Source organism: Botryllus schlosseri, chromosome 3 (genome assembly GCF_051294905.1).
Source record: "Botryllus schlosseri isolate E-star chromosome 3, Bs_hap1, whole genome shotgun sequence".
Lineage (NCBI taxonomy): Eukaryota > Metazoa > Chordata > Ascidiacea > Stolidobranchia > Styelidae > Botryllus > Botryllus schlosseri.
This window is the reverse complement of record NC_137238.1, coordinates 25,440,109-25,512,197: the sequence shown is the minus strand read 5'-3', so window position 1 is coordinate 25,512,197 and position 72,089 is coordinate 25,440,109. Positions and strand designations below refer to the sequence as shown.

The following is a 72,089-nucleotide window of genomic DNA, read 5'->3' as shown; positions in this document are numbered from 1 at the left end:
ATTCTGCTTCGAGTCACGAGTCAATCCACATTTCTGATACGACGAGTCAAGTCAAGTCATTTTAACAAAGTGACTCGAGTCAAGTCAAGTCATACGAAAAATTTGACTCGAGTCTGACTCGAGTCAAGTCATGACTCGAGTCATCCCGACACTGACATGCGAACGCAGCTTTCTATCGGGGGCGTTTCTTGACTTCGCCCGCGCGTTCTCCAAATGGGAATCTAGTTAAATATTGATCAGTCTCGACGCGGGGATTAGCACTTCAGCGCCCAGTGCGGCTACGCAACTGAACTCGGAGACGCTGGTGGGAATCCCAGAATGAGATATTATTTCTTGGTAAGGAGAAAAACCCTATACAGTACTCTGAACCACAAAGTGAAGGAATTCAATCGAACACTGGTAAACAAACGGAGAAAGAGGTTCTCTTTGCATTAATTAGCGCCCATGCTCTTGGTTTCAAAAAGGTTGGTGACCCCTAGTTTGGACTGTCCGAATTGTGCATTACTCCTATTCATGTGCGTTAGAAAGTTACACGATCAACACCGTACGAGTGAGATCGAGTCGTGGGATTGTGTAACTTTACCTGAAGTACTCAATTCACTATGCTCCTATTGTAAACGCTTGATAAATCTTGAAAATAGTTTGTAACATATAGTGATTATAGACCGTCATGTATCAGTACGTTATTGGTGATGAAAGTTACTAGACCTTTACAACGATAATATTAGTATTAATGGCAAGCCAAGCTCGTTTGAAATGATGATCATTCTGACTGACCAGAACGCATGATTAAAACAGAACCGACGCAGCTATGCGCGATACGCATTTAATATTTATACGCGATTACACCAATCTACAATACAGCTATCGACTAATCGCATCTTGCTGTAAAATGTACTCGAGTGAATAACTTGTATCCTCGACTGCTTCATAAAAGAGCTCCTAGAACATAATCTAAATTGGGATCGAGAAAAATTAGAACTCGAGAATACTCATCTACGATTCATTTCACGAAATACCAATACCACATTCAGCACAGAGCACACGCGCTATTGACAGAGTAATAACGCGAATGTATAGTGTACACAACGCAATGCGCATACATCCTCTAACAATAGATTTAAGATTGGGTCACGCTTCCAATCATTGTTGTCGTGTAGCTTTAGGAGATTGAGCGAACGATATATATATAAACGCTATCGAAACTCACGCCCCCAGAACAACATTTACTTCTTACATCTTTACTCAGCATGATCAAAGTATAAGTGATGGATATTGTTACAGTCAATCAATATAATCAGATTCCATTATTCCGAATTCGGGAATTTCGTACTAATTTATAGTAAACGACAATTTCTTCCCTGAACTTCATACCGCTGCTACGTAACGTACGCGTAGACAAGATCCACCCTGTGGGGTGCACGGTGGGGGTTGGGAGGGCAACGCAATGAATATACGACCTTGAAAATCGTATCACGCACGCAAAAAATTATTGTTGTTCTGGATTTAATCTGTTTTCACTGATCTTAAAATTTTTCCGGGGTGCGGCTCGCATTAGGTTTGAGTTCGTTAGAATTAAAAATGATACAATAAGTGCCGTCAAGGAGAAGAGAACCAATTTGGAAACACGTCTAGTTGCCGAAGTGGACATCATAATTTCGAAACGTAGCCTATTTATTATTAGGTGCTCGTGAAACCCAATGAATTATTGCGAGGTTCAATGATGATGACGTTGTAACGTCAAAATTCAAATTTGCGGTCAATATGATACTTTTTTGCCAGGCCACTAACTACACCCATGGTGATGGATGGTGTGTCTCGCAAATTTGTTACCAGTTATCATAACGAGGTGCGGATAGACAGCGACATGAAATATGTAGTAGCATACTCCTGTGTGAAGTTTATCTGAGAATTGCATGGATTTGGCAATCTCAGATAACCGTAACCGATTCTGAATCGAGTATTAGGCACCTTATAGTACTGCCGATAAACACTGTGAGGTGTGAGACTGCGTGAGTCATAGAAATGCGATGTATACCTCATAGTGCGGAGCATGGGCCGGAGCCGGATTGCATATGCTGCAACGTGACAATGTGCTTTGTAATGAAATCAATTGTACTTCAACAGGTTGAAAACCAACTGCTGTTATGTCGTAGTAAAAAAATTAAAACATTGAATTCCTCAGCATGCAAGTTTTCAATTAATTACGCAGCTGATTAAGCAGATATTACGAAAAATTTGCCGCATTTCAGGGCATGGCCTCAATGAACTATCAGAACGCAAAATACCTATGTTAAACTGTCAATATCCATTCCCGGTAAAATCCGGTCTATCCTAGTTTTCACAACGGCCTAGTGTACGCACCGATATTGCGAGTGGCAATGTTGTGAATAGTTGCTGGGACTGCATACTGTCGCGCGGAGCGCGAAAATGTTTTTGAGTCACGAATGAATTCCGTAATTAATAGTAGCAGTATCTCATATTCCTGCAAAATATTTAGCCATTCTCAGCCCATGTGATCAGATTCACCGGTAGAGTTTATGGAAGGAGTGCATTCGAAAATTTAGGGCAAGTTATAAATGCTAATGCATCTTCGAGTTGGCCAGTTGTTATTAGTCACTTTATTTATTGACGATTCCCATTCGGGCTCGGATCGAGAAGGGCGCTACTGTAATAAAATCGAAAAATGAAGTCGTGTTGAATTGCGCGGAGCCCGAAGATAATTTCAAGATTACTTAAAATCTCTCAAAAATTCGGGAGTGAATTCGTAATTTCAATTTGCATGTCTACGGCCACCAACACATACTGATTGAATTAGCCGTCGACGGCCGCAGAAATTCCCTTCTTCGGGCGCAGATTGCCCACCCCAGATCTAATAGTATACATAAGGTGTATCTTGTGCCAAGTTTGAATCCGCATTCCAGTTGTTGAGTCTTTTACATTTCTGAAAAATTTCCCCAAACTTGTTTGAAAAGAGCAAAAAAACATTGAACACAACATCAATTTATTTCAAGGTAGGTTGCAATGAAACTAATACTAATGCGGGTAGTGACTACAGACAGCACGGCGTCGTTCTATCCTGCTATGCTGAATTTGATCAGTTTTGGAATTGAATTAAATTGTGTTGATTTCGGGTAGCCTATAATTGAGGGCGAATCCGGGCAACCTATATTGCATCTAAGTCTGTCTTAGGCAGAGCAGTTCGTCAGCTATTAACAACAGCTACCCAGCGCACCAGCTTTAGGGTACTACCGAAATTATGCAGTAATGAATAACTTACACGTGCGAATTGCTCTAAATCTCCAAAGAATATAAAAAAAATTGGTCAAATGAAGTTGAAATCAACCTACACTCCGTTAAGCGCGACTGCTGGAGTTTGAGTTCGGTAAGCTTACTTGAATACGACATAAGTTTATTCTTCAACAACCGTCTTTTCAGAAAGGTTGTGAAAGACCCGTTTAGCCACAATTTATAGACTTTGGCAATTTCTTGCCCCCCCCCTGAGAGCCTCCCGCACCCCCAAAGGGGAGAGAACCACTGCTCTTATTGATAGATTGGAATGCTTTCGCGCGTGTAATTCTGACGATCCGCGCACCTACTATTTTAAACATTCGTCAAGTAAACAATAGGAGCAACCTATCGATCATAAGGCGATAAAATGTTACGTGAAACACAGCTGCGGTTAGGTTGAAGCATATATCACAATTCAGGCGATTGCAAGAATTTTGTAGTCTGCAGTCTTAAATGCAAGGAGCAACATATATTGCAGCTTACGCGAGCAGGCGTCTAGAAATATAACCAGAAATGTCGTATGCAAATATTAAATACAGAGCAACACCACGTTCCCTGCAACGTGATAATGCTAGCCCGATTGCGTCGAATACAGACAACCCACGGAAGCAAGAATTTTAACGGGTTCAAGCACGTGTAGCTGAGTCTGCCTCTCTATAAAATCAGCTGCGGAATCTTGCAATATATGTGAAACGTGCCATCAGCCCGACAAACGCCTACATCAGAACAGTATTCATCACTTGTTGAAATTATACACTGGGACTGGGTTGGCATCTATAGATATGTATGTACGTAGAAATGTTATCTCACATACCCAAAAAGAAATGGGATGTTTTAATTCTGCATAATGTTCTTAAAGATTCTCCTCTAAAAATACTGAGCTATAGCGTACATCGGAAAGAAAAACTGTCGGCTCGGATGGCCTGTTCATTTTTACAGATCCAACCCTCTTATCCAGCTTTAATTTTACGATAGAACATAGACTTGAAAGCGATAATTATTTCAGCGGTGTATCTTCACAGTCACAAAACGTCTGATATGTAACCATGGGGTGACCAAATCCCAGCCGAAGGGTGAACGTAGACCACCAGGACACATACTCAGCGAGAACATGTTATTGAAACGGTGTATTGAGTGGCGCATAAGTATGAGGCCTTGCGATGTTGCAGTGTTTAACCGTCTTGGAAAATTGGAAAATTTCGCGTTGGTGACCAAGGAAGGTGTAGCGGCTATTCTATTCTTTCGAAATCCATCGTCCACATCGTAACAGCCTACAGCATAGAGACCAACCTCTAACGTATTATTGTTACGTTGCGGACGATGAGTTTCTAAAGAATAGTATGTTGATGGTAACACATAGCGCCAGTGATTGAATTACGCGTTCCTATCGTTGCGTTACCATGGAATGATACGTTATGCTGTGGTGCCCGATCATGCGCGAAGGGAAGTAGGCTATTCCCGATCCATTTACATCAGCGGTGCGAAAAGTACGGTTGGCCGGGCGCGTACGGTCCGTGACGACTGTTTGTGCGGCCCTCGAAAACTCGAAGGAATTTACATTGCCACAAGTAGCAATCGATAGATAATAATTTCGAAAACACTGTTGGAAAATTTAGTATTCCCGTATTTTAAAAGACCAATCACAGATACTCATATTCTATGTGTAAAATTTCAATCCATCAAGAACATGATTATTTCTCTTAGTAATTGTACGATTGCCCAGAAATCCGATATTAAAGTGGCAATCATATTTATTAGTAAGCAACTAAGCACATACACTATACAGTGTAGAATGTGTAGGAACGGTGTCCAACCGTCCGCCGAGGAATTAATATGTGAACGGTAATACGTAATTCAGTAAGCATTTGTCGGCTGTCAACATGCAATTTAGATTTACGAGTGAAGTTTCAAGCCAGCACATACTATGATCAGAGATGGAGTTCCTTGAAAATTTTAATCCCTTTTCGAACGAGATTCTGTCACGTAGCCACAAGCCTCTCAATCGCTACCTATCTTGGAGCTCAAAACTATACCTCTCACTGTATGAATTGAGAAGCTACACCAATGCTTCGCAAGTGTAATGCAGAGGTCGTGAAGCTGTGGCTCGCAAGCCACTCATTGATCTTTTGATGGTACATATGGCTCACGGATAAATTGAAGTTGGCATTGGTCAAGTAATACGATTATCACAAATCAAAATCAATTGTATTCGTTTGAATAGTTTTTTCAAGAGAAACATAATACATTCATTCCTGGCGTATTTTCCAACTGTAATTTCTTCAAGAGCCTGATACCGCCACCAAAAAGGTCATATGTCGTGTGCGAACCACAGGTTGCCGTATCCAGACCAGACATGGGGTGATTACTTCACGAATGTAATCGATTGCGATTACGATTACTTGTGAATCCCGCGATTACGATTACGATTACAGCAAAATCAGGAAGTAGTCGATTACGATTACGATTACATTTCAAAAGTAATCACGATTACTCACGATTACATTTGTTTTGCTTCTTAGAACTAAATATATTGTAGATATTGGAAGACAATATAAGGCTTGCGATGAAAATAAGGTCTAATGAGATAACAACTTTCTTTATAAATCATACGTCATTTGCTTGTTACGTCATAATGTACCCATTGCCCAACTCTATGCAGGACTATTCGTCGCACCCAACGATTTTCATTCTTGCCAGGTCCGTAACTGCCACACCCCAAACTCCCCAATAGGACCAGGAGCGAGCTCTAAGGGGACTCAAAAGTATTTCGTAAATCAACATAAATTATAATAGAGTATTTTCAAGAGAGTTAATTAACTTGAAAATTTTATTCGAGCTTCGGGATTTAATGTCTCTAAATAGCTTGATTTTGAAATGCATATCTCTCCCCCTCAAGAAAAAAAGCATGCATAATTTATAGGAATATGCATTTCGGTGGCCGTTACTACCCCGCCATGACACACCAAAAGGCGTCTGCAATTTCGGCCAGCATGCAACTCCACAAAGTGTGCTACCAAAGAATGACCTTGGCCAAAACTTTGGGTATGTGTCCATTGTCAGTAGCCGCGCTCTGTGGGCGTGACGAATAATCCAGTCCCTTCAATCGGAGCCCCAACAATGCAAATGCTAGCAGAGGCACTCACAGAAGAATGAAGACATGGCAATTTGTGTGTGCGTCTCACGCAAATTTTCTTTTAGTCTGCTACGTTTGGGCGACTACAGTATCTTTTGTTTATATAAAAGTCGGGAGGTCACGAATTAGCAACATACAATAAAGTAATTTTAACAACATACCAGATGCTATAATTATTAATTACGTGCCCCCAGCTCTACCGGTAAATCTGAATGAATAGCAATATGATGCAATTACCAATATTATGACGAAATTCAGTCATCAACTTGAAAACTGACCACCATGGGGCCCCGATACCCAGGGTTGTAATGACTCGAGTCGCGATTTTTGGTGACTAGACTTGAGTCATTTTTTCAAATGCGTAAATTGCCTCGACTCGAGTCAATTTTTGTATTGACTCGACTTGTACTCCAGTCATTTTGCATGACTCGAACCAAGTCATATGACTCGAGACTAGAACGGCCAAGACAGACATTCCATGTAACTTCGAAGAATAGTGAAGTTACCAAATTATTTGTATTTCTTCTATCATCATGCAGTCCTGGTACATGGAAATAGGGCTGTAAACTGTGAAAACTGATAAAAATTACTATATTATGAATGCGATCCATTCTATATCACTCGAGCAGAGTTGAAAAAAGTTGGTTGAACCGGATTGATCTGAAAACTGATCTGTGAACATAACGACTTGGACTCGTAGTCGAGTCAAACACTACTACTCGGACTCGACCCTATACTAGCTGACTTGGACTCGGACTTGACTCGGGGGTGAATTGGAAATGACTCGACCTGACTCGAGTCAAAACCATAAAAGTGATATTGACTTGCGACTCGTAACACTGTGACTTGGTTACAACCCTACCAATCCCAACGTTTGGAGTGGGGGACGAATTGCTGTTTTGGTCTTGATTGTACCTACAACCCACGCTAACATGGTGTATAAGCGAATGGCTATGGCGACAGGTATGAATGTCGAGTGAAGAATTGTGAAATAACGATTGGCGCCCGTTTCAAGTAGAGTCATATGTGAATGAGGTAAAATGAAATTAAAATTCTACCTTCCACTTAATACAGATACTGCAAGGTGCCGTTACGAGAAACGGCAAAGAACGGCTCGTTTATGATATATATCAGCAGCTGTTGATTTTAGCCATCGTAATGTTTTATTTGACGAGTACAAAATTTCAAATCTTTGTCCGGTGTAGCCTACGTACAATACATACGTATACTACATAGATAGGCCTACTGCTCGCCAAGCAACAACGGTCAAACTGCGTTTAACTAAGCATAACCAAATATCAATATATAAGTTACTATTAGAAACTAGGCAGAGTGATGATTATTATCTTGCTGCGAGGTAGTGGCGTCTGGAGCGTATTGATAACCTGATATACGTCATGGCTTACACTGTTCTAACAATCACACAACAATGTACGTCGAATATATTTACTACGTGTGGATACTTCTTTACGCAAAGACGAACAAAGCTAATACTTCTGACGTAATAATGAGCAGTGGCGCTTGAAAATCAACCGTTTGCGCTATCAATAACCTGGTAGAATATCTCTTCCTTGTTAACGAATGTTCGGTTATGTCATATGCATTGTACAAATAAAAAGTAATCGTTCTTTCACAAAGAAATCGATTAGATATGTGAAGTAGTCGATTACGATTACGATTACTTTGGATTTTTTTCGAATGTAATCGATTGCGATTACGATTACTTGAAAATGCTGTAATCGTCGTATTCGATTACGATTACTAATCGCGATTACCCCATGTCTGATCCAGACTACTGATGCCCCTGGGTCAGCAAGAACTATATGCAAATACCACGCGTACGTCTTTTAGCGATAGTGTATGCTTATAAACTCTTATAAAGAGTAGGCCTATAATCCCAATAGCAATTGACTGAAGCCGCCTTGGATAATCCCATGGGCGAGTCGGATATGTTTTCTACCGAAGGTAACGTGAAATGCCAATCATTGAACTTGAGCTCAGCTACAATTAAATGGTTGAAAAGTTATTGTTGCTAATATTCGTGGTTTATTACAACTTTTTGCGGGAAAAGTAATTGTTTTTACATTTAATCACACAGCGTCTTTGAAAACACTTCCTAAACTCGCATTTCGCTAAATACGGTTTACATTCTGTCTTAGTATATAAATCTGCGTTAAACAAGAACGACTTTTATAGACGTTTTATCGTGTATGGGATTTAAGTTACGAATGAATTGAATTGAATGATTGCTTCTATAACTTGTATATATATACCAGGGGTGGTCAATCTGCGACTCACGAGCGACATGCGGCTTTTTGAGTCTTTGATTGCGGTTCATTAATGATTGCACAAATGGATATACATTTCCTCATCTTTCCGAGAACATTTCCCTGATTTTATAAAGCAATGCCGTTGTATTGTATTCGTATTGTTTGTTGCCTCGCGATTTAAGACACATTCGGAAAATTTAAGCGAGTGAGGGGGAGATTTGAACAATTGAACTCTTAAGCCAAGTTAACATGGGCGTTGTTGTTAGTTAATATAGTAAGTTGTGATTAACAATGAAACTGATAAGTGATAATAATATTCAATTGATGATTAATTAAAATTAATCAGTCACTGTTGCGCAGGTCTCGTTTCACTACTAGCGGACATTGGTAATAATAATGGCAAACATGTGTGTATTTGGGGTCAGGCGTCGGCAATTATTACGAAACTGGCAGTTTTAAATATCAATACGAAGCTAGACACAAAAATTTTGTCATTATTCACTCACCCAAGTCGAGTGACGGAGGAATAAGATAACGAGTTAAAATCTTCATCAAATGCAGAAAAGGAACTATTACCAACTTTCAAGTAGGAAGCTGACACAATTACCCAATCAATTTTCATTGTATCAAAGAATATTGGCCGGCCAACTTAGTTATCATTCACTTTCGACCAGCACACCTAAAGGTCCCCTAGCTCCCAGATGGAGACTCATACAGTAACGAGACACAACAAAATATATCATTTTTTGATGGTTGAATCATTGTGAGTTGACAAATTAGTATTTTTGAGTTTTTGCTTCGCAGCTTTTTTAAAACTGCGTTTTAGGGTATGCGGATCGATCAAGGATCAGAGGTCTGCCACTCCTGATGAATATACTGGTGGTATATAAGATGTCAATTCGTTTATTAGATGTGCTTGGAAATGAAAACGCCCTGATCACCCGCCCTAGCAGGGATGAAAAGGTGCCATGCAACCTCTTCCATTTGGACCATATTGCGCCGTGATTTGGTTAGCAAAATAGCAATGTCACCATGAGACCGTGGATTGTGCCACTTTTTCTCATGCCGCAATTACACAAATTTCATCGTCGTTTCATCGTCTTTGGTTCTACGATAAGCCACAACAAGATATATATATATATATATCCATGCATTGCATGATTGATTGATTTACCACACTAAATATATGAATGCCACTCCAAACAAGGAAGGCCTATTAAAAATTTCCCGACATATCCTATGCGATAGCAAGCCAATAGTGCTCGCTTACGGGCAGATGAAAATGATTCTAAAGCGCGCATTTGTGAAATATGGTTATACTTTTAATCACGAATAATATTTTCTTTTGTTTTTGTAGTCGTGATCTCCTATAAATGAAAATAACATACATGCTATTAATGTGTAATATTTTACATATAATATTGTGATATTGTGGCTCACTGGAGTAGACCGATTAAAATGCTATGAAGATGATTCGCGCATTGATAAACGAGTGCTCTTGTAATTGTGTTCAAAAAATATTTTCGTTATCGACCTCTCCCGCATTGTATTCAAACATGCAGGGCAGAATTGTCGACTACGTTGTAATTGGTCACATTCCGTCTTCAATATATTAGCACACCTTCCCAATAAATCACACGACACCGCCAATGTAAGCTTATTTCTGCCCGCTGTTCCTTGACTAATTCGGACATAGGTTCGCAATTGCAATGGTTTGCTGATGATTGAGGCGATTACTTTAGACTTGTCAAATTACTGAATTAGTCAACGCAAATTGAAAATTGGTTACTAAGTAAAATATTTTTATTAATTGCATTGTCTTGGTATGTTACAAGTTGCAGTGTCGGCGAAGTTCTCAGTTAATTTTTTACACCTCTTGACCTATTTTATACGGTAGTAAATAGCCCAATCTCTATACTTATTACATCATGAAAGATACAGTCAAATAATTAGACGGTTATGGTATGATGCTTAATACGCCTCATATAGTGTAAAATATATGAATATCATATATCGGCGCCAGCCATCTCCGAGCCAGGACACACAAGACATATGTCATACGCGAGTGAACTCCCCGAAGAATAATCGCCGATGAAACATTAGCTCAAATTGATCGGCGCGTGTTGACGGAAATTTTCGATTTTTATGACCCGAAAAAACATTTTTTGCAATCTGGGAGCTCCGACACGAATGCGACTCGCAAGATATGAAATATATATTCAAGTACTAATATTATTGACCGAATTCGCTCGCTACCTTTGACATATTCCAGCGGTTCTTGCGGCCAGAACATGAACGAACACTGTTTGTCCATGACATAACTGTGAGCGATTTTGGTGCGCAGTATGATATGTTTGTAGTTCACCTTTGCCTAATTCGACACATTCCAATCTGATGTCCTAAATAAATTTCGTCAATACTCAAGCGGTACGCGCGATGGTTCGGAAAACTTCTAGTCCAGGGGTTCTCAACCTGGGGGGCGCGCCCCCCTTGGGGGGCGCGAGAAATTGACGAAGTCAGTATAGGGGGGGGGCGCGAGAAATTGACAAAGTCAGTATAAATTGTACGTGTCTGAACATGTGTTTCACATCCATTATGAGAAGACGATTAATGAAGATGAAATTTATTCCATATTCAAGAAAGCTTGCAAAATACAAACTCTAGCAACAGCGCTCAACTGAGTATAGCCTGATTTCAACTTCATTTGAGCAAATTTTTGAAATTCTTTGGAGATATAGAGAGCAATTCCCACTTGTAAGTCATTCATTGCTTCATAGCTTTGACAGTAGCCTAAAGCTTGTCGCGCTGGGAAGCTCTTGTTAGTAGCTTGCGAACTGCACTGCCTAAGACAGACTTATATGCAACATAGGTTGCCCGGTTTCGCCCTCATTTAGGCTATAAATCAACACAATTAATTCATTTCGAAAACTGATCAAATTTAGCCTGGCAGGACAGAACGACGCCTTGCTCTCTGTTCTCACTACCAGCATCAGGATTAGTCTCAGGGTGACCTACATTGAAATTAATTAATGGATGTCTTGTTCAATGTTTTTTTGTTATTTTCAAACAAGTTTGAAGAAATTTGTCAGCAATGTAAAAGACTCAACAACTGGAATGCAGATTCAAAATTGGCGTAAGATATACCTTATGTATACTATTAGATCAGGGGTGGGCAGCCTGCAACCGTAGAAGGGAATTTGAGCGGCCGTCGACGCCTAATTCAATTAGTATGTGTTGGCGGCCGTAGACATGCAAATTGCAATTACGAATTCACTCCCGCATTTTCAAGAGATTTTAATTAATCTTGAAATTTTCTTTGCCCTCCGCGCTATTCAACAAGACTTCATTTTTCGATTTTAATGCAGTAGCGCCCTTCTTAATCTGAGCCGGAATGGGAATTGGCAAGAAATAGCAATTCGTTCGCGGCCCTGAAAAATTTTCGCGCTCCGCGCGACAATATGCACCTCCCGGCAACTATTCATAACATTGCCACTCGCGATTTCGGTGCGTACAATAGGCCATTGTGAAAAGTAGAATAGTCCGGAGTTCACCGGGAATGGATATGGACAGTTTACCGTAGGAATTTTGCGTCCATATCGTTCATTGCGGCTATGCCCTGGAATGCGGCCTTACGCTACATAAGCAATCGAAATGCGGACATGAATATCAAAAACGTTGCCCACCTCTGTATTAGATGATGTGCTCTTTTTGACATGACGATAAATGCAAGGGGGGGGGTCAGGGGGGCGCGAGTTTTTTGACCATCTCCAAGGGGGCGCGTGTCAAAAAAAGTTGAGAACCACTGCTCTAGTCGCTATATTTGGTCAAATGATTGGCCGCCCCTGACTTGTGGTATTATCCGCCAACATGCCAACGTCGATGCAATATACATTTATTTAAACAGCTTTTTGGAGGTACAAAACTTCAATATACAATTGAATAGTATATTAATATTGAAATGAGCCCGAATATTTTCGGCTGACACTCGTCAGGGGTAATCGTCAGCAACTAGTAGTGAATTCAAAAGAACGGCGAATATCAACAATCGTATCACAAGATATGGCATCACCAACATGAAATGTCGAATACGAGAGCGTTCAATATACTATTTTTGGATGATATACGAACTCTTTTTGTTATCAAAGCCTTGGAGAGAATGAATATTTATTAATGATGAAGAAAGTTGCATGTAAAAGGCAGGGCTTTGGAGCCGGAGCCCGGAGCCGAAGCCCCGGAACCGTGCATTTTCACCGGAGCCGGAGCTCTACAAAAAATTCAGCCGGAGACGGAGCCGGAGCTGGAGCCAGTTATTTGAGGGGTAGCTCCGGCTCCGACGTATTTTATAAGATGCTATTATATATGCAACAACCATATCTGATGAGTTCACATAATTCAAAAGCAGGCTTTCGCGAAATTAAGAATCTTTTCCTCTTTGGCGCTACCTTTTCCGACTAACCATATTCCTGGGGATTTAACACATCAGACAACGATATCAACTTTATTGATTGGTTAAATAAGCATCATTCGCTGATTACCTAAATGTATTGTATTTCGCTCTGCAGAGAGTCACTAAATGTTCACAAACGTAAAGCTGGTTAGTTGAGGCAAACTTTTGTAACAAAGCTAGTAAAATGTGTTAGCAATGCGATATCTCTCAGTCTAAGTAAACATATTCCCCCTATTTATTTCGCACATAGGCGCAAGATAAAGGAGGTGACAATGCTCACCTCTATATTTTGGACCTATTACTTGTGACCTCATCATATTTCTGGATGTAACAATGATGTTATTGCAGTTTATAAAACTACTCACTTACTGGGTAGGGGAGATGTGGTACCGATGGATCACTGGGACCGAAAATACTTGCAAAATTCTCCATGATAATTCCATGATTATACTTCGTGAATTTGTCTACAGTTACATGCTGGCAGAATCTTTCCCCACATGCAAAAAATTCGACCTGCGTGAGTTATGGGGTCTGTGACGAATGATTTACGTTTTAGGGGGTGTAAAGTAAATTTGGATCGACATTTGCTTTTTTCTATATCCCCTTTCAGACTAACAAACCCGCCATAATTTTTGATGTGAAGTGTAGGGCTTGTATCAGGGTATATAATGGCACATATTTTTTGAATCAATACCATCTTCGAGTGAACTATTTTCAGTTCAATTACAATATTTATGGGGTGGGGGACCTATGGTACCATAGCCAAATCAAGCAAAATAGATGGACCAACTAATCACTTAACAGCAGAAACTCGCCTACGTATATATAGGCTGTAAATCATAGTTACCTGTGGTGTTTTGTCGCTAATACGAGGTATTTGAAAGTCAAAATGTCGATCTGCGGGTAATATGTATGTGGCATTAATTTTGTAAGTTTGGGCTTAAATCAAAACATGATTTTATGCCAACATTTGAGTTGATATAATCTATTTTATTCTTGAAGGTTGTGACGAAACACTCTTCATTGGCTTGCTGTAGCTTAGCTTATAGTACACAACAAAACAAGTTAACAAATTTGAGTTTTTGAGCGTATGTCTCATAGGTCCCATGGTGGTGTGCCTTTGGACCCACCGGGTGGGGACCGATGACACGTTCGAGCAACAAATTTTAAACGTTTATCAATATTTATTGAAAAAGCGGATATCCATGTTAATGTCCGCGATAGGTAGATCTTGTATCGAAGTGTTGAGACAGCAAAAGATCTGCTATTCTCGGCTGAAGATTTGAGGGCCAGAGATCATTTTGCAATTTTTGATCCATCGGTACCACATCTCCCCTACATTTATACCTTGCGGATTATCAGTATTTGGAACTATAATATCGTTGTCACTTCATATGACGTCATTGGTTCATGTCCATGGAAGTGTTCTGAACTAGAATATTATTACGTTCGTGTTCACACGAGCCGGAGCATTCCTGGGTTCCACCCCATCCCTACATCCTAATGAAAATTTTGTGAACGGTCCACCCCCAATCTCGAATAATTAGGAGCATCATTGATACATCATCATGTCAATATCATTTGTAAACCTACTCACTGAAGTGTAATATACCATCGGTAGATATAATTTATTTGTTACTGAATATTAAAGGTGAAGACTTAATCCATCGATGCGACACGTTGAAAGCGTCTTTCGAATATGGCGTAAATTTTCCAAAACTCACGTCCGTTAATTAGCACTTCACGCAACTCACAAGGATGACGTTCATCGAGACCTTGATGCATCTCCATGTCATTGATTGATCATGAGTTCAAACCCAGAGACTAGAGACTATAACCGTCAAATCCCATAGCTATTGAGATAAACTTTATGAAAATCTATACTATACTTGAGGCCCTACTGCCACCGGACTCGTTTTCAGCCACGCAAACTATCTACTGAAATCACTGACCCCTTTTCGTGGCCTGCTCTCGGTTTCTTGATAATGGTAATAAACGGCATATCTAACGAAATTGAAAATACGCTGTCCCTATGGTTTACAACACTGTGCTAATGACCATTTGGTGATGATCCTGCGTTAGTCATTATACATCTGTAAATAATTGACCATAACGACAGACCGGGGCCTACGTTATTTATTTTAGGCCCGGACGGATGCTAAATAACAAGCGTAAAGAGTTTTGTAACCATTGTCAACATTCACATGATGTTGGAAAGAGGCTGAAAGCTATTTGTCACGTATAATCAGGGTTGCCATACCGTCCTTATTTCTAAGATTTGTCCTTATTTCGAAGGGCCACGTCTTAGAAAACTTAACTGTCCTTATTTATAAGAAATGTCCTTATTTTCGACTTTCGTCCTTATTTTGTCTTATTTTAAACCACTACAAAACTTCGATCGTTTTTCTCTGGTATCTGTGTTGCATAATATTTTAAAATTATGCTTTATCGTCCAGATTTTATGACATCATAACTGAAATGAACTCTCGTGACGTACACACCACAAGATTTGACTTCTAACTGGTTAGTGGCGGTATAGCAGTTTCGTCTGTACCAAAGCTACCGCAGCGGGCGTCATTATAGCAGTAGACAGCGGTACCAGGTACCTGCTGTTTGGTCTACAGCAGAATATGCTCAAGCTGGGGGAAGGCAGCATTTATTGCATGGTGTAAAAAGGCGCAGTGCAGTCGGCACATTGGTTAAGAAGTAAAAAAGCTAAATATCATTGATAAATTGTTCTAAATTATATTGCACTTGTGCGTATAGTTTTAGCCACTAATAAGGCTAAATCTGGTTAGTTAAATTGAGAAGGAGTAAAAACGTTTTTCATGACGATTTTAAGAGAGAATTCAAAGGTATCTAACGAAACTTGAAAGTCAACTGTTTCGCACATTGCAATATCTGCAATTGTGACATTAACCTGGAGGCCATAAGAAAGACCGCTATTTCAAATCACATTGATACCCCGAAACACAAGAACTGTGTCATAATGATTAATTCGAGCCAGTCGATGAATAATTTTTCCACATCAGCAATAACGACCACAGACTACAAGGCAGCTGCTGCAGAGGGTACCTGGGCATTCCATACTGTCAAACAGCAGCTATCATTCCTCACCAACGATTGCACATCGCAATTGTTCGAAACAATATTCCCCGACTGCAACGTCGCATATAAGTTTGCTTCGGCCAGGACCAAGACTACAAGCATTGTTACTGGAGTTCTTGCTCCATACACTCAAAAATGATTTTGTCTAAACTTGGTGTACGGCCTTTTTCCATCTTGGTTGACGCCTCTAATCACAACGAGGTGAAGAAGTTAGGTTTATCACCCTATGCTGGTGGGGGGTGAAGTGCTGTTTTGGCACTGAGTAAAGGTAAACCTAGACCTGAGCTGTCGTGAGATCCATGAACCACTTTCTAATAACAAGGTGTTGCTGGAGCATATTGTTTCTGGCGAAAAGTATGGAATGTGACATGCCACGGCTGGAATAAATACAAAGTATGCACAAAAAACGCTTTTTTATGCTAACCTTATTTTTCGACTGTCCTTATTTTTCGGTCCATGTCGATGGCAACCTTGCGTATAATCCTTTAAAGACCAAATATTGCCCAATTCACAAAACCCAATAAAATTTAATTGGATCCTGTATCTGTATTCTGTATGTCCTCTTATATATAATGTTAATGTACAGATATCTAAATTATTTATTCGGTATCCCATTTACCCTCGTAAATTTATCCCGGGCTTCCCACGGTTAGCATAATGAATAGCTCGTAATGAATGATATACCTCGGGTTTCAGCGACACTGGCTGCCAAGACGCCGTTTCTATGTTAGGCGCACTCTATATTCTCCCGTGCCACCGCGAAGCAAATCAAATTCAAAATGTTTATTACCTTCGATGAGAAAATGTGACTAATGTATAATACGTTCGCTATATATCTCTATAGTCTATTTGAAATGACTACAGCATCGTTGTCTCAATCCAGTCTCGCCATTGCAGTCTTTAAATTCAATGGCTATATGCAATATGCATATGCGGTGATTCGTATGTTAAGTGAGCTATTATGGCTACCTTGAAAGACTTTGTCTACGGAACTGTTCTGTACCGCGATGAGATTAATTGAGTTCACGTTTATGAAGGGGATAACAGTAATGGCATACCTGAGCAGCCAAAAAATAAAAGTACTTAATTACTGACCATCTCTGCTGAAAATATTACTATCAGCCTATCAGTCCGTTGAATATTGATACGTTTTTTTAAGGGTAACCAGAAGAACCGCAGTAAACCTCCCCCTGTGACGCTTGTCACAGCCCTGTAGCATTACACTACAGCACTATATGCCACAAGCGCCCGTAATAGGGCACTTATGAGTCGTAGGACTCAAAAGCACCCATATCGGTTTGCTTCTGTTTTTCGCTCATAGTTTCGTCTGTTTACTTCAAGGTTCAAACAGTTGGAACAAGCAGGCTTTGGCTGGGGGCGTCTGCGGCCACTTGTCCCGCCACCACCATACTTGTGCCTGGGGAGAGAGCCACCAATCTGACTGCATCCCCGGTGTCGGAATATGAAGGTCTGACGGCCATACTCTTCCTGGGTGTGAGAGTGACTGAAAGTATTATGGTTGGACCACTAGGGTTTTGCACCGGCCAGCGTCCAGTAAGCCGATGCCTATTTTTTTAAGGGTAACCGTAGGAACCGCAGTAAACCTCCCCCTGTGACGCTTGTGACAGCCATGTAGCATTACACTACAGCACTATATGCCACAAGCGCCCGTAATAGGGCACTTAAGAGATGTAGGACTCAAAAGCACCCATTCCGGGTTTCTTCTGTTTTCTCCCAAAGTTTCATCTGTTTACTTCAAGGTTCAAACAGTTGGCACAAGCAGGCTTTGACTGGGGGCGTCTGCGGCCACTTGTCCCGCACCACCATACTTGTGCCTGGGGATTAAGACACCAATCTGCCAGCATCCCCGGTTTCGGAATATGAAGGCCTGGCGGCCATACTCTTCCTGGGTGTGAGAGTGATTAAAGTATTATGGTTGGACCACTAGGGTTTCGCACCGGCCAGCGTCCAGTAAGCCGATGCTTACCTTGATACAACCAAATACAACAAAATATTGATACGTACATTATTCGCACAGGTCTACTTTCCATTTACGAATGTAGACGTACGAATATAAATGTGGATTAAACCTGATTAAGCGGTGGCCGAAATCGTTGTGAATGGTCTTTAACATGGAGAACATTGCCGACCGTTACTAAGTCACGAAAAGTGCAAAGTTTGTATTCCATTCGCATACATTCATGAAAACAGACAAACATTTCTCGCTGACCAAATGCTAACACATACATCGAGAAGAGCAAACAACAGTTTTGTTTGTATTGGGCAATTGATCATTGCGGTTATAGACATATGAATTCGTGGTGTTAACACTGCCTCGTAGGTAAACTACACAATACAAATCGAATATATCTAATATCCCTCCATACCTCTGATTTCGAGAATACCCTTCATTGCTTCCTGAATGTTTCATCTATCAAATGAGAAATTACGCTGATAAAGGCGCAGTGGAGTTTGACCAACAATCGGTTGTGAAGGATAGCCTACTTGATTTCGTTGAACTGAGGAGCTGCCTTATCTTCTTTCCCACTCTGCTGTAGACGTCTTGGATACCTTGAGATGTATAATATTTGTCTGATTTCATATAAAACCGAGGTTCAGCCCACCCCCATAATCCTGATAAAACCGGGTTTCAACAATCAGTTGATCAGTCTTTTTCGCTTTTTATCAGAATTAGCTCATGTCCTAGTGGAGTCAAAATATCCTTATTGTTTGCTCCATTCCACTATGGCTTGATGTTCTTGAACTATATGCCCTTGAATTCTTTATTCTTACTCTTAATTATAATTCATCTTCGGCTATACACGGAACAAAAATAAAAGGATTCACCGATTCACGAATCCGGCCACAGGGGTTAATAATAGCTCGGGCTGGACCAAGAGGTTATAAGTCGTAAATGGCGTGTCATGATTACGGCAGGACTCAATGAAAAATGACCGTTGAAAATCATATCATGCAGAGTTGAAGAAAATGGTCTACGCTTTCGGTGATATTACAGTAAAGACAGAGCGGATTATCTGAACATCCTATTCTAAACGAATTATAGTTAAACCTAAAGTGGCCGGAGTGCAGACGGAGCATGATGACTTCAAATTGCCGATATGCATGCATTGACGGGAATATATTTGAAATGCAACTATGGAAACGTTTATAATGCACCCCTTTATCGTCATAGGCATACAGTTCCTGTCAGAGTGTTCGCGAATATTGGCAGACAAGTGACTTCGCGTCTCCGGTGGTCACCTAAGGGATCTGCCGATTGGAGACAGACTATATGTCGCTAATTTTGCTTCGCGATCGGTGATCGTGTTACCTTTGTGACCTGCAATCCATCCAAAGGCTACTTCTATCCCGAATCCCGTTACCGGATCAAGAAGGGGGAAGAACTTGTTGAAGATATATGTCAGCGAAATGGCAGGGTGAGATATCGTATTTAACACACTAAGCGAGTCTGTAAAAATCGCATATTTCTCTTCTTTACATGCATTTCGGACACCCAGGACCATGCATGAATAATCACTGAAAGTTCAACATGAAATACGGAATGATAAACATGACAGTTTCTGCTAACCGATACAGAGCGAGAGGGGATATAAACAGCGTAGTCGGTGGCTATTGAGGTCTTGGGCCCATCCGTATATATCTGAATAACTCCGTCGTGGAATTCAAAGATATAGTAATGAAAATATGCTTTTATGATATCTTGGGTAACATTCATTGGGTGTAAACATAGCATCTGCCTATTGACGATTGGTGAGCGGAACATCCAGGGAGGCTGATAGTGAGGGTTTTCTCCACTGAAATATTTCGAAACAACGGGACGTTGAAGTAGCCTAGGGGATATGTGGTACCGATGGATCATTGAGACCAACAATTCTCCATGATAATTACACGATTACACTCAGTAAATTTGTCTACAATTGCATGCTGGCAGGATCTTTCCCTACATACAATAAACTACGACGTGCACAAGTTATGGGGTTTCTGGCAGATGTTTCTGTTTTGAGAGGTGTAAAATAAATTTCGGTCGATCCCTACATTTTTCTTTGTAACCTTCAACACGAACAAACCAGCAATCTTAATGTGAAGTGTAAAGATTGTATCAGGCTATATAATTACACATATTCTTTTATTCGATGCATTCCATGAGTGGGATTTTTTTTCGATTTATTTATAAAATTCATAGGGTGAAGACCGATGATACAAAAGCCAAATCAAACAAAATAGTTGCACTAAATAATCATGCAACATCTGAAACATGCCTACACACAGAAACTATTAATGTTATAATTGCCTGTAATTTTTTATTGCTATAACGAGGTATTTGGAAGTCACAATGTCGATTTACAGGCAATATGTAGGCTATTTACCGTCAAATTTGTAAGTTCGAGCCAAAATCGAAACGTGATTTCGTCGCAACATTTGAGATATTATTAATTCTACTCTCTGACGGTTGCGACCAAACACTTTTTTTTCGTTTACTGTAGCTCAGATTATATTACGCAGCAAGAAAAGTTGTAACATTTGAGTTTCTGAGAGTATGGCTCGGAGATCCCCTGGTCGTGTGCCTTTGGACTCATGGGGTGGGGACGTTTGAGCAACAGATTTTGAACATTGTTAAATATTTAGAGAAAACACGGGTATTCAAATTTCGTGTATATATGCCAGATAGGTAGAGTTTGTATCAAAGTGTTGAGCCAGCAAAAGATTTGCTGTTATTGGCTTAACATTTTGGGGCCAGATATCAGTTCCAATTTTTGATCCGGCGGCACCACGTCTCCCCCACATGTTATATGTGACAAATCCAGGTATAATTAGACCATATATCTCGTGTCATGTATCCTGCAGTAGCCCACGCTCAAAATGCTGATCGGCATGTTGTTTGAGTAGATAACAGCTATAATTCATACACATATATCTGTGTCTAAAGTGAAGATGAGGCTCGTTGCATGCTGCTTGTAATGCACAAACAGGGGAGCTGCGCGTTGCTCCACAACATAACCGCAATGCTTTGTTCTCCATTACTTGAAGATATGTTGGAGAGAAGTAGTATGCTGGCACAGCGTAGTCAGAGAGAGAGAGAGTCTTTATTTTCATCGAACCAAAATACATAACAAACGGCAGTGATGGTGGTACAGAAAATATGCGTGCACAGTATTCGGTATTAGATAGGAGTGATCGATAAGACCATGAAGGTCATCTAGTCTGATCACACCAGCATCAAACAGGTACACTTGACTCAGAACAGTCTGGCTGTAAGAAATGTTTAGTTAGGAAAGGAAAATAGAAAAAAAAATTAAACAATGGTAGCAAATGATCAATGAAGCAATGTCTGGGCGAGGTAGGGCAACAGTGTTAGTGTAACGACAAGAGGTGATCAAGTAGGGCTTTTTTGAATCTATTATAAGGCAATTCACGGATATGTGATGGTAATGCATTCCAGATGATAGGTCCCGAGTAGTCGATAGATCTCTTAGTTAGGTTGCTATTGGGTTGGGGTAAGTAGACGTTTCCTTTAGACGAAGATCTCGTGTAATGGGAATGGACATGTTTAGCAGGTATGAAAAAGTCATCAAACACAGGAGGCAGACTATTGGAAAAATACTTGTGTCAATGACAGAACTGTACACGCAGCATATTGATCCTTTGACTACACTTTTTAACAACACTGTACGAGTAAGTATACACTTTACGTAATTCCCAGATACTTGAACTGCTCAACCCAATTTATGTTGATTCCGTCAACGCATAGTGATACTTCAAGGATATTCCTTTTCCAAATAAAGAGCTTATGACCACCAATTTCGTTTTTGAGATAGAGAAACCTCACTTTTTACACAACTCATTAAATGAATCTAAATATATTTGAATGGATGCTGTGATGCGGGTAATGGATAGACTACTCTTCCACATTGCGCACCGCAATCATCGGCGTACACGCCAAAACAGTCGTGTGAAATGAGGGAGGTATCGTAGTCCATTGTTGGGATGACTCGAGTCGGAATCGAGTCAACTTTTTCGTATGACTTGACTTGACTCGAGTCACTTTGGAAAAATGATTTGACCTGACTTGACTACGGGCTTGATAAATGTGCATTGACTCGTGACTTGGAGCAAAATGTACGAGTCAATTTCAAGTCATCAAGTAATCGCTGTCGAATAAATCACTCTATCTTGTGTATGTGTATCAACTCAAATGTTGGCATAAACTAAATTACGCCTAAACTTACTAAATTAATGCCACATTCATATTACCCGCAAATCGACATTTTGACTTTCAAATACCTCGTAATAGCGATAAAACACCACATGTAACTATGATTTACAGCCTATATATATGTAGTCGAGTTTCTGTTGCTAATTGAATAATTTACTTTACACCCCCTGAAACGTAAATCAGTCGTCATAGACCCCATAACTCACGCAGGTCGAATTTTTTTGCATGTGAGGAAAGATTCTGTCAGCATGTAATTGTAGACAAATTCACGGAGTGTAATCATGGAATTATCATGGAGAATTTTTCAAGTATTTTTGGTCCCATAGTGATCCATCGGTACCACATCTCCCCTACATATGCTTGAAAATACTAAACCTTATGTTATTTCACGAAAAAATCGAAATATTTATTGGGGTCATGGCTGTTTCGCTGTTTCCTGGCTAACCAGGAAACATGAAATTGCAAATGCAACAGAGAACAACTGGTAATCAAGTCAATCAATCGAGACGAGCGCGCATTGTAGGGTAGCCTCACTACCATCAACCAGCGGCGGGGATTTTCAGAATCCATAACGAGATGGAGGTAGCCTGTTGCGTTTACATCTACTTGCATCCGTAAGGTCATGCGATAACTCGATGTCACGTGCTTTTCGTGGTGGCCAATTCCATCTTGGAGGTTGTTTCAATACCACTGGCTAGTTAAAAATCCATATAATCTGCCGGCTTCAGACGATTGATGGACACCACATCTGCCGCCTATGGCTAGCCTGATTGACTTTGTTTATCTCTTCAAAACGTTGCATGGCCCGTCGGACGGTTTGGTGTGCACACATTTCATTGAACACATAGGTACAATCTATCAAACGTGATGGAACTACAGTTTTGCTTGCTGCTACGTGTCATGAGCCGTAGAATTATATTGCTAATCTTATGCTGTAATGTTGGCATATACCGCTTTGCCCTCTCTGGTGAAGTAGAAACCAAATCACCTGGAACCGTAAATGGAGCACCGTATACACAAGTTCAGTCAAAGTTCAGTCACATCTTCTTTGTGTGTTGTGCGGATGCCTATATTACGCATTGCAGCTCACCCACCCACTTGGATTTAGTCTCGCCATAAGGGAACTTTAAAAAAAAACATGGAAACGAGACCAGGGCTTTAGAGCTGGCGTAAATTTTAAACTGCTCCAGCTCTGGCTCCGGAACTCTCTTCTATGATGAATTACCCCCGGCTCCAAGCTCCGGATCTTGATACCGCTGCTTCGGCTCCAGCTCCGACTCCACAAACTATCGAATGGTTCAGTCATGCAGTTAATAACTACCGTTGCGCCGAACTGTTATTTTGCGTGTGTATGCACATTGCACAGTCCTGTGACGTCAAGATTACTCTATGAACAGCTGCCGAAAACGTCATATAGTCGCATGAGAACTCACTCCACGACATTGCTGCGTACCATATCATATCAAGCCGTACAGTTGACTGTAATCTTGAAATCGTGATGATAAATCGTAGCCGGAGCTACTTTCCAAACAACCGGCTCCAGGTCCGGCTCCGGGGCTCCGGCTTCTTGCTCCGGTTTCAAAGTCATGCACGAGACAATTGGCTTATGTGTGAAAACTCGTCGTACCTCTGCCTAAAAGGTTAAGAACTTAACAGCTGCCGCATTCTTATAGCGTGTTTGCTTATGCATGCTTGTAGTGCAGAAATATGTTCCTGCCTGTCGGGTTCACCAATGCAACGAAATCTCCATTTTTTGCGAGCAATGTTAGAAACTGTACAGTAAACTACGGTGACGTGTAGGCCTAGGCCTATATTGGATAAGCAACGGAAACCAATTGGTAATTAAATCAATCAAAGAAACAATCAGTCGATATGATCCCGCCCTATGGACTCGCTACAGGCGCAACAAAGCTGCTATGGTGGCATCTCTGCCATATCATTGATGTAACAATCACACATTTTCTTGTGCAGTTACAAGGCCAGAGGGTGCCAGAAAGAAACCGAAAACATATACACTTCGGACCAGGCCAGCACCAAAAATGCATCTTCAGAAACACTTGCAGTTAGAAATTCCAAGAGACACACCGAGTCACCGACAGCTACTACTACAAATGGCTGTGTTAATGCAGTGCTGAACACCTCCCTCGCGCCCCACAGTGACAGCATCACGCAGGACAGCAGCGGTATAGATGACGGTGACGAACTATACCTATACCTCTAAGAACCGTTAATTAAAGGCAAAAAGATGATCCACTTAAATGATGGAAGAGCAATAGCTCAAGACACAACTGCAGGCCAAAGTACCAATAAGTATGTAGCCCAGCCCCGCCATCTGATTTGTACCCAGTGAACGTGTTGTCAGTGAACTTGCTCAGTTTACACTTGCAAGCGGACACCTTTGACTGTTGACCATGCAGAGAAACCGTGTTTCCTACAATACAATTTAGTTGTAGTGAACTGATCTGCACTATATCACGTTTTGCTTTTTGGGTGACCCTAAATTTCCATTAATGTACAGTAGTACACAATAAAACAATAATTCTACTGATTTCATTCTGCTTGTTTGCTGTTCAGCTTTCTGTGGCATGTACAATAGTGTCATCTTTCCTAATACACAATCGTTTTGGCGGATGGTGGTCTGCTCCTTCCATATGAATATCGGCGTATGTTATCGGTGATCAACCATGTTAGTCCGTCGATTAATAACAATCCATATCGATATCTTCCTGCAAAAATCAGCATCGGTCGAACTCTTGTTCAGACTTAGATCTGATTCTGCAACTGCAAATACTCGACCTTTCGCGGTTTGCCTCTGTTATGATTACAATATTGTTACTCCAATCCAGTGGTTCTGAAACGTTTTAAACCACGACCCAAATCAGAGTTTTAGTCCTATATACACATAATAGAATACATGTAAAAAATGTCAGCTAACGTATAATACATGACAAGTCGGTCTTGCACTGAATAGTTACGTTATGGAAGAATGTGGAGATTGCGGAATGGAACCTATAACCTACTGCAAGACAATCGCCTAATTGCTGTATGATGACATCATAAATTGGCGCATAGTCCGACGGCAAATGTATTATGTCAGAGTGTATATTCTCAAAACAGCTGAGTAAGCTATACCAAATCTTTGCGATAGTGTGGTGGTGATCGACGTGAATTTATACCCATCCAAAGTCAGTTCGAATCCAGCATAGGTCACTTTTAGAACATGCAGCCTTGGGGTACGAAAACGGGCGTGGCAAATAGGATGACTTGGCGTTCTCTCATTGGCCGGCGTGTAACGAATCCCGTATCAGTTTCAGTACAAACAAGCACCACATCACATCCACCGCATGTTAGGCTAGTTTTATCTCCTAAAAGTGTGCCGTGACCGTTTTATGATTTTTCGAGTTTTTCACGAGCTGAAAAAGTGTGGGAACCACTCACACAGAAAATGGGCAGACAACTATTTGTACGCAACGTAGTACTATGAAAACATGTGTGACGTACTCGATTTCAAATTGGGTTGCATTAATTTGCTCTGTTCGTCGCATTTGTAATGCGGGTCTCAGATCAGCAGCTGCATTCTACTATTCACTCAACATCCTTCAGTGCGCTTACAGAATCACTGCCGTTAGCAGACATCAAAGAAAAAGAAGCAGCTAATCATTCAGCCGCGAGCGTGGCCAATTACGCAGTCAAGAGCCGTGATTCCGTGCTTCCTAGTCTACTCGGCATCCTGTGGGCGGTTCGTCATCGCCCATTTTTCGGCAGTTATTATAAATCGCTTTGCACGAAATTAAAATGACTTTTTCGCGAGCCTCTTGTAAGCTCATTGATGTTTTCTATCGATAATCAAGTTCGATAATCAACAAATCCCTGCTCCAAAGCTACGGTGTCCTAATCCTAAAAGCTATGCGGAAACTAGAAATTGCCAGGCTTATGAATTAGTTCCATTGCGCGGTCACTGCACCGAAAATTACAATGACTTCCTTACCTCGGAATCAAATGCGCTTAACTACATCATACGCGTGCCGTTGTCGTCGAACTAACATATGGTCGACAGGAAATCAAATTTGCCGGACCTGATATGTGGAACAGTATCTTTGCCGGCTATCCTACTGTCGGCGAGCATGTTCATATTCAAGTCGAAGTACAAGCAATTAACAGTGAATGAATACTAAAGTCATCCCTCAAGTTTACCGGACCATAGCCTGACTTATCGTTCTCGCCTTCCGTCACATGGCACTTCATTTGGACACGTGTGCATTTGTATTATCTCATTTTACTTATATCCAGTGTGCGTGTGCATGCCACCTCTATCCTAGGCTGGATGGATGTCTGATTTCGCAGACTACACTTAGTCTTTTCGACACCTTACTATCTTCTCATTGTAACGCAGCCTTGTGGTGTTTTTATTCGATAAAATTATATGATACTAATCATGATCTATAATGAGATATAACAACACGGATTTCAGATTTTGGTCAACCCTAGTGCACATTGAACGAAGTTCTGGTGTAAAATGAGCACAAAACGGCAGAATTTTGACTTCTCGATGTTCGCTTTCGCATAATGTCAGCAGAAGAACGCCAGTCAGCGACACAGTGACCAAAGTAATGTTTCTGAATATTGTACAATGTTCTTGAGACATGCGGAGAGTTACTTTTGTGCCTGGTCCGAGAAGCAATAGGCATAGCTGATACCTTTTATATTCATGAATATTATTAAGTAGTCTAATATACGTCGGTGTACTGAGCCCAAAGGGATAATTTGTTCGTAAATGGCTTTGGTAGAATTCCTCTGTTTCTTCAAGTGCGTTTGGATATGCGGTAGCTGTGACTCAATTTCAGCGGTCCCATTAATTTAACTTGCAAAAATTGCAATACGGAACTTCGAATTGTAATCGATTTTTATTATCACTATTTAGGAATGCTGTGTGCAAACATACGGCCCTTAAAAACAAGAAATGATGTGATTTCAACGTAAAACTGCAACGAAGCGTGACATATCAACAATGTTTCATATCTCGTACCTAATGTTTCTCTGAACCTTAAAATTTGAAAGGATTCATCAACGTTTTACAAACCGATAAATATAGTTCGAATGCAAACTTCACTCCTGCAAACACGCCTTCAGTTGATTTGTTGTGGTCAGCTTTGACGTCCTCAACCGCCCGTATATCTTTCTCTAATCTCTCAACAATTTCTAATCCGAGTTTGGCTGCAATTCTATGACCTCTGGTGTTCCGATTTCCAGAAAGTTCAAGCATCTCACGAATATCACTCAGCAGTTCCTTTCTCCATTTTATTTCCTCTTTCAGGGACAATGCCTTCATTTCATTTCTTAGTTGATGATATATGCTCCAAAAGATCATAGCTGGAAGCAAACTGCCTTGAGATCTTGCGAGTTTACAACCGAATGATCTCACATCTTTCGCCGATAACGATGGTGACTTCGAAATGTAATCTTTCAAATTCTTCATCGCGCTGTTCTCCCGACTTCTCATCGAATGAAATTCGAGAACAGCGTCTTTCAATAAGCCAATAACATCATCAATTTCCCCCGATCGTTGTTGTTCGGTCAAAGTTCCCAAAGCACTTTTAAAATGTTCTTCAAGCGTCATTTTGTGTTTTTGGTCTGCAAACAAAATCAAATAGTTATCGCGAGAGCATCATTATTACGCGGGCTTCCCGACCTTTCAAAAATTTGGGAACCAATTCATAAATTCAAATTGCATATCGACGGCCACCAACACACGTAAATTTAATTATGCGTAGACGGCCGCATAATTATCGCTTTACGGCTGCATGCGGCCGTACGTCCGCAGGATTCGAGGTTACCAGGCTACCATCTCAAACTCGACCCCGAGAGCCTGGCTACGCCCAATGATCCCTATAATTTTTGACGGGTCTGCGCACACTCACCAACTCACAGCGCAGACCCTTGGAAAACAGTGCGTAACGACTAAAAAAAGGTCATCACTTCGGATTTTTTGTGCGCAACTTGGATTTTATGTGCGCAGAGACCGTGAAAGCACTGCGCATTTGCGCACGTGCGCAGCTTAGAGGGAACATTGGCTACGCCCCTGCAATTATGTACACTGCGCTATTCATAAGCTTGTCGCAGGAAGTGCGAATTCAAAATATCTGAGATATCGCGGCGGCATTATAGATAGATGTCGCAACCTGAACACATGTTAACTACACCCTGTTTCACTCCAAAAGGAACCAATGAGTCCATAACCAAAGGTTGAATGACGAGGAGAAACATTTGCTTATAACATCACAAAAGGAATGTAATTTGCAAGCTGCATACAGTTGATATGAACATTATGCAATATTGCACATTCGTTCAACCTGTTCTGAAGCATAAACTTGCATATTTATAGCTAGTCATCGGTCCATTGTGATGCGTATCTGGTACACCCAAGTACACCACATCTGAGTGGTACACCCTTTAGAAATTATGGTACAACCTAGGGCACTGCTGCTTCTCAACCTTTTTCAGTTCGCGACCCACTTTTCGTTCGAATTTCATTGCGCGACCCACTAGACGCCCTTTTGCGATTTACATTTAAACCACTGCTCGTGGGTACCAGTTTCTATGTTGACAGTGTGTTACAGTTATCTATAGTCGCGCCTAACGTGAATATTTTCTGGAATTCATGATGGCATTCGGTCAAAGATATTGCCAATTACATATACTAGCCTACTATGAATTTTTTTGTGACAGCGATATTTTGAGACATCCATTAGGCACCTACCGTATATAGTCCATGGACAATTAGGCATACATACATATACCGAAGGACTCGATCCTTTTCGGCAGAGGTTTTCTCACTGTCGACCTTTTTGGCTGCGAAATTCGCGGAGTCGCATGTAGGCCGAAACTTCATATGTCTTGGTGTGTCGTGGCGCGGTAATGGCCGACACCGAATGACCTATTTCTATAAATTATGCGTATTATTCTATTATGGAGATGGGTATACCGCTATTAAAACCAAGACATCTAACAATGCCAATTCGCGCCAAGTGCGAAGAAAATTTGAAAGAAGTTCAATAACTCTCCAAACAAATACTCAATAATTTATGTTAATTCATGAGATAATTTTGGCCCCTCTTCAAGCTCGATGCACCGATTGGGGTGGGGCAGTTAAGGTCATGCATGTAACAGATGATTACAGACGTTAAACGCTTATCTAGACTCCTCATCATCCTATCTGCTTAAACGGTGTTTTAAAAAAGTCTGGGAGTAGACCGTGCTCCAAGTCGTCAGATGCGGAATCATAATAAATAATATCGGTCTGGTGTAAATGGCCATTGTAGTAGAAAAACACCAAACAAAAACAGACGAGAAAGCGCGTATCCAATCAGCCATTCGTCTTTACGAGTTATGAGTAACTTGCGTCGCGGCAGTTGTTTGCTGATTATAACGACAAATCGCGCTGGATTGCTACATTTCCCGATCAACGTTTGCATATAGAGTGAATTTCAATCTCACGCATGCACAATAACGCACTGTCGAATTTCACGCTCCAATGAATATAAATGTGACGAAAATCTGGCTCACGAATTATTGTGAGCAAGGCAACGTGACTTGTGGCGCTCATGGGCGTAAAACAATTTAATTTGGAGGAGGAGAATGTGCATTACCTCTTCTAATCTTGAGAATATAAAGTGTCTAAAAGAGTTGGAAAAGTGAATACGAAAGTGTTACAGTTAGAACGTCATCGCGGCCCACCTGAATTAGCTTCGCAACCCACCGGTTGAGAAGCACTACCCTAGGGTGTACGAAACACCCGGTTGAAGAGACCTGCTAACACACTCGAGAAAGTGTTTTTCCAAGTACAGCACAAATAGTATTAAACTGGATCGTGTTGCCAATCTAAAATCAATCGCGATGCGAATTAGGTATTTTAATTTTCACTTTCTGTGATGTTTATCAATTCAAACCTTTCAAAATGCATGGGCCCCGACATCGGGCTATCGCGCCATCACTGAGATAAAAAAATACTATGGTAAGACTATAACTTGTCATATCGTGTTGAAATATATTTAGAAAAAGTTGAAAACAAAAACCACAGTATTTTCATTTCAGTGCGTACTTGATCAATATTTTTACAACGTTACTTGAGGCTTTCGCTGGCCGCATCAAACGATGTTGCGGGCCGCCTGCGGCCCGCGGGCAGTAGTTTGCCCACAACTGCGTTAGTTAGAAGTGTAATTTTTAGACTATGTGAGTACACATATCCCAGTAATGCGTGATTAAATGCACGAACTGTTTAACTTAAAAATATAGACTATGCCTGTAGATCGAGTTAATTATGAGAACGCACATACAAAGGAACCACAGCTATATATGTCGCTCCCTTTCTCAGATGTGACATAATATCTACATTAGTTCGAATTACACGCCAACACACCAAATCACTAGAGTTTGATTGGCGAGGGATATGGATGCATGCTTGTGCGGCAGATATTGGGTTTATTCGTAGACATGGCGTCGAAAGATGGGTGATACATGGTCGATCATCACGGACCTAATTACGTAAAAAGAACTAAGGTGAAAATGCATTACCGATCTAGAATTCACATATGGATTCAAAGACATCACACAAGCTGTATTAGGGTATATATATTATTATAAGTTAAATCTGTGGTTCCAACAGTGTCCTAAATGGCGTGGACACAGCAAGATTGAACGGCTTACATCATTTGTGTTACGTCATACTTTCCATTTGGCCAAAGGCAATTTTACGGCCATTTTTGACCAGCTTGCCGAGCGCTAAATTTAATAAATCGGGTATCACAGGAAAGCTGTTGCTGTACTGATTACGAAAATAATAATTTTATTCTGCTCATGACCCTGGAACCCCTCAAAAGCAACTTCGAATTTTGCATTGTGGTGAAGTTTTGGTTTGTGACCAAACAATGCCGTCCGGCAAAACAAGACCGCAGCTCAGGAGCAAGAGCCCGACAGCATTTTTGCGTCACCATGCCAAACTCCGTCACAATCCAAAATTCAAGGTTGATTTGTGAAGAATTTTTTGTAAGTAATTTTGACAATTTTTTGACCTAATGCTGCAATTTGGACCAGGTTTTGGCTAATTTTGACAAAATTTTGGCTTATTTTGACGTGTCAAAAAAATCGACCAAGTTATAAGTAATTATCAATTTATCAAATACGTTAGTTGTATGCGGACATAAATTCGCCACTAACGAACTCCTAAACAAGATCCTCTCAAACTTGAAGAGAAACTTATCGGATTCTTCAAATTTTTCGTCTGAATAGCGATAGGAATCGTGCAAAAAATGTAATGTTCTATTATATATCGTGAATCAAGCGATGACGCTTTATCACTCAATATTGATGGCTTGAACGCTGTACCTTCCAGAATTTTCATTCGCTCTTCCTTTTCTTTTTCTGCTTGGTTCTGTACATCTTAAGTAATGAGAATATATTTTACTGACTCAAAAAGGTGTGTATAAAAGCAATCACACAGCTCAGCAGGAGACCGACAGTGCGATTTTGTGCCAAAACTAACACTATCACGCTCAACCTATCAATTTAATAGCGTTAGTTGATATATGCAGGTTTTAATATAGACTACTTGCATTTTTAACCGAAACTGAACATTTCATGTGCGTTTTGCAACATATAATGTCAAGAACCACTTTGAAGTATCACATTCTTTATAGTGGTTCCCGTAATATTTTTGAAATTAATCTGGGTATTACAAACTTCAGGTTACCTGTCTCGTCTCGATATGGTGACTTTTCATGGTCATCATAGCCTTCGCGCTGCGTCGGCATGTCTTTCTTCAAGATTTCTACAGCTTTCTTGACGAGCATGACTGCTGGCTCTTTGAATTTTGTGGCGTCATTTTCCAATAGTTTGAGGAACTCACGGATCTCGCTCAAGAGTTCTAGTCTCCATTCGGTTTCCTCCGTTAGCGTCAATCGTCTCTCTTGATTTCGCAGTTCGTGAGATATGATCAGCAAGATTATCGCTGCGGCGAACCGACCTTCAAACCTTGCAAGTTGGCAACCGAATAATCTCACATCCCTTGCCGACAGCCATGGTGACTGCGAAATGTAATCTTTTAAATTCCGCAGCGAACTCTCGTCCCGACCTCTCATTAAATGTAGCTCGCACACCGCAATATCCAATAAGTCATCTACATTCTCATGATCTCTCAATATTTGTAATTCGACCAGAATTTCCGAAGCTTTAATAACATCGCCATTCTCGCGCATCAATTTTCTTTTCTTGTCTGCAAAAAGTACGTAAACATAGAAACTATGATCCAATATGCTTGCCTTGTTTTACGGCTTTAATTCTATGAATCTAGTAATGTTCCACCCTGCAGTACGGCCAATAAAGAATGCGGTTCATTATATGATCGCTTCATATGCGGCGGTGAGCAATTTCATTGAGATACACCATCATCGATTTTAAACGCAACGACTTGAAATTCAAGTGATACTGTCGATAATTATCGGAGCTGGGCATTCGAAATGACAAATACAGGAGATTAATCTCTCTTTCTCCGTGGTGTGTGTATGTATCAGTGCGAAGCGAATCGACAAATTTTCTGGTCCTACTCCGATTCTGCTTATTAAAGCTCTGTTACGACCCCGGTTCCACTCCTAGGCCGGATTCTAAAAATGACAGTGATCCGGCCCGGAAAACTCCGATAATAATTATGTACTTACAGGACGGTATTGAATATTGATTGAAATATTGCATACAGGAAATTAAAAACTCACAAATCAGACCCAGCCCTTATTTGAACTAAGTATGTCAACTTGGACTTAGCATGTGGGTTATTTCCATGAACGTTTCACTTTAACAATTGATTCGAGGGTGGAAGAGGGGTAATGCTTATCCGGCTCCGGAAAAAATGAGAAAATCCGACCGGCTATCCGATCCGGCTTCGATCCATGTCCTGCTCTAGTATGTAATCGCAAGGGAGCTGTAATTCGATGCGGAATGAGCTTCCCTCGCATGTAGGCTATTGTCAATAAATGAACGATGATTGCGGGTGGAGCGATGACAGTGGTGGGTCTGTGATCCTGTAGACAGTTTTCACAGGGCCGGGTAATTTAAGTCAGGGTCACGACATGAAGTGGAATAGAAAGATTTCCCAGTTCTCATGATCCCTTATAGCGGCACATGTTGAATGTATAATATTATATACACAGTACCTTCCAAATTAATAACTCTATCTTTTACTTCTTTTGCCCCTTCAGTTGGTAGACCTGAATAAATATATTTGTGATCCGTAAAATCTAGCAGGGCGCGAGATTTCCATACCTTCCTGGCAGATAAACATAAATGCATGGTACCTGAGTCTACTGCATTGTCTTCTCTGGCGCAATTTCGCATCCGTGTCATCTCCACTGACGTAGTACTATCTGCAGTTGTATATCCTTGTCCAGATACGACGCTCGTAAGACCGTGGTTTTCGTTATGAATCTCCCCTTTATTCAAAGTCCCGATGGTGCTTCCATGAATTACGTCCCCATCAGCTAAGTATGCTGTTCCATGAACGTTGACTACCATTTTCCCGTTATAAATGTCGGATACGTGCTGGTGATGCAGGGATCTACCTGTAAATTTATTATTCGTAAGATAAGATAAGTAGCCTATAACATCGATGTAACGCGATATTATCATGCAATGAATAGTGTTACAGCATTCAATGTAATGTTCCAGCTAGACGTAGTTTCGATGTTGCATCTAAGGTTTTGGGTACGAGGTAAGACTCACCTTTATCACCATTCCAGAAGAAGCCAAAGCAATTGCGTGACAATACTTTGCTACCGTTTTTCGACTCGACTTTAATCGTGATCTGTTGAGACGGTTTATCACTAGCCAAGTCGTAAATTCGGTATGATGGCCCGCTATTTGTTACGATGCATCGGACGGAATGAATGTACATAGAATGCGGCAAGAACCGAAACCGGTTGCTGGTTTGATGCAAGAGATTAATGTCTTTATTTCGTCATCTTTCTTGCATTCAATCGCTTGAATTCTCTTTTCCTCATATCCGGAATGAAAAAAAATGTTCATTTCTTGTTGAAAATTCTGTATTTGAAGTTTTGTGTCGCGCAGCAGAGCTAGCACGAAGGTAGTATGGGAACAGTACACGATCGGCCTCATGATATATGACGCTGAAAAAAATGTTTTCAAGATGGCGATAACCCAGCTGAAGTGTTCCACGCTGAATTCAATGTAACGTGTCTCGCTGACAGTGCAAAATTGTACTGACTCCCATTCCGTGTTTGTTTCGCTGTACCGCATGACTTCCTCCGTCTGCGGCCGGCAGTCATAAGCACACCAAGTATGCAATTTGACCGTTGCTTGTCTGAGTAGCTTGTGCGCATCTACGTGTAGCATGGGAGTAACGGCTTCTCTTCCCGGAGGCCAGTTTTCAGGGTTTACCTCAGCTGTGATTGTTACTTCCTGAATATCAGTAATCGATCCTTGATCAAACGTAACTTTGCAATCGGCTATTTCCAATTCTTGGTAATTATTTCCAACTTCGACAGTGGTTGTTTCTCTTAGCGCTAAAAGTTAATCAATTAGACTTTATTGATTCATCTTCCAATGACATCTTATTTCGAATGCAATCGTAGTATGTCAGGGGAGGGCAACATACGGTCGGTGACGGTATTTTAAGCGGCCCGCAGACACTTTCCAGTCTTACATGTAAATATAGCTCGCGGTTCTACATACATTTGCGAGCAATCATTTTCGACCATGAACATTAGCAAGGCAAAGCAGCGTTCCAATCTCATTGATATTCACATCTAGTCTTTACTAAGGGTTTCTACGTCCGACGACATGCAGCCAGAGTTCAAATAATTTGTTGACAACTTTGATCGACCACAGATTTCTCATTGACTTCAACAGCTATTGAAGTATATTAAATACGATTTATTCCTTCTATAGTTGGATAAATCCGCGAATAATGAATCGATGCAGGACTCTGGCCCGCCAGGTACTTCATATTCCCATATCCGACCCGCCGACTGGAGAAATTGCCAGCCCCTGTAGTATGTGGTAGAACACCGGGCTACAGGTTTTTTTTCAATCTCATTAAGTTTCATTGTGTGATTGTCTGTCAATAATAGATTGTGATATTTTCTGATAAAATGCCTACTATTAGAGTTCGTAGACATTTGAAAACATTTGTTTCGGAGCTGTATTCATGAGCATGTGAGATATACACTTGGCATTAACCAACTATTGAAATAAAGTACTCTAATCTTCTCTCTTGTGGTCATAAAAGCGATATCCGGTCGTTTATACCGGCGTCTCATGAACTCAAAATTTAGTTGAAACATAGATACGTGGATATAAAGTGACATTCCCGTTTTATGTCAAATCACGCAATCATGAATTCAACAATGCAGTTAAGTGGGGTAAATGCGAACGACGAATGTGATATGCCATCAAATATACTTCACCTTCGTGGTTCGATCTTTTGCTTTTTCTCCACACCTCCGATCCCATAAGCGGAGACTGTCCTAGAAAGTATAAAATTCCATGGTGAGTAACTGGTTGACGGCCATAATTAAACAACCCGACTTATCCGGTCAATTGGTGTTTTCCTTCACCCTGAAATCAATCAAGGGCGATAAGGACGGATTACCTTGAAATTCCATATAAGATGGTTCTGTGCCAAGCACGACTCGAAATACGGAAGTGCTCGTAACCGAACTCGCAAGGTTATTGCATATATAGTAGCGATGGTTTGGGCGTGAGGTTCACGTTCGCGTTCTGTGTGTGAACCTAACAAATTTATAGGTTCACCTTCACAAACGAACCTTGGTAGGTTCTGCAGTGTGAACATTTTTCATGTATTACATTTTGTCATGCCATTATCGCACTTTTGGCTCAATTTCTTTGCATTTCAAATTCGGACCACTCTGTATGGGTTTGGCAGCTTAAAAAAAAATCAATTACAAACCAGCATGCACCTAGCCAATCACAAAACATCAAGAACGAAATACACGACGTCAGGGGTCACCAGCCTTTTTGTAACCAAGAGTTACTTCTTGGGTACTGACTGAATCGGCCAGCTACCAATTACTCCCGTCGTTTACCCGTATCAGGATGAAGTTTCATTTTTATATTCATAGCACTAGGCAGCAATCACAATGTGGGAAGACTTCTAAGACAGTCTTTTAAAATTGAAAAATCCTAATTCAACTAGCTATAGCTACAACCATTTTTAGGAAACCTTGAATTACTTCGCACCATGTTTGTATAAATTATGCATCAACAGTCAACTCAAGTTTTTAAATAAATCATGTCACACTTTGGACTGGACATATTAATATCAGTTGCTATATCAGTCCGTGGTAAGCCTGGCATTGCTTGTTATCAACTAGTGCGCTGTACTCTGATATGTAACTTGACAACTGCACCGTGAGTATTCCGGATGTACATCAGTAAGGCGTGTTCTGTGTTTGTTGCTAATGAAGTACATGTCAGGAACTGCTGATACACAACGGTAAATGGAACCAAACATGCTTGCAACCTTTATAGCTGCTGCGCATACACCGATGTACTTTTCCGCGTCAACAAGGAACCAAAAGTTTGGTGCAGCCTGGTGGGATATGGGTGGAGTTAATTTTACATTGTTGAAATTTCAATCTCGAACTATTCAGCATACAGGCTCCGTGGATATCGTTATACCGAACAGCAGCAACGATTACAAAAAGTTTGAAACCTGGTACTTAACTGCGTAGGTAGAGAGTAAGAGAATCAAGCTGTGTCAAAATATATAATACGTAATAGGCATATAGACATTGAAAATCTGCTGGTGCTTCACGGCTATCTGCTACCGAATAGAAATGTTGTTCACCCCTTTGGCACTGTCCTGGACGTAGAGCTACCATAGGGTTGCCATACGTCCGGAATTTCCCGGACAGGTCCGGAATTTCACTATTGAAACTGCGCCCGGGAAAAATTTCTGAAATATGCCTAAATGTCCGGATTTTAGAAGGGTTGAAATAGGATCAAAATGTTTTCGTAATTCAAGAGAAACGACGTTACTTTGAGCAGATTTATGCCGCTGGATATTTTTCTTTGCACTGCGCGCGATTTATTGCTACATTCTTTATTCGACCACCCTCGCAAAAAAATGCAATCAAAAATTATTAAAAATAACCAGCATTTACTGAAAAAGTCCAATTGTAATCGCAATTATAGGAGAACGATGTATTACTGGAGTCGGTAAAGGCCATTTAGATGCATTAGTCGAAGCTATTGGCGTTAAACCTGGGGTCGTTTGTCCTTATTCTGGGGCTCGCGACGATCTTGAACATGATCAGCTTCCAAAATAGGCCGTGAGTAAGTCTGGGCAAAGGTGGTGACCGTTTGTCACTAATCAGTTTATCAAAAAAAATTCAAATTAGAAATTGAGTCGCGACCATGAAAGGCTAAAAACCACCGCATGGGCAATCTGCTAGTTCGGATCTGCATTTTGGTTCATAAATACACATGACACGACTTGACGATGTATAATTCCGTTCCCTGTAATTTCGAAGTCATCGTCCTCCATCAGCTCTGTTACTAAGTATGATCATGTGGGCGGAAACAGGATCAAAATTTTATAGTAATACATGCATGGAGAAAGTAATATTATAGACCGATCTCATTCACAAAATTTGAAGATCAGATCGGTTACCCTATGGTGGTACGTCGCCACTGCATGGCATTGTGGGACCAAGAATACCAGAGATCTTAAAACGGTATTCGTTACAAGTCCTTCAACAGTTATGTTCTTGATCCTTCCCCGGGTTATGGTAATCGCCTTTATGATAATGTAATCCTTCGTTTCCAATCAGGTCATTGTCGATTAAACGGCCATTTGTTTAAACTTGGAATGGTAGACTCTCTTGCGTGTTGTTACTGCCGCTACCCCGAAACTGTGGATCATTTCTTAATTAGTTGCCCGAAATATGACTTTCATCGTTCATTTCTTATTGATAAATGTGTTCAATTTAAAGTGAATTTATGTATTGATGATTTGCTCACTGATTCTCGTATAATCCCGCATGTCGTTGAATTTGTGTTATCGTGTAACGGCTGTTTATAACCGTAGTCTGTAATATATTTCTGTTATTCTATTCTGTTATGTTCGTACGTGCATCAATTTGTGTTATTCTTTAATCGCCATCTCACCTGATTGATTCTACTTTATTGTGCTATTGATCATTATTTCGTGTTATCTCCTTTATTTGTGTAGCCTACTATGCTCGACGACCGTGGTGCAAAAGGTCGTTAGGCGATAAGCGCCAATTTTTGTTGTTGTTAAATAAACAACAACAACCCTATGGTGGGCTCAATATCAGTGTTAATTCGACGGGCAGGGGCTGAATTTGTTTCGATTATGGCTGCACGCGATTTCAAATCTCAAAATACCTTAATCATTGGGTACTCTTCCAGCAGGATAAAATACGCAAGATCTATAGAAGTGGGGATATCGGCGTTGGCCATTACCGCGCCACGACGCACTAAGACATATAAAGTCTTAGACCATGTAACATGCGACTCCAAGAAGTGTGCCAGAACGAACGGCGGCGAGAAAACCTTGGCCGAAAAGCACTGCCCTTACGCTTACCGAAAACTTCGTTATGTATATACAAAATACATATAGGTGGCCTAAATGTCTGGCGCCGAATGTTCCTGTCTTGGCAATCTGAACCTCACGAGACAAATAGGCTACCATCCCGCAGGGAATAATTATATGCCAGTGAAGAACTACCAATTTGAAATCGTGTGCATCTTTTAGTTTAGTACGTTTGGGCCATTCTATATTTTTTGATATAGCAGACTGGAGGTCACGAAATAACATCATGTAACGTAGTCGTACCAACGGGTCCGCCTGTCGGAGTATGTTTAATTAATATTTACGGGCCCTACAGTTTCCAAGACACCTCACTCAGCTCTACCGGTAAATCTGATTACGTGAACAGAGAGGACAAGTAATTGATAGCAATATATATGCAATTCCCGAAGTTATTGACCTATTTTATTTTGAATTAACGAAAATTTTCGCACTCCACGCTAGCTCACTAAACGGTGATCCTTATTTCGTGGACGAAGCGAACAACGGGACGGAGGGTCGGTTTATCACCCTATGGGAGCTCAAGACCTAAGTGTTTTGGGGGGCCTGACGAAGTGCTGTTTCGTTCCTGCCAACGGGTATACGCCCGAAGATGCTCAATTATTATTGAGTGTTATTACATTTTCAAACACAACTCACTCGGCTCAACCGGTAAATCTGATTACGCTTCGCACGATCAGCCGAGAGAAGCTGCCTAAAACGGACACCCGATTTAGATGATAATAGCGGTAAACGGCCATCCAGCCTGAGAGGGGCTGGGTGGCTTCTAGTTCGGTTTATCACCCTATGGGGGGGCAAGAGCAACGTTTGGGGGAGAGGACTAACGAAGTGCTGTTACGACTCTGGGTATTGATAACTAATTTACGGATAGATGTGCAACAAGTGATTCACGATTGAATACGCCGAGATGCGTACTGCTTAGCCGGCAAAAAGCAGCATAATTGGTAGTCCTATAGTTCGCGACCCAAGCGTCCGAATAATTTGATATGTCGGTGTTTATCGAAAGCAAGTGTCGCACTGATTGCAAAAATACGAATTGAAATCTCGCCAGGGCATTAAAACTACTCCGAAATAGCTAGCAAAGGTTGATTGTTCTGAACAACGGGAGCGCGGCAACACAATGGCCAATGGCGTGAAGCGAATGATCGGAACAGTGCCAATTTTCATATTCTGGTGACTATCTTAGGTTCCTTTCATTGCCCTGGTATTCGTGCGGCCCCGACGGTACTCTGAAATTCTAAATTTGGCCTTGCCACCGAAAAAGGTTGGGAACCACTGATTTTAAGTGTTCTCTTCTCATATATATGAATTGTCATTTGTAAGTTACATGTTGGTATTGTTTATACACGAATAGCTAAATCAATCAATATAAATGAATAAAAGCTCACTGGTAAGTGCTGCTATTCGATATATTTTAGAACAGGCTCGCGGGCAACCTGGGGCCCGTGAGCACCGCGTTGGTAAGTAGCCAAGGAAGATGCTTGTTCAATCGATCAATGGAATTGATATTAAAAATATACATAGCCGTGTAATGTAAAAAATCCTTAGCAGGCGTACGGGATTCATCGTGATTTGATATATTTTGTATTGTATTATAAAAACCAAATCCGCGCCATAGAGGTGTGGGCTTGGCTACTGCATAACTTGTTTAAAGCGTAATATCAATAGCAAGTAGATTAATCCGTTTTATACGGTGCTCGATATCAATGTAGCAATATTCCGATGCCAAATTATTATTAATATTATTGTTAAAACCGAAAGAAAGCCTTTTGCGTCACGCCATCCAATGCATTTGACAAATGCACAGACTTATCATGCAAGAAATGTTATAATGCTGGCAAAAAACCATCTGCAGAGGCTTATAAGACGCCAATTACATTGTCCGGTATGGCATAGACCGCTAAGGCGTAGGCTTATATTCCTTCGCAAGTCCTCGTCGAAATCGTTGGCAAAGTCAAGGAAGATATTGATTTTAAGGGATTATTATCGCATTTGAATGTTCCATATAGTTGATACATTTGGTGACGTTTAAAAGTCAGCATGTACTTCAGTATCATTGGCATAATGTGGCTCGAATTGTCGCTAGATATCTTGTACATCACTTCACTGATATGTAGCGTCGGAATTAGCTATATGGCGTCACGTGACGTCATAAGTTCACGTTCAGTCTCACAGAGAAACTTTCAAAAAGGTTCGCGTCCGGCTTCCTGATCGGTAGGTCGTTAGGTCAATCCACTGGACGGGTCAGACGATAGACCGGATTTGTAACACTGGTATTCATGACTTCCCCGCTTGGCGTTCATGCATGACTGGGATAGCATGGAGAGGTGGGGCAAGAATTAGATAGCCGTATAGAGCTATATATGCACCCTACTTGTCCAGCGGATCGTGTGTATGTATATCATGAGTCGGTGTATACGCCGCAAACACATCGAGGACAAAAATAACTTACGTCCTCCTTTCATTTCAGGGGTTCGCACCATTCCTATGGCCCAGTCGTTACCAAACATTTTCGGCTTGTGGCAAAGCAGGAAAATTATAAAATACTCGTGGCACACATAAAAAAATGCTTTTTGAGAAAAAATTAACGTGGTAATGCGATGGCTATCCTCATTTGTACGAGCACATATGCGACTGAAACGGAGTTACATAGAATTGTTGACGAGATACCCGCATTTCGCCGTCAATTTCAAGCAGTCTCTCTCGCGCACAGCTTGTGCAGTGGGCACATAGTCATCGAGATACAAATGGCAATACAACTTGGATTGCTTTAGTACTGATCATGATATATGTCAGGATTGGAAGTGAGACAGCCATAAGTCATCGCCTACTTATCAAGCTCGACACAGATTTTCATCCCCCATATTTACGGATCCGGAAAAGAGGACATATAATCGGTAAATGTATTCACCTAACTGATCGATGGTGGTTTGACTAAATAAAGGACGTTTTTTTTTTCGAGTAGGTGCTCGGAAAACCGCTTTGCATGTCTACTTTCCGTTTAGTTGACCTATTTTTAGGCCACTTTCGCGTCATATGCAGAATAAGCGGTATTAACGTGCATTTTTGCCGTGGTAATTAACTATATATCTCCCTGGACGTTCTAACATTTCGCCCCCAATCGCCCCCCCCCCAGTCACTTCGTTTGGTATGTTCGTTTCCTTGTTCTCAATATCGCCGACTGGGGAGGGGGGAGATATCACGCACGTTGGGATCCACTCATCCAGTCTGATCTAATGTATTCTGAAAATACGTAGATTGTGCAATGCCTATTTTAGGTAAATATCCGACTAAAGTAGATTGAACCATTGATATTGTGGCTTTGATTCTCACCTTCGTAAAATCTTACATTTTCAGCGATAGAATTCTTCTTTCTCTGTGTTTCTGGTAAAATAATATTTGATTTAGATACGCTACATACGGCTTCAAATCATGTGAGCGATATCAGGCATAATATCCGTAAACATGTGTCCTGGTGATTGAAGTTTTAAGTCATGTTCACTGTTTGCACAAACAATCGATTGATAGCAAGTGATATAGATATAGAGCATGGGTGGGCAAACCACTGCCCGCGGGCCGCGTGCGGCCCGGATCCCCGTTTTTTACGAACCGCGAACGCCCGACGAAAATATAATGCGCACTAAAATGTAACTTTTTGCAGCGACTTGGCAAAACTTTTTCTTGATATTTTTTCCCGTGACAATGACAAGTTAGTTTTACTATATTTATGTTATTGCCGCCCTATATAGTTGCCTGATCTCAAGGACTTCGTATTTTCAAAGGTTTCAGTTCGTAAACATCGCAGAAATTCTAATCGAAAATAACATCCTCCGGATCATGATTGCGATTTAAAATTGGCAACTCCAGCAATTTTATTACTTTTATTACTGTTATTTGGGACACTGATTGGAGCGTGTGCTAAGAATATAATTGTCCTCGATATGGCTAGAAGTATTTTATGTTAATATTAACTATATATTGTGGAAGGGTATATTTAAGATAGCATGGTTATGATGCTGTCTGCATTGTCTGTCCTCGGGATGAACCAAAAGTAGAATCAGCTAATCTATGAACAGACCGTTCCTCACAGATTCAAATTTACATCCGCTCTTAAGAATCGGCACAGCCGTCTTTGATTCCAAATTTTACCAAATTGGTTATTGAGGATGTCATGTTTCTGACGCGGGTACATTAACAATAAATTATTGTTCGATTTGTTTTAAATATTTAATCGTAAGACCTTGGTAGCTTTCACACCCTATTCCACGTCCACTTGCGAATATAACTCTTTTAATAATAAATACCAATACCAAGGTCTTACCCCAGCAAACACAAAACGGTAAAAGGATCATCCGGGATCATCTCCATTAGGTTCTGATTTTCTAGGTGTCGGGGGTATGTCTGAAACACGTGGAAAGGATGGTCTTTGGGTTACATTTAATCAGAATGAATTCACACTCGGTGTTATTCCATCTCATGCATTAGGCTTCGTTATATCCGGTAGTTAACCTAATAATGCCAATTTTCTATCTCTCGCGGGTATGACTAAAATGCGTAGAAAGGATGACTTTGGCGGTACATTCAATCGCGATTAATTCCTGTCCGGTTTTGTTCGATCTCATGCGGTAGCTTCGTAATATCCATCTGAAAACATCGTTCCCCCTTCGTTTTATTGCGTGAGGATGTCACCGGTGTTGTATATTCGTGTTGTTGCTCTAAGGTCGAACAGTTTTGTTTTTTCTCATATATATGATCTTCATTATATATATATTCGCTCTTTCGGTAATCTCGTATGTTCAACGAGTATGGATAATAGGTTTATTCAGAGAATAACTAAATAAGTGAGATGTTGTACGTTAAGGAATGTGATTATCGATGCGTGACTTCTAGAATATTTCCGCGATTCAAATTTGACATGATCGCGCGGGTCCAGATTTGACTCGCAACAGGTCGCAGCCAGGCATAGTTCGCTTTTTCTGTGTGGTAAATGCCGTAAATATGTAGGAATGGTGACTGACTGAGGTATCGGGTTGAAGTTATATATGCAGTAGCATAGCTTATGGGGTATTTCCAATTGCCTGTACTATATGGCGCCTAAAGCTGTTTGACTTTTTTCAAACCAGGCGTAGACAACTAGAAGTTTCAGCTTTTCCAGATTAGAATTGAAGCTACACCGTTTTTTCCAAATTAGATTACAATTATATTACTGGCATTTCGCTCTAATTTAGTGAAATTAAACCACTAGAATGATGTAGTTGTCTAAGTCGCTTCAAACATCTGAATTACCGGTACCTAGGCTATATACCTATATCAGAATATTTATGCTTGAATTTTATAGGTAAACGTCATAGATGTATACCTGTATAGAACACTGATTCGTAGGTTACCTGCCTTGGTACTGGAATCCTGATTTTATAAAAGTTGGTGCAAGAATAGACATTTTCATCTTGATGGTAATTGCCCTTCTTAAAATGGAGCAAATTTTGATATTTTAGTGCAATTATACCACGAATCCAGTGACAAGATTATTAATCGTTGAAACGAAACGTTTTGTTTATGTTGGCCCAGAGAATTTGACCAGCCATACCATATTGATAGAATATGGTCACAGTATAAGATAATATTTCGGGCTATTTTACATGAACTTTCCATTTGATTTGATATGTACGGTAAAACATTTGTTATTCTGCTTTCGAATAAGACCTATATTGCTGGTTTCAATGTTTACTGTGTTAGGTAAGGGTAACTTCTTTCTTTTCTGACAGCGGAAATATTTCTTTTTCAACATACCCAATGCCCATGTCAGATGTTTGTTTGTTTGCGGTGTTCATGGTGGTTCAACTACAATGGTCATTTTACACCTGGCCGGTTCTTATTATGATTCAGTATCTGCCCACTTACAGCACGGCCCATAGGCTTTTTGAGACATGGCGAGGAGGAGCCTAGACAAACAACCAACACTTTGGTAGGAATTATGGAGTCGACGTGTCAGGCTCGAACACGCAATTCATTGCTGTTGTAGCTATAATGGGATGTACGAGTACGTCATCACGCCATACCTTGTAAAATGGGAGCGTAGTCACCGTAGTATTTCGCATTTCGTGTGGCAATTTAATTTTGTGTGGAAAATTGTGTTTGTTTTAAAACTTCTCCGAAACTTTTTTCCGTCATAGATTGTCTATCATAAAAAGATATTAGAGTTGCTCCTAGAAGAATTATTTCCTGAGCCACTCACCACGAAGGAGGATTTGAAGATGTTTGATGACAAATTGAATGAATGCAAAAGCTTTTGCAAGAGATGTGGTATGTTGAATCTGTTTTATTGTTTTTAAATACTTTGTTGTGCCGATAGCAGATGGTAAATATCAACGTAAGACATGGAAGCTATCAAGGTCTTATGTTTATTATTTTTATAGAAATTCAGTCGGTCAAAGTTGACGATCGTATTGCTTCGATTATTTTTAGACTTATTTTAGCATCTTTGAGATGCAACTCTGAAAGTGGACGGTCAAGAACAGTCAACTAATTCTGTTCCTATATTGACATTTCAGACATTTGTACTCAGTACTGTTGGCGGCGACAATATTGGTCAGTCAGCAAGAAGCATCATGAAGCAATTTGCCAGTGCTGGTGTCTGGTGTGATTACAGCGGATTCGGAAAGAATGGGAAATACGCTTTCATCAACCTCCATTTGAACAAGATCACATATAGTAAGAGACATTCATGATATGCTGCAAATGTGACTATGTTCATTGTCTAGTCACCCCACTCATGTAACTGTTGAGGCTTCATGCCAGGATTGTAACCACGCCACAAGGATTCGAGTCACAAGTCACCACCGAGTCAAGTCCGAGTCCAAGTCAGCGAGCAGAGGGTCGAGTCATGGTATTATATAATGACTCGAGTCAGACTCCCAAGTCATTCTGTTGGCTGCTCACTTTCCAGTTAAAGTCTTGTTAAACCAACTTTTTATAATTTTTTTTTGTGATATCGAGTGGTTCGCATTCATAAAATACTGATTTTCCTCACTTTTAGCAGTTTCTGGTCGCATTTTCAAATACCAGTATCAATAGGCGAAATCCCAATGGCGGTTTACTTTACTATTCTTTGAAATCACCATGAAATGTTGGTCTTGTCCGTCTGAGTCTCGAGTCATGCGCAATGAGTCGAGTCAATACACAGATTGAGTCGAGTCATTTTTGTACTTTTAGAAAATGATTTAAGTCAAGTCGAGTCAACAGAAAATCGTGACTTGACTCGAGTCATTACAACCCTACTTCATGCAATGAGCATTTACTTTGAAGATAAATAGTAATTGAATAATTGGTTGGTGGTACAAAATTTTAATACTGCTTTCAAAAGTACCTTCCTGATAAACGTTATTGAAACCCGAAGAACTTTTCGCGTGCCAATTATCAAGAGCTACCGGCACGATAAAGAAGACAAAATGGAGTTGAATTCAAAACCAAATGGAGAATTATGACGCATTAATGTTGAATTTAGAATTAACATCAATGGAGCCAGAACATAGCAACAATGCAGCGTATAACAACGCTTGTGTAAAGCAGTATGAGAGCGTGACACACAGTTACGCTACCGTTGCTATACGCTGCATTGTTGCTATGTTCTGGCTCCATTGATGCTATTTATGAATTCGACATTGTTGTGTCATAATTCTCCATTTGGTTTTGAATTCAACTGGGTTTTGTTTCCTTCATCGTGCCGGTTGCTCTTGGATAACTGGCACGCGAAAAGTTCTTAGGTTTCAATATATGTTTATCATTAAAGCACCGTAATGGAATATCGATTTAATATTCTTGATGTTAACGCTTCCAAAAATCGTTTTAGGAGCTTGCAGAAATCTTCATGTTGGGACAAATGAAAAAGACTTCATGTCATCGGGGAAGCACTGCGGCACTTCCCAAGTCAGAAAGGGGCATGCCGATAGAAGGTAGGATTTTTCGTATGTACACTGAGACAATTTATATCATAAGCCAGTGGTTCTCAACCTTTTTGTCTTGGCTGACCCCTTACGCACCATCACGGACCTCCGCGGACATATCAAGTTATGGTTCAAATTCAGCTCAATTATCGTCCAACTGTCATCTGCCTTGTGAAAATTTTAGCTGCAGCGTAGTGATAAACAGCGATAAAATGAATTTTCTTGAAATTAACATCAGACCATTTATGTAGAAATTGTGAAAACATTCATCATTTTAAAACTAATTCTGTAGCTCTATTTCTTGCAATATTTCTTGCAGTAGGCTATATGATTTCTGTAGTGCAGTGGTTCTCAACCGGGGGTCCGCGGACCCCTGGTGGTCCACGAAGCATTTTCAGGGGGTCTGGGAAGCCTCTGGTCATTGTAAAGTCATTGGTAACCTAATTTACATTTTTTTAATTAGGAAAAGCATGGGACAGTTTTCGCTTCATAATTACTAAAACTTTAGGACTCGCGTCATTAAAATGGTCGTCTGAGATGAAATACCCGACTGTGCAAACTCATTTTATTGTCAACTTACCAATAGCATGCTGATGCAAACATATATTGCTGTTTATAAATGTTTTGTTAAGGTTTCTGAAAAATTAAATGTTGGAGATAGCAATTTGGATTTGCAGTTGCAGTTGTCAGTTGCAGCAAATTTGTAATCATTCGTTTGAAATAGAAGTTCCTGAACTTTTTTCCTTATCTGTCCCAATGAAAGAATTGAAACCGCGCCGCCACGAAATCCATTTTCTTCTGTGATATAACCACTAAATACCTTCAAGATGAGATGCTAGATAGAAATGACTATAGGCTGCGTGGACATTAGGGTGGTTCAAAAATAACCTTTTTTCCTGAATCTTGCAGGTTACTTGATTAAATCGTTAGGTTGCCTTAAAAAACGACGCACACCAAATTTGAATTCATTCCAACCAATATTCGCGGATTTCGTAGAGTTTGAAAATTTTGAATTTGCCTAAAAATGCAAAAAAAAATTTTTTTCAAATTTTCCTTCCAACCTTATGAAATTGTTGCGCTGTCTTCAAAAACGATGGAAAACAAATTTGACTCAATTCCAAGCTGCAGAAGCGGAGTTATTCAAGTTTTTTGATGATAATTCTGAGATGATCCACCAATCAAGGATAATCCCAGAATTATCAAAGAAAAACTGAAATAACTCCACTTCTACGGCTTCGAATTGAGTCAAATTTGTTTTGCATCGTTTTCGAAGACAGCGCAACAATTTCATGGGGTTGGCAGAAAAATTTGAAAAAATTTTTTTTTTGCATTTTTAGGCAAATTCAAAATTTTCAAACTCTACGAAATCCGCGAATATTGGTTGGAATGAATTCAAATTTGGTGTGCGTCGTTTTTTAAGGCAACCTAACGATTTAATCAAGTAACCTGCAAGATTCAGGAAAAAAGGTTATTTTTGAACCACCCTAGTGGACATGATATGTTCATTACAAACACACACCAAAAGCTATCGTCGGAAGCGTTACGCGTTAATATGACATTCGCCACCAATATATCTTTGTGGAAATGGACTTTCGGCACTCATTCATATCCAATCAAAGACGAGAATTTTCAAGACAATAAATGCAGGTGGAAAATTTGTTTCCAAATATTAAAAGTCTACCCAATTTCGACATATAGTGTGATGTTATTTTGAATAAAATTCATTTTCTGACTGTTTATTACTAACCTAAAATCAATGTTTGCACGAGACAGTTGACGGTTGCACGATATAATTGAGCTAATTTTGAACGAAAACTTGAGGGGGTCCACGGGGGTCTGTGGCGGTCCAAAAGTGGTCCGCGAAGACAAAAAGGTTGAGAACTACTGCTATAGTGGATCCATTTGGAATACTTGTGGTCAAATATATTAAAACGGAATCCCAATGTAGGCCGTCATTGGTGGGATTGTCCCTACCCACAACGACGGCTTCAAAAAACTGAAAATCAACCCCATCTTAACTAACGTTTCCCTTCGATCGAAAAAAAAGGAATCTACTCGCGTACCACAGGTTGGGAACCACTGGTCTAGGGGATGATGCATCCCCCCGATAAGTTTGTTTGATCCACCCTATTGAGTGCCCACGGATCAGTGTAACTGACAATATTCTTGACCAAATTCAACTATTATCTTTAAAATATTCATTTGCTGAGGAGCACTGGTTTTCCATAACATGTCTGTGGGTAAAAGATCACCGTTAAAGCTGTGTTAATCACCCAGTTACGGGCCCAAGACCATGTTTTTTTAGGTTTTTAGTCTATTTTTTCATATCCTCATATCACCGCATCAAATTTTTGCCTCCCTTCCCCCCAAAAAATTGCTATGCCCTGGAGTCTGAATGAATGCCTTAGCTAATCGGTGTTTATGTCCTATCTTTACAGGAGGTTGTTAAAAAAAGAAAATAAGAGACACCATATCTTCAGACGACGACCAAGGTGAAGAAGATATGTGTTATCAAGCTTACTGAAATGAAGCTGAAATGAAAGTTTTTTGTTTTTGTTTGATGGTGCTTTCTTTTCGTTTGAATTTTTAATAACAGTAATTCAAAGCTATGATTTGTGTGTTCCCGAAATCAGATTTGCCGGCAGTATTGACAGTTCTGCGGGGCGTTAGAAGTACGTTGAAACGAGGCAATATGCAGAACGTTAGAAGTACGTAGAAACGAGTCGACAAGGCAGGGAGGGTATTTTTACATTCTCGCCACGCCGTGATAAAGACAGTCTAGCATAATGTTGAAATTACGCTGAAAAGACGGATTATGCACCATCCCGCAGTCCATTGGAAGTACGCTGAAACGAGTCGACAAGGCAGGGTATTTTTACATTCCCGCCGCACCCTAATAAAAACGGATTTTCTGCATTCCTGGTCTGTACCAGTGTTTGCTGGGACGTATCGTCTGCTATCGGCGCAAGAAAGCATTTAAATATTAATAAATACATAGATATCATCTCCGTAATTCATCGGTCCCTGTTTAATTAAATAAAAACATTGCACTTTGGCTAATAATCCTAATTTAATATAAGTGCGGCACGCGAATCGATTCATTTATTGAAATCGGCCCGGGAGCTGAAAAGTTCGCCTAATATAGAGGAATGTGAGGTATCATATATCCAGTAAAAATTTATATATTTTATTAGATTCGATATGCTTATATGCTTATTAAGAAATAATATATTGTTCGAGGTATGAATTATTCTACTTTTCAACCAATTGACCTGTCCTCAGTAGACCATAGACCAGGGCTGTCAAACATGCGGCCCGCGGACCAATTCTGCATTGACTAATATATAGTTATATTATCCATCACATTCGGTACAAATGTTGAGTTTTTTGTAGGATTTCATCCATTAAATATTGCCTTAAGACAGCAAATGTGGGACATGTCCGTAGACCACATTATTACCACTGTTGTGGTTTCTTTTTGATTAACAGTGGGGAAAGTTGGTGACTTTATCACCCAATTTCGGGAAGACATTGGGTCCCCACTGAGTTTAGAGCTTTACGGAAAAATGACACGAAGAACGTAGTTATTCACATAACTGAAAACACCAATGCGAAACCATTATAAGCAGTGTACATGTAGAATATAGAAGTTAGAGAAATACAATGCAAATATCAGTGGTTGCACTACCATGTCACCTTTTATTCAAAAGATGTCCGGCCTCCAGACAATCCCAAATCGCCATTGTTCGCGAATAAAGGTGTTGCTACTTGCTAGAATAACTTTAATAAAACATGATCCGTGGTACAATGCAATATTGCCAATATACTATTATCTGTATATACTTGATAATAAAATATTCAAGTGAAAAGATAGGGCATGATTCTGGAATCAGTTAACTAGTGCGGCCCGCCAGCGATTTAAAGGGTTTAATCCGGCCCGCGACGCAATTTGAGTTCGACAACCCCTGCCATAGACCGTATATGAATTGATAGCAAAATCATTTTAATATGATTAACAGGTAAATAAGTAACCAGTTTGACTCAATCTTAAGTGTATGACAGCCCTGGTACTGTTGCAAATTGGTGTGGATTATTGATATTTAATCGGCCGATGTCATGCTTTCACTAGTTTTGTGGGTCGTGAACATAATAGGTTGAAAACTTTCACTTGCGGGTGTTTATCTTGATGGTCGGCTCGTTTATTTTTAATATGTCATTCGGAACGAAACTGACAAGTGTAAATTATCTGCACTTGGCATGTGTCATCTTCACGTCATAATGATTTAGGTAAAATAAAAATGTGCAAAAACTGATGAAACTTGCCGCCTGCCAATATTAGTTAAAGTAATCAGTAGGCGATCTTACCGCCTCGGATAAATAATAGGGAGATGGGCCCGTTGCACGAGAAACCCCGATTCATGATTTGATAAATGCACAGATACAGATTAACATTGAAAAGAAAAGTCAATGAAGGAAGAATCGAATAGTAAATTTAAAACAAACAGTCCATATAAATTTCACAACCAACATGTCGCTAATATGTCAATATAAAACGGGAAACGCACTGAGCTATTTTCATGCTAAATACGTGTGAAGTGAAACACTCATTGTTTATCAGATTTCGTATAGGGACTCGAAAGTAAACACAGTAAATAACCGGATCCAGTGAATTTGAGAATTTCCTCAATAGGTCATGTATTGAAAAATCAACTTTGAATGGAATATAATTTATCATTGCCATTATATATTATCCGTGACTTCGTGCGTCACCTGGGAGTTGGCCAATACGGTGTACATGAACAGTAGTCTGATAGTGACGATATTGAAGATAAGATTAACGGTCGAAATATATTTTCAATGTCACAAGCAACATACCTTTTTCGCTGTCCTGACCTCCCGTTGCCATTGACTGTATCTTATCAGAGGCCCACAAAAGAATATAACTGGTGGATTTTTATTGATAGCAACGCTGCTGGTACGTAACGAAATTCTGATAAATATTGACAATGTAAGGCATGCTAGGTCATGAACTTTATTCGCAGTGCAATACGATGTCATTGATATCTATTTACAAAGATGACGTTTTTCCACAGCATGGCTGAATATATCATTTATGCAATCATAAGGAAATGATGCCAAAATTTTAGCCTCGCTGCGCGAAACGCTATGGGCTTTTCCTAATTTCTAATCAGAGGACAGTGCCGTTGAATCCCACTGATATCTTGGGAAATCTTTTATATAAATTCAGACTGACTGATGTGGTCAGTTTTCCAAATTAGTTTCACCGCGATGATCTCGGTTCTGCTATGACACTGATTTGGATTTTGGAAAGTTACGATACTTGGATTTAGCAGGGACAGGCTTATTTGCGACCCATCATGACCTGTGACTGGTCATATCGGGAGTAGAGATCTCTTATCCAACGCCAATCACCATATAGTGTGCTAAAGGTTTGGAAATACCAAGATGCTTTGCTCTTATCATTACTTCAGATCCATACCGCCGTGAACGCCAACCCTTAGTCTGCAGATCCTGTTAATAGAGTAATTATTTGCAATGTTTGGATGACTTGACTGCGATGATTTACAAATATTGGATGCTTGGTGACTCACAAACAAATGTTTATTCAATTTAAACTCATATAATATTTTACATCGTCACTTGATCACGAGATCAGTTGGGTTCAAATTTCGGTTCGTGTTCGATACCATTGGTTTCATCATCAGCGACAACGAAGATAAAACAGCTTTCGACTGCCCCTAACTGCAGTTATATTGACCTTGACTGACATTATATTTTCACTTCAACTTTATTACCGTGTGTGGATATGTTCAGGTCTTTTTTTTTGGATAAAATTGGTTTGGCGATTTGAACTCGAAGTTTTGTTCATCGTGTAGCTATGATAGCATTCCTTGACAGATTGAATTATGTGAGGAGAATCAAAGTTTTTACTTTCTTGTCAATATCTACGAATTGTTGTAACAAATTTCTCGTCAACGTTCCAACATTAAACTTCCGATACCATTATAGTAGTACGGAAAGGCATGACACCAATGTCAAATAGTTATGCATTTGCAAAGTTCCCAATTATGTATTTCCTAAGCCTCATCACAGTAAAATCAAACGACAAATCAAGCAAACTGAATGTATTTCATGACTTGAAATGGATTCGAATTCGATTGACTTAACTCGATTCACTTCGAAAATCCGCGTGACCTGACTCGTGACTTGACATGAAAAAATCCTAAATGACTTGACATCACTCGAGTCAAATTTTGCTGATACTAGAAGTGAATTGTGATGGGAATATAGTGACTCCATCTTAACGACAGTAATGATGCGTCGCTCTTGTTACGCCAGTACATCATTATTGCTCGGATAATTAAGTTTGCAGATTGCAGGGGAGAGAGCGAAAGGGAGAGGGTGAGAACGAGAAGGAGAGAGAGAGATATTTCGTCAATCGATGATACCAAAAATAGAACACGTATAAATATGCAGTATTTAACAAAAAAAAACAGTACTTTTTCGGTATAGACTGGTACCGGTGATATGATCATGACGATCTTCGTGTCCGCTGGAACCAGCGTAAATGGACATTGAAATGAAATAATATCATAAACTAACAACTAAGCACGATAGACTAATACAGAATATATCGTACAAAAAGGAATAGTTGGGCTCACTGAGCAGCAAGAATATTAAAAAAGAAATAGAACACATAACAGTTACAGTTACACACATTCAATGTATCCATGTACACAAATAATAAATAAATTGGTTGCAGATTTATATACTGAGAATCGGCAGTGAATAAGCATTGAGTAGCAGTTACTGAAAATATAGTCGAGCACCCGTGCCTTGAATAAATAATTAAAATGGGAGTTTTGTGAACAAGTTGGCGTTTGCCGCGGCCGCGTGTTATGACTATGAACTTTACTACAGTCTTGAACATAATGCTGTAGAGAGACGGGGACTTGCAACTGATTAATCTTACACATTACTTTGGCTAGTTCGAAGATATAGATATCACTAATCTCACGTACACGTAACGTTTTTGTAATATAATGAAAATGTAGTTATATAGTGCCATTATTGCAGGACAATCTAGCAAATCCTGCGTTCCTATTCCATTTCAATGTGTCCCCATTCGCATTTCATCGTTGGATTGCCGTATCAAGAAGACTTTGCACTGTCATTTTGATCAATATATGCCCGATGACGACATTATAAACACTTTAATGGGGTTGGAAATCTGTCTGATATCAAGGATTTCTGGTTTGAATGACCTGACCTTGTTAAATTGAAGGAGTAGGTCATGGTAATGAGAGACCGCGGCATATATAAAGTTACCACTACATTGACTGTCTGCGGGCACCACAGTTTCCGATTCTACAATCCGAATGAAACCACAAAGAGCCGAAATAACGACCTGTTTTCTGTACATTTTCTGTAAATTGTGAGCGATGACACGCGTTGGCCCATGTGTCCTTATTTGGCTTTATCCAATTTTGTAAATGCGTGATCACTGTACTGTGTGTGCAATCATCCCCGGTAATATTCAGTACGCGATTCTCACGGTATTCCGGCGCTATACGATTGATCAGGATAACAGTGATTTCGGAATTCGCGGTAGGTTATGGGGCGAGCGTCGGAGGGTATATTTTAGTGCTCTGATCAAATATTAATTATTTATTTTGTATGAGTGCATCTGTAGTCTTCGGTTTCGGGAATCTATGTGGCCAACTCTAAGACTGCCGTATCTATTTTTTAAGTGACCCGAAATTGCTCTCCGTATCCGGTTCTCAAGCTGCAGAACCACGTATGTCCCTTCTATACAGTATAACTTCAACGGCTGTATCATAGGTAAATAGCCTACGGAGCTCGGATGTCTGTGTGTAACAAAATACGCAAGAGAACTAGTGACGCAAAGATACTAATACCGGGGTATCTTGAAGGCTTAGCCTTATAGTAAGTTACATTGTTCAAATAGTATGAGCCGTGTAGCAATGAAAAGCTGCTACCTTTTGTTTGGCAAAAATTCGTAAATAAAAGGAGATGTTCTAATACTACATACGTTTGGTTAAAGCACAATAAATCAATTCCGAGAACTGCGTTAATCTTATGCCAACATGCCCTACATAGAACCATTAGACATAAAGGATTATACGATAATATTTGTACATAAAAATGGTAATTCTTGATAAGTTTATTCTATAATGAAATCGATACTTAACACTGCAATGGCGTCTTTCAACTGTAAAGCTGGAAAGGCGGCAGTGCTGAGTTGTAGCCACTCAATCGATCAGAATCGCATATATTGTGTTCGTCTGTTGATATGGCAATGCTCTAATACTCGCTTAAACCTACCTTCCTCGCGATCATTATGGCCATTTAGCAATTAAGTACGCGCAAAAGTCCCAGTAAGGACTTACTCTCAATATCAAATGACTGAAGCTTGCGTGGCTAATCTCATGTATTAACTGGATATGTTTCTCTACCAAACTTTCAAAATATTTTGCGGAAAGATTTGTTTTTGCTATATTTCATTACACGAAGAGTATACGATAGATATCGTCTTCAAAAACACTTGCTAAATTTGCCTTTCAGGAAATACGGTAATCATGGTTACGTCCTAATATGAAGCTGCATTTAACTTCCACAAGACTTTATCGACGCTTTATCGTGCATGGGAGTTACGTTACGACTGAATAGTTTTGAATAGAATAGAATAGATGTCACATATCGTGTATATATGCCTCGCTAACCACTGTATCAATAATATTGTCGTCAATCAACCCATGACACACAGCTATTACCCAATGTTACGGTGAGAAACCCAAAATGATGTGACTATGTATGTTATATTACCGATATCACGTGCAGGAGCAGTGACCGGTCAGTAATAATATTCCCATCAAATTGCTGGTATCAGTTGTATATGTACCAGGGGTGGACAAACCGCGGCTCGCCGGTGGCATGCGGCTCTCCAAGCCTTTGATTCAGGTTATTTATTGATTGCACAAATGAACATGCATTTCACCATAATGCCTAGGCCCTCTAGAACAGTGTTTCTCAACCCCGAGTCCGCGGAAGGTCCTGGGTGAGTCCGCGAGCACGGGAATTTTAAGTAACTTAATCTGCACACACGTTGACAGATTGTCAACCTGGTATTTCCTCGAGTTTTTCAATGGAAAGACTCCAGTCTCATAGTGAATTTATTATTTTAGGTAATTTATATCGATAAACCTTAAGAAAGGATCATGGATCCAAATTTGATGGGTCTACGGTTAAATAATCCTAAGAGACATCAAACGTTGAGTTTTGTTTATAGGCCGCAATATAACCATCCGACAGCGGTAATACGGTTTACCTCCAGTTACCAGCGCGAACCACGTCACTGACATTGAAACCAAATCCCGAAAAGTAGAAGCGGAAACACCTATGCAAAACCGTTATATGTGGGCTACATAGAGAATGAAATAGCCACAAAATTATAATTCAAATATATGTTGGTGCACCTCTGTATCAGGTCCCGACCTTCGCAAAATCCCAATTCGTGAATTTATACTGATGAACCAAATGCCAACGGGCGCGTTTAGTAGAGTTGAATCTCTTGTATTACTCACAGCGCATACCCAATCCAGGAATAACGTTAGATTACGACTAAAAGAAAGAGATCACAGATATATGACTGCTTATATCGTCGTTAGAGCCACTGTATTCAACCGGACAAGCATCGCATTTTTGCTAAATCGACTGTTTGCGAATAACGATGTTAATAGAATAGAACCCTTATGATCCGTACTATAATGTAATCTACTATACTATTACGTAGATATTCTTGATAATACAGTATTCATATTAAAACACGGTCGCGTATTTTGCGGCATAAGAATTTGAAATTATTTGACTGATCCGGCTCGCGAGCGATCTAAATGTTTGAATCCGGCCCGCGATGTACGTTGAGTTTGACATCCCTGGTCTAAGCGAAATATTCGATGATTGGTACCAAAGCAACAGAATTTGTTGCCATGCACATCTCCATGGCCATGTTTACTTGGCTTTTCTGTTTGAATGAATTTTACCGTCGCGAAGGAGAGGAACTGGTTGGAATTTACCATGAAATGCGCCGATAGTTACCCGCAATGCAAATTCGTTTCAGAACAAAAAAGCACCATAGCACATCCATAGCATAAGCACGTGCAGAATATTTTTGAAGCTACTTTTAGCTCTTTTAGGTGTGCAGGGGGCATTTTATGATTTTTCTAGTTTACCACGAGCTGAAAAATTTTGGGAACCACTGACATTCCTAATACGAAGACAATCATTTCCACGCAACGCAGTTGTATCAAAAATGTTTCACGTACCCGATTTGAAATTGGGTTGCATTATTCACCTCTGCAGGCCGCGTTTGTACTGCCGATCTCAGATTGCAGGGACGGGACTATTTAATGCCGGCAAATTCGACAACCGGAGATATCAATTTCGAAGGTTTTGGGAAACCAGCGACCGTTATCTTCGGCCAAGCTTTTATGGCCGGTGATGTTTTCTGCACCGCACTTTGCAGTTTGCAATGACGCATGTTGACCATAAAATCTCATATCTTCAGGACCGGAGCGGGATTGGAATTTCTATTTCTTGGTCTCGCTCTTCTACTTTAATTGACATACTGTATATAGCGAAAAGCAATAAGTCACAAAATGTGATGAAGCAGAAGTATCTGTGGCGGAAAATTATGTTTTCTCGGTTAGGTAATGCAAGTAGAGGAAAACTACCTGGATACTTCGAAAAAGTTGAAGTACTTCGTTGCTGTCCACATCTGCCAATAGACGCCTTACCTATCTCTATTGATATCGAAATCTGTCACAGCCTAAATGTCCGACTCGTGTTTTAATATAGACGTACCAACTACGTGATGAGATCGACACGGGCGCTAGGATTGAATCGAAACGGCTGTACCACCGAAAGGATGAACTTACCAAATCTTGGTGTGAATTTCCTGATTTGACTAGTGGGGTCAACACCGTTATCGCATATATTTTTTTTGCACGGGACCGGTATTCGGAAACGACCATACTTTCTCATAATGCGGAATCACAGAAAGCTGTTCGGTGCTCATCATAAACTAAAAATATGGGTTCATGGATGACTTCAGTAAACATATATTTAGTGGTCCAACTCATGTTGAAATGTCATTCAATTGTTCGATATAACATCGTTTCCGAGTAATGACCACCAATTACGCGCACTGATTGCATTATTTTGCCAATAAGGATCGAGAAACCTATGACGTAACAGTTTGAAATGTAGACATGGTCATTCCAAATGTAACGGTGGTAAGAAACAAGATTTGAATATGAATCTGGAAAAACGTGTCTTGTAAATTTAAATTTTACGGCGTGATTTGCTATATTTGCCTTATTTTGAACCTTGATTAGCCTAGACATACGAAGCACGTACCGTATACGTTACGCAATCACGGTACATGGCTAAACTAGACTCCAAAGTAAACGCATTCCCGGTTCAGTTTATACATACAGCCTATTGTTTTAGTCCACGTATTAACCTGAATAAATAAATTTTGTGGTTCAATTTCAAGGGAACCTTTCGCAACCGGCCGTAGCGGCTATTCGTCCGGCACCGACAGTCGTGTCAGCCACCCCAAAATGCTAGTATCTCCGAATATGACAACCACATATAGCTATCAGATACCGTTGTGAAGGCAGAAAACAAAATGGGGCTAATTGAACCTAAACTTCTGTTGAACTCACCTTGAATCCGTTCTGCGTCATGATAAACTTACCTTGAAACACTTTAAGCGCGTAACGTAGCGCAATTAATAAAGAATTAGAACGAAGCGCAACATAGCTTGAGATACTTTGCGTGTCGCAACCTCTTTTACAAAATGAAATAAATACAAAAAAACTGAGAAAACGCTCTACTCACACCAAGTATGGTGTACGAAGCGCTGAAAAATGATCCCACAATGGACTTCACTCCGCGTTTCACGTTATATTTATCTGCATATATTTTAAATAATATTGAGATGGGTGCTGTGGACTATACATGATACACATTCAGAACATTATTCCTCCAGTGGATCAGTGTATGAACAGATGGAAAAGTTACAGAGATCGTCGCGGGAAAGAAAAAAAACTCGATAAGTCTCAATTGAGTGGATCAAGTGCGCTGAGCTCATCCATATCGGAGCTTTATTAGAATATGACTTTCTTATTGAACCATCATGTGCACTATTTAGCAATGCAATACTCCTCTCACAATTTTCAATTTGCGGAACTCTTGGAAACGTTCTAGGAAATACTGATCACTCCTACGTCATCAACGATAATGAATTCTAATTCCACAAGACGACCGCATGTTTGGACATTCAGGGTTGTTAAAAACATATACTTTTTCAGAATTTCGCAGCTTTAGTGTCCAATCTCAAATTGAAATTTCAACAATTTTTTTGATGAATAGTATTTACGGCAGGAGTGACCATTTCAAAACGACTGTAGGGCTACCTTTCAAATTTCGTCAATACCACGATGTACTCCCCTGACATGGCTGAAGGGCATAGCAACCGCGGGCCGCGTGTTGGTGATCTCTGACTTACGGTGACCAATTTTATCACTTAACCTACCGTGGCCATATTTTAGTCACTTTACCAGCAACATACATGATGTTTCGTGCACTATTAACGACCGATTGTCTGGATATTAGTGAACTTGAACGGCCCTAATATACATAAATTGATCTATTTCAAACTCAAGAATTAATTTGATACGCTTGTTGTTCATTTGCAGGTGACGGCCTTGTAGATTAATTGCCTGTAATCTAAAAAGTGCTGCAGTACAACAGTCCGCTGTCAAGTACACTCCTTTCTAGCAGCATTCACCTTTTTCCTTAGAAAACGGCAGCGATCGGATCGCAGTGAGTTTCTCATTGACGGGATATCACAGGGGATATTTTTGGCGTGTATTTTTCTACAGTCTATTTTGATTGCGATTTAGTTCCGCAATGTTTTGAAATCGTTCAATATTTCATCAGAAATAGCCGCCGTAGGAGTTTTGTATCTCGCTTTTTGATACATAACAAATTTTGACGGTCTTCCAATATGAACTCGTATCCCAAAAGGCGCCTAATTCAATCGCACATTATTTGTGCTCCATTTATGTTGCACGCTCCATTGTTTGCTAAGCTTTTTTGACGTGTCCGCCTTCACTTCTCACCCTTTAAATGGCAACGAATCTACTTTAGTAGAATGAACTACTCTTTCGTACTGAAATTATCGGACTACGCCTCGCCTCGATTCGACAAAGCCTATTAGTTTTTTTTGACAGATTTATTTCCATCTGGTATTTTGTCTCGTCAAGGGTAACTGTAAACGCCTGTCATACGCGAAAGCATAGGTAGGCCGCACGCAAACCAAAACCGTGACGGCACACACGGGCACAGGCAATCTGCGAGGCACGTGTTCTACCCGCATATTGAGGTCGGCGCGCTCGCGCTCCAGTCGTAAGATAGACAATTGGCTCCATTTCCCTTCATTTATTCTTCCTATTTCTAATTGAACCGCGGTATCATTTGAACCTGGTAAATCTACAAGTTTCTGACCACTTATTACTACTATTTGGCTGTTCTGTGCTGGTAAAGAAAGCTCATTGGATCTGCGTGTGTGATCAGGATTGCAAGAGTATACTCAAAGCGGTCATTAGTCAGTGACTAGTGCGTACAACAGGAACTGTAAGCTGTAGCATCGACTCCAATCAAGCACTATACCAGCGTGTCTTGCAACAAGCCGTTGCAGCGACCGCTACAGTTAGAAACTTTACCAGTCACAAAGTTGAAAGTCGGAGAAGTTGAAAGTAATGGAAGCTGCAGCAACGCCAGAGAAAGCAGACTGCTCAGCCGTACAAAGTAAAACTGTGGCAACGTCAGAGACAAGTGCTGGCTGCCCAGCTCCGCCAAGTTCGGAAAATGTTGAAGATGAACGTGGGAGTGTCAAGAAAGAAAATGTGGACCAGAGCCCCGTGAAGAGCAAGTCAGTGGGTTCTGACGATACAACCAGTAGTGTCAGCACTTTGTTCCACGGATTCGATCAGAGATTGACTTAACTTGGCAACCAGTTCCATGAAACAAAAGGTGAAGTTGAAAGATGCATCGACGCAACTGAGAATGTTGTGGCGCTATGCGCAAATAAAGAGGAAGTGCGCGAAGCAATGAAAAGAGTTATGTGTCATCGAGATGAATTGAAGAAAATTACTGGAGAGATTGTTTCGAAGTTCGCCAGGAATACGGAAACAAAAGATTTCACCGACAGTCTGAGGTTGGTTGAAACAGATTTCAGAAGAATTCGGCAAGCCGTTGCGGCCTTCATGATGCTTCCATCCAAAAATGGATCCGTCCGTAGCCGAGCGAGATCTGGAGCCGGCTCGAGATCGAGTCGACATTCACAACACAGTCACACCAGTCACAAACAGCAGATTCATGATCACCAAAAAGAAACAGCCGCTTTGAAAGCAAGACTGGAATTTTCAGAGCAAGAAGCTGAAATGAAGAGAAAGTTGGTTGAAGATGAAGCAAAGTTGTCGCAATTGGCTCTGAAGAGTGAAATTGCTGAAAAAGAAGCCGTGATCGCAGTTTGCGAGCGAATTGAAAAGGAGGAAAACCCCTTCGGTCTGGATGAAGATACCCAGTATGTTGGATCTAGCTTCGCAGAAATACAGAATAGAGTTCCGGTTTTGGATTCGGGAGACAAGGTAAAAAACTTTGTTTTAAGTGACTCTCATGACCGTCCCGAAGTAAGGCCATCTGCTGTCAAATTTACGGAACCTAAAACACCAACGTTAGTTATTGATAAATGTCCCCCAATGAACCATGTCTCATGTGTCGAACCGCAAGTAATTGAACAAAAACTGTTTGTGCCGAGTCCTAAGCCGCCCACCGATCATCCCATGCTCATACCAAGTGAACATCAATACAATGTAAGACCTAGGACGCGAATACCCGATATAAAAGTTTGGGTTTTTGATGGTGATGAAACCAACTATATAGAGTGCGAAAATTCGTTCAAGGCTTTGGTGGAAGATAGAGTCTGCTGTGTCAATGAGAAGATGAATTTGTTGAAACAGCATCTTGGTCCCAACCCGTTGAAAGTTGTTAAAAGTCATTTTTTGAATGGTACGGAGGAATCCTACCAAAAAGCAATCGGAGACTTGCGAGACAGGTATGGAAGCCCTGTTGTCATTGGCCAAACCTTCCTGAATAGACTGCGTGCTTGGCGCTACATAAAGGAATATGACAAACTTGGCCTGCGCGAATTCTCTGATTTTTTGGAGCAAGTAGTAGTCAACAAGCATTATGTATCAGAGTTGGGCATTCTTGATTACTCGTCAAGTCATATGTACATAGTGAAGAAGTTACCTCCGTCACTAGTCGAAAAGAGGCGTGTTAAAGTGTCGCAATACAAAGTGGAAACGAATGATAAAAATTGCTACCCGCCCTTTGAGTATTTCGTGTCATTTGTAAGAGATCAGTCGGATCTTGAAAACATGCCGAAATTCAGAATGCTTAATGAAGACCGACATAGTAACGTCACTCATTCCGCCCAAAAGATTTCACGTGATAAGCCAAGTGTGTCATTCGGAACTAATGTGAAGCCAGATGAGTTCGATTGCATCTTTTGTAAAAAGAAGGGCCATCATATCCCGGATTGTGTAGATTTCGAAAAGTTGCCCCTCTCTGAGCGAAGATCGTATATTTACGACAAATTTTTATGTTATGGGTGTGGAGAAAAGTGTACTAGATCCCACAAGGGTCAAGTCTGTACCAAGCGCGTGGTTTGTAAGAAATGCGGCAAGTTTCATTTTACTAGCCTCCATTTGAGTTCTACTCCCAGTGTTTCAAATTGCATTCAAGTCTGCGAGTCGGAAAACATGGAAATCGATAATACCATGCTGGTGCCGGTCTCGGTTAATCCCAAGTCGGATCCCACGAAGATTACCCTTTGTCACGCCGCACTGGACTCGTTGGGTAACCGTTCTTTTGTTACGGAAGAGATAAAGAATGAGCTTCGTCTGAATAGTCAATCCACACATGTCGAGTTGTCTACAATGAGCGGAAAGGATGCATGGCCTATTGAGAAAGTTTGGAACCTCGAAGTTACATCTTATGACAAGAAGAAGAGTGTCAACGTAACACAAGCGTATGCCAGAGATGAGATACCCGCGAACAGAACACAGATTCCTAAAGCGTCCGCATGCAAAGAATGGGCCCACCTCCAAAAGGTAGCAGATGAGTTGCCTCCTTATCTACCGAATGCTAAAGTCGGCATCTTGCTGGGAAGTGATGTGGTCGCAGCCCTAATCCCTCGTGAGGTGGTAGCTGGGGGAGATAACGAGCCGTTTGCTATGAAGACAGACTTGGGATGGGGTGTTGTGGGTAAAATCTGTAAAGGCGTTGATCCTAACAATGCTATATGTCATGGGATCATGGTGCAAGAAATGAACAATGACGCTAACATCGTATTAGCGTCTCGAGCAAAAGAGATAATCAACCCGAACGCCGTGAAGAACATGTTCGAATTGGAGTTCGCCGAGCATAAAGGAAACTTATCGTCGCTCTCCGTAGAAGATCGAAGATTCCTGCAGATGATTTCAGACGGGATAAAGCAGCGTCCAGACAAGCACTAGGAAATGCCTCTCCCGCTTCGAGACGAGACTGTCGATATTCCCAACAACAAATCGTTCGTTTTGAAAAGGACTGCCCAACTTGGTAAGCGTTTGGCAAAGCATGATGATTTTCGTAATGACTATGCCACATTTATGAGTGATATTTTGAGCATGTATGCCGAGAAAGTCCCTGACAATGAGCTTGATCTGAATAATGGTAAAGTGAACTACTTGATCCACATGGGTGTGTACCACCCTCGTAAGCCAAATCAAATTCGTGTCGTGTTTGATGGCTCTGCCAAGTATTTAGGCATGAGTTTGAATGATTACCTGCTAACTGGCCCAGATCTGTTGAACAAAATGTTAGGTGTGCTTTGTCGAATGGGAAAGTTTGATTACGCCATGAGTGCGGATTTGAAAAGTATGTTCTTTCAGTTTTTTGTCAGTCCCAAGCACCGTGATCTGCTGCGCTTCTTTTGGTGGGAAGATGGTGGCGTAGTAAATGGCAAGTTAATAGAGTATCGTCTAGAAGTTCATTTGTTCGGGGCTTGTAGCAGTCCCTCCGTTTGCAACTTTGGCCGGAAACGTGCGGCAGATGATGGTGAAGTAGAATTTGGCACGCCTGCGGCAGATTTCATCCGTGATAACTTTTATATGGATGGTGGCATAATATCCCTAGACGATGAATCTGAGATGATCGCGCTGGCCAAAAGTAGCAGCGCGTTGTGTGAAAATTTTGGCATGAAGCTTTGCAAATTTGTCTCAAATAGTCGTAAAGTGATTGAAAGTATTGAACCGTCCGATAGAGCTAAGGACATAAAAGAAGTTGATTTGAAAAAGGACGCATTGCCCAATGTAAGAACGCTTGGTATCGTTTGGTGTATCGAAAATGATTCGTTGCAGTTTCGCATGCAACTCAAAGATTGTCCGTGTACCCGGCGTGGCATTTTGTCGACAGTGGCTTCAATATATGACCCGTTACACTGTAAAAAATAACCGTGGGTTTTGGGGTGGAATAGGAGTGGATAGGGATGATCTACCGTAATGCAGGAGTGTACCTCCCTGTTCCACCCCCGTTTAGGGTAGAATAGGCGTGGGAATGTTGCTCCTACCCCTGCATTACAGTGGATTGCATCCAGCCACCCTGGATTAAGCGTGGCACGGCGACCACACCTCTGATCAATTGAGGATACATATGTTTCCGCTATGAACATTTCAATCACCTGCGCTGTATATGTACGCGCGAGATGCTTGCGCGGCGTTGATGTCGCGAGATTGAATGCATATGTGCTCAAAGTCGCTGATGGTCAAATCAACGGACTGACAGACATACCATTTATCGATACAGAGAGAGCGGGAGTGAAAGAATATTTATCGGTCAGTCGTGCAAATCAGCATCATTAAAGAGAAATTGAACGAGTTAAATGAAGATATATTAGTTTGTTCATTTCAAAATTTAGCAGTGAGCCTGTAGCAGGAAATCGCAACATTGTTTTCGTTTTAAACTCACAGTTAGATAGAGAGACAAACTTATATAATGAAATTTAGGCGATGCCGAGCTACCGATAAGGCGATACCGAATAAAGTTTGATCTAAAATTCTAATATCGTTGTTCACGGTATCGAGATAATATTATTCATATCACCGTAATGCAACGCCTCAGTTATTTGCGCGGCGATCCCACGAAGTCAGCTGTGTTTCCGCGGGAATCAAATTGAAGCGACAAACCCCTTTCAACCACCGAGCTTTATAAACACAGATGAGCTAATGGTTCGACTGACATCTTACCATCATATTCGATCAACTTCTACTCTTAACTCAATAATGATAGCTATAATATTCATTTAGTGAATGTAGGAAGTGGCACGCACACAAAGTGAAGATACTAATATCCGATGCTAATTGATCAACCGGGTCGGTTACGCTTTAGTGACTCGCCAACCGAGGCTCGAAAGCGCGAAGCGAATGCGGAAGGGGAAAGATGGCGAATGTGTCTTGCAGTTTTACTATGAGGCGAATTTCTTTATTCTCACTGCACAGGGCAATAGTTGTACGTTTTAGAATATGAGTCCGGTTCATCCTGATAAGGGATGCGGTATGAACGCATTCTATTCTCGCTGGCATATACCGGTTACGGTATTTGCTCGATTGTTTCTGACACTGACGGTCGGACGCCATATTGGAGATTACGTTACGTGAAGAAAGGAAAGGTGAGACGACAATGCACTCATAAGTGTATTTTGCATGCTTCTAATTTGCCTTTTCAAATTTACATGCTTAAGTTAGAGTCATTGAGTCAGAGTTGTTCGGTTGAATTATAGTTGATAACAAATATTAGAAGTAAGAAGTTACTGCAATCCATGATGTCATTTTCTAGTATGAAACCATGCTAGTATATCCAGTATGGAATTGATGTCCGCAGCACACTTGATTGGTCGTCTGGCAGGCTGAATATCACTATCATGAAAATTCGTCTGGTTTACCAAGTCACCCTGCTGTCACCGTAAAGGCTATAAATTATGTCTGCTCGTGCCATAGCAGTCACCACAGACTTTGGTAATGCAAATTTCGTCATTTCTGAATGAGACTGTGGGCATCGTGTTTGTATATTTGATGTGTATGAATGCGCGAGTGCGCGCGATAAAATTATAATACATAAATTATAATTATCTGTATTGAAATAAATTAAGCTATAAATATGTTGGCGGAGAGCCAAAGAAAAATGCTCTAGGTAAAAGTGATGCTTTCAAACTTACCATCATTAGAACGAATGGTTTGTGCCTGTGGTACAGTTTGAGTTAAAGGGGCACTGCTCTCTAAATATGACGTGGTCTCAAATTAATCAGTACTAAAATTTCATCCGCATCAGCTATTCAGGACAGAAAGCCGCTGTAAAGAAATTGTAGCTAAAAGATTATTAAAACTATCTCCATTTCACACTAGCTGCCTATACAAATGTATATTGTATTGAGGATGCTTCGTTTTCGCTGCTTCACCTGTTGCAAAAATGTTTGAGTTTCGGTACCACACATTCAATCTCCTAATGAAATTTTTATTCTGGTTCAGTGCATATTTCAAAATTTGACTGCTTTGCTTTGCAGAAAGCTGTTTCGACTTATGTACCTCGTACCTGAAGACTAAATAAGCGTGATCAATGCGGAATTGGTTCGAATCTTATGGGTATGTTCTTCTCTTTCTGCTATCTATGTATTTATTCCAATAAAGCTGTTGATTTTGACAGAAGCCGTGATCTCTTCAAATATTTGTACCAAGTAGTTAATCTCTATCTACAAATTGCCTCTCATGATATATAGTGTTTATTAGTCATGCTGCAATTACATTGCAATCAAAATCAGACCATGCCTAAATGCGTGCACCGCTTTTGATCTAAAGAAATACGTGCTTACGAAACGACACTTCGATGCACTCCTCTTCGATATGCTGTATCTTGTAATGAGTAGGGCTGGGCAAAATCGAATACCTGAGTGATTCGATTCGAGTATTCGAGTATCGCTCATTATGACGTCATAGCAGAATGTAATATGTCAAGTATCAAATGAGCACCTTTTATGCAACCACAGAAAATATAATGCCGGTTCAGGCGCGTAGCCAGCCGAAAAATATGGGAGGGGTTTGAAATGAAGAGGGCGGGGTTTCGATTTTTATAGCATCGATTCATTATGGTTAAGTAATGCGTAAATGACGATTATACAATCGCCTCGCGTTGACGAACTTACGCGTATGATAAGCTTGCCAACGTGTCCGGAAGTGCTGTTAGTTAGCGAGTCCCTGATCTCTCGCGAATGATTGAATACGCGAGCTTTCTCAACGCGTATTACGCGCATATCAACGCATATTACGAGCGAGCGATCAGGTGCTCGCTAGTTGACAGCACTTATGGACTCGTTGACAAGCTCATCATACGTGCAAGTTCGCTAACACGAGGAGATTGTATAATCTGCATTTACGCATGTACTTTACGCTCTGTTATCTCATTACAGATTGTTCAGGCGAGAAAAAAGGTGACCCGGGAGTTGGGGATTTGCCAGGGGAATTTGCACCATGTCTGCCTGCAATGCCATTAACCTCCTCAATTAACCTCCATATATCTTATAAGGCTCAATGTACTGTTATCTCATTACAGATTGTTCAGGCGAGAAAAAGGGTGATTCAGATGACTTGGGGGTTGGTGATTTGCTATGGGAAATCAGCGATAACCAGAACGAGGCATTTGATTCGTCAACAGATATCGGCATCGTCGTTTCTGCCCGTGATGATGGACATCATCGTTCTGGTCTGTATATATTTGACGGACCGGCATGGGAAACTTGCCAGGGCCGGTGTTTGAAAACCACTGATTTAGATTATTATTTGTTTGATTCCTTTTTAAGATGACATGAAGCCATCAAATGGTGCTACCAGATGCAGCACCCCGCTTATAAAACCTTACCGCAAAATTCCTGATGCGGGACTTGGATGGCCGACCAAAGCATATATATTTGCTTTGCCCAAAAACCTCGAGCAGGAGCTGGAACCCTATCAAGGGAAGAAAGTGACTTCTATTCCAGAAAAACTCAGACGCGATATTGTGTCTGCGCTTTTTTGGGACATGGTCAAATATACAAGGTATTACCAAAAAAGATTTTATGGAAATAAATTGTTTTCTACCACTATTAATATATATTATTTTATATTGAAACAGGTACCCGGAACCCGAACAATATAAAAACGCCTGTAAAACTTTGGTCAACATGTACCCGGTTTTGAAGGATAGACTAATATTTGGAAACGGATCTGAATATGTAAGTTGTTTTTCTATGGACGAGATTTATAATTTTTTCTCAATACGATGTGTTTCAGGGTTATTGGAAAAGTCGGATGATAACAAAATTCAAAGATTATCGTCGCAAACTTGAGAATGATGCCGAGGTTTTGGCTAATAAGCGCAAATTTGGTAGAAAGAGGGAGGCCGTCAGTAGAAATGATGACGAAGAGACTATTACTAGATGTAAAGCTCCGCGCATTAATATCAGTGTAAGTGTGAATATTATCAAAATTCATATTCGCTAAATATTTCAAAATTTGACTACTTTGCAGACGGATTTGAGTTCTTACGCAAACACTGAAGACGAGTATGCCGTGATTTCTCATCAAAAAACCATGAAAGAACAATTTCGTAAAAAGCATCATGATGTTACAGTAATGGAGAATAGGATGAGGATGACGTTTCAATTGCGACGAAACGATATCGATGGTGGTATGGAGACAAAGGAGGTGCTCGAAAAATATCCTATCTTGCAACACGCTACCTGGGTATGCGACATATAGCATCATAATCTCAGATCTGATGACACATCTGGTGACATAACTTTTTCCAGGTCCTTGCAGAATTCAAACTAATTTTCCACACTTCTGGATGTCAGGATGATCTCTGTAAAGTCGATCTAACAAAAAGAATTTCGGACAAAGCGTACAGCTCCGCTCAATATACAATCAGCTCGAAGAATGTCCCAGAAGTCATTCAAAAGTTATCCAGTATGTCATGCTATTACTCACAATATATAGCTGTTGGTTTTCAGGAACTGTGACCTCTTCAACAGCTGTACCAAGTTTAATTATTTTCCAAAATCCGTATGGTTTGATCCATATTGATTGGTCATCAAAACCAGATGTTCCCCGCAGTACCCGACTCCCGACTTAATTATTGTATTTTTTTACAGAATCTCAGAATCTAGATTGGATGGTAGCAGTACCCGCCGTTTTTAACGAAAAGTATGAGCACTTCCTATTGATTGATCAGGTACGAAGTTCATCAATGTTATTAGCATTTGAATGCATTATCAACTAACTCCTATGTAAATCACGCACCATTGATATTTTATTGCCACAACTAACATAATAATAAAATAATAATAAAATCTCATCTCATAAATGATACTTTGGTATTTTCCGAACGAGACCGATTTCATTCGACTTGGTGACAATGTTGTCGGATAATCATGCTTTCGAAAATGTGCTGCGTCCAGTAACCTACGTAGCTTTGTACTATATGTGTCGTATGCTGCGATACCGTCAACCAAGGTTTCAAGGCTCAACAGTGAAAATTAGTATCGAAAGTATAATTCTCGATGATAAATTAACTTCCAGTTGCGAGGAGCGTAAAATTTCAGTACTCGAAAAAATGGTCTTTTACTACTCGACTCGAATCATTAAAATTAATACTCGATTCAGATTCGAGTACTCGAATCATTGTGCCCAACCCTAGTAATCATACATCTTGCTTCTAAAAGGCAACTTGACTTGAATTCTGACTTGACTCTAGTCGAAATGACTCGTCACTCGAAGGTAGTGGCTTGATCCCAACACTGCTGATTACTAAAAGTCTGTGCCTGTGTGGTGTGCTGTGTAGATTTGTCCTAATTCTTTTTTGATATAATAACAGACACCCAAACACGGAAATGGATACCCGGTCATTTGTTTTGATACGACGAAGGAAGAGTGGACAGTCGGCTTTGAAGGCCAACGCGTGACACAAATACGCAGCTTTCATCAGGCATTGGCGGTGATGATATCAATTCATTGGGTCTTCAACATGAAATTTTCACCCAAGATTAAAAGATCTCTCACTTTCATGTCAATTTTTCTCGCTCGCGTGCCTAATTTGAAGGCCACTGGTGCTGTTCGCACCAAACTTCGCGAGATTAGTGACTAATTTGCAAATGAGTTGCCTGAAATGATGTCGATGTTTGGTAATTTATGTCAACATGCGAGGCATAATGAACACTTCAATAAACATCACAAAAACCGATATGGTATATAAGAGTGCAGCAGGAATAGGCGTTTGACAAAGATATGGGTTGGTATTGGTAACCGGAGATTGAGCGTTTGATGAAGATATTCGGGCAGGATATAGGTTGTTATGCCTTGGTTTGACTTTTGTAAAGCATATCCCAAGGTTGATATATCCGGATAGGTAAGGGTTATATCCGGACAGGGGTAGATAGACCAGTCTACCCTGTGGCGTGGTTGGACCAGTCTACCCTTTGGCGTGGTTAGACCAGTTTACCCTGTGGCGTAGGTAGACCAGTCCACCCTACCCTTCTGATCATGGGGTGGCATTTTGATCCACCTCTAGGGGTAGGCCCAGTTTTTACAGTGTAGGCCTCGCCGCTGTTATATTGATTGAGCCCAAAGCTATTTTGCAATCACTGTGTAAAGCTAATGCATCATGGGACGACCCTGTTTCCCAAGAGTTGTGGATGCGCTGGGAGAAATGGCGTTCGGATATCCATTTAATTGAGTCGGTCCACATAAGACGTTGTTATAAGCCCCTTGAATTTGGCAAAGTAGAGCACGTTGAGCTGCATCATTTTTCTGATGCTAGTAATTTCGCATATGGCCAGTGTTCCTATGTGCGTTTGGTAAATGATAAAGGGGATGTGTCCTGTTCCCTTGTGATGGGGAAAGCTCGTGTAGCCCCATTGAATAAGCAACTTTCTATTCCTAGATTGGAATTGAGCGCTGCTGTTGTGTCGTCGCGGATGAGTCGGTTTCTTCGCGACGAGTTGAAGTATGAGAATGTTGTTGAATATTTCTGGGTTGATTCCATGGTAGTTTTAGGCTACATCAAAAACGACGCAAAGCGATTTCATGCGTATGTCGCAACCATGACCATACTAATGGGGATTCATGGTACTACGTGCCTTCTGCAAAAAAACCCGAGTGATGATGCCAGTAGAGGTATCCCTGTGAGTGATTTTAATGCAAAATGTCGTTGGTTGTGTGGCCCTAGTTTCCTGCATGTCGTGGGTCCCTTTGCGGCCCCTGAGTCTACCTTTGAACCGTGCGAGTCAGAAAAAACAGTAATTGCTAATGAAATGAGAAAAGCAACTGCCTTTGTGAGTAACGTAGTACAGAATCCAACGCACCCTACGTTTGGCGTCATTGTTCCAGATAGCCTTGGGCATTTCTCGTGTTGGGATAAGTGTAAGAGATCTGTAGCGAAAGCCATGCGTTTTGTTGCTATATTGAAAAAATCGGATCCAGGAGATCTGTCTGTAAGTTTACTTCAAGATGCTGAATGTCTGCTGGTGCGCTCAGCTCAGCACGAATGTTTCGCAAAGGAAATCGAGACTTTGCACAGTGGGAAACCACTGCAGAAAAATAGCGCATTGTACCGCTTGAATCCATTTCTCGATTCTTGTGGTATGCTACGACTAGAAGGTCGCATTGAAAATTCTGATGAACCCTATGATGTGAAGCACCCAGTTTTGATACCCAAGAAGTCTTGCATTACTGATATGCTGGTGCGTCATTTTCATGAACGTAGTAACCACTCCGGCCGCTACAT

The 72,089-nt window shown here is 40.6% G+C and overlaps 3 protein-coding genes across 5 annotated transcripts; 2 read left to right on the top strand and 1 right to left on the bottom strand.

The window, feature by feature from the left end:
- Nucleotides 1-27,369: 27,369 nt before the first annotated feature.
- LOC145436192 (uncharacterized) lies at nt 27,370-42,969 on the bottom strand. Of its 2 annotated transcripts, XM_080313540.1 has the most exons (7): nt 42,457-42,969; nt 35,954-36,013; nt 33,827-35,050; nt 33,686-33,739; nt 32,230-32,751; nt 31,866-31,919; nt 27,370-28,115 (listed from the first exon to the last, which is right to left on the bottom strand). In XM_080313540.1, the coding sequence occupies exons 3-7, from the start codon at nt 34,155-34,157 to the stop codon at nt 27,529-27,531; spliced, it is 1,548 nt and encodes a 515-aa protein (XP_080169666.1). In that variant the 5' UTR covers nt 34,158-35,050; nt 35,954-36,013; nt 42,457-42,969; the 3' UTR covers nt 27,370-27,528. The 2 variants fall into 2 exon arrangements, with proteins under 2 accessions (XP_080169666.1, XP_080169665.1); XM_080313539.1 differs by lacking the exon at nt 42,457-42,969 and having other exon boundaries at nt 35,954-38,790.
- Nucleotides 42,970-43,565: 596 nt separating this feature from the next.
- On the top strand, nt 43,566-49,675 carry LOC145436195 (uncharacterized). Of its 2 annotated transcripts, none has more exons than XM_080313544.1 (4): nt 43,566-45,426; nt 45,675-45,834; nt 46,973-47,091; nt 49,522-49,675. In XM_080313544.1, exons 1-3 carry the CDS (start codon nt 45,397-45,399, stop codon nt 47,077-47,079), a joined length of 297 nt encoding a protein of 98 aa, XP_080169670.1. In that variant the 5' UTR covers nt 43,566-45,396; the 3' UTR covers nt 47,080-47,091; nt 49,522-49,675. The 2 variants fall into 2 exon arrangements, with proteins under 2 accessions (XP_080169670.1, XP_080169669.1); XM_080313543.1 differs by having other exon boundaries at nt 43,573-45,426; nt 46,973-47,075; nt 49,505-49,675.
- Nucleotides 49,676-67,838: 18,163 nt separating this feature from the next.
- LOC145436191 (sterile alpha motif domain-containing protein 3-like) lies at nt 67,839-70,547 on the top strand. Its single transcript, XM_080313538.1, has 8 exons — nt 67,839-68,033; nt 68,131-68,365; nt 68,442-68,541; nt 68,600-68,773; nt 68,837-69,052; nt 69,118-69,274; nt 69,460-69,539; nt 70,182-70,547. The coding sequence occupies exons 1-8, from the start codon at nt 67,862-67,864 to the stop codon at nt 70,449-70,451; spliced, it is 1,404 nt and encodes a 467-aa protein (XP_080169664.1). The 5' UTR covers nt 67,839-67,861; the 3' UTR covers nt 70,452-70,547.
- The last annotated feature ends 1,542 nt before the right edge of the window (nt 70,548-72,089 follow it).

What these genes read in the sequence shown, in the direction of transcription:
- LOC145436192 (XM_080313540.1), bottom strand. Translation starts at nt 34,157, where the DNA reads ATGATAATATCGCGTTACATCGATGTTATAGGCTACTTATCTTATCTT. An exon ending in ACCATATCGAGACGAGACAG is followed by an intron (nt 31,920 to 32,229) that starts GTAACCTGAAGT and finishes TCATTACTTAAG; the next exon opens with ATGTACAGAACCAAGCAGAA. An exon ending in GCGAATGAAAATTCTGGAAG is followed by an intron (nt 28,116 to 31,865) that starts GTACAGCGTTCA and finishes TTTTGTTTGCAG; the next exon opens with ACCAAAAACACAAAATGACG.
- LOC145436191 (XM_080313538.1), top strand. Translation starts at nt 67,862, where the DNA reads ATGTACTGTTATCTCATTACAGATTGTTCAGGCGAGAAAAAGGGTGAT. An exon ending in TGATGGACATCATCGTTCTG is followed by an intron (nt 68,034 to 68,130) that starts GTCTGTATATAT and finishes TTCCTTTTTAAG; the next exon opens with ATGACATGAAGCCATCAAAT. An exon ending in CTCCGCGCATTAATATCAGT is followed by an intron (nt 68,774 to 68,836) that starts GTAAGTGTGAAT and finishes ACTACTTTGCAG; the next exon opens with ACGGATTTGAGTTCTTACGC.
- LOC145436195 (XM_080313543.1), top strand. Translation starts at nt 45,397, where the DNA reads ATGAATGCAAAAGCTTTTGCAAGAGATGTG. An exon ending in AAGCTTTTGCAAGAGATGTG is followed by an intron (nt 45,427 to 45,674) that starts GTATGTTGAATC and finishes TTGACATTTCAG; the next exon opens with ACATTTGTACTCAGTACTGT. An exon ending in TTTGAACAAGATCACATATA is followed by an intron (nt 45,835 to 46,972) that starts GTAAGAGACATT and finishes AAATCGTTTTAG; the next exon opens with GAGCTTGCAGAAATCTTCAT.